The 72089-nt window shown below is 34.8% G+C and overlaps 2 protein-coding genes across 3 annotated transcripts; one reads left to right on the top strand and one right to left on the bottom strand.

Moving 5' to 3' along the window:
- Positions 1–35586: 35586 nt before the first annotated feature.
- LOC141698514 (DExH-box ATP-dependent RNA helicase DExH6) lies at positions 35587–52737 on the top strand. Of its 2 annotated transcripts, XM_074503220.1 has the most exons (15): positions 35587–35971; positions 36769–36859; positions 37444–37750; positions 38090–38164; positions 38488–38532; positions 38609–38674; positions 39276–39366; positions 39494–39552; positions 45995–46153; positions 47072–47124; positions 48904–48937; positions 49051–49140; positions 49221–50213; positions 50848–51945; positions 52044–52737. In XM_074503220.1, the coding sequence occupies exons 1-15, from the start codon at positions 35830–35832 to the stop codon at positions 52500–52502; spliced, it is 3762 nt and encodes a 1253-aa protein (XP_074359321.1). In that variant the 5' UTR covers positions 35587–35829; the 3' UTR covers positions 52503–52737. The 2 variants fall into 2 exon arrangements, with proteins under 2 accessions (XP_074359321.1, XP_074359322.1); XM_074503221.1 differs by lacking the exon at positions 38609–38674 and having other exon boundaries at positions 35588–35971.
- A 252-nt stretch (positions 52738–52989) lies between these two features.
- On the bottom strand, positions 52990–55081 carry LOC141698515 (phytoene synthase, chloroplastic). The gene is made up of 5 exons (XM_074503222.1): positions 54485–55081; positions 54229–54279; positions 53923–54095; positions 53598–53833; positions 52990–53514 (listed from the first exon to the last, which is right to left on the bottom strand). Exons 1-5 carry the CDS (start codon positions 54858–54860, stop codon positions 53148–53150), a joined length of 1203 nt encoding a protein of 400 aa, XP_074359323.1. The 5' UTR covers positions 54861–55081; the 3' UTR covers positions 52990–53147.
- Positions 55082–72089: the final 17008 nt, after the last annotated feature.

Genomic DNA, 72089 nt, shown 5'->3' with positions numbered 1-72089 from the left:
TCTTGTGTAACTATCTAGCGAATCGAAATCCCTAGAACTAAATCTCAAATCGCTTTTAGCATTTGATCTTTTTATTACAAAAATAGAAATAGTTCATGTCGAATTTATTCTAGATTTGTAATAATTGATTTGAAAATAATCCCTTGTAAACGATACCGTTGTTGTAACACCTTTCAAGTTTAATAATAATTTTATTTAACTTGAATTTTGTTTCACCTTTTTTATTCCGCATTTTATTCGATTAAACGGTATTGTTTGTATTCAACCCCCCTTCTACAAACATATTGAGACCTAACAATATGCATGAAGAGTTGGACAACTAGAAGACTTGTAGAAGATAATATCTGATTTATATATTTTAGGAGACAGAATTATATTCTATATCAATTACAAGATATCTTGTAACTGTGTACTATATAAACATAGCTTAGGGTTTACGCTATAAGTGTTATCATTCACGAGAACATTATTCATTGTAAGCTAGCAGCTCATAGTGATATTGTTCATCACTGAGAGAGTAGTTTAACCTACTTTGTAACAGAGCTTATTATATTGAATAAACTTGATTATTGTTACATACTTGTGTTCTAAATCGATTTGATTGTATAAACACTATATTCAACCCCCTTCTATAGTGTTGTGTGACCTAACAAGTGGTATCAGAGCCACTCTGTTGATATACAAACAGTCAGATCCAGTTTACAATCATGTCTGAAGAAACACAAACTCCAACTAAGCCCACCAAAACTCAAGATACTCAAAACAATCAAACCCACAGTCGATATGAGAGTATTAGGGTTCCCATGCTGAGAGCATCTGAGTATCCTATATGGAAGGTAAAGATGGCTATGTTTCTGGAAGCCACAGATCCAGAATACCTTGATAGAATTAATGATCGACCATATAAGCCTACCAAGCATTCTGTTGCAGTTGTTGATCAACCAGCAAAGATGATACCAAAGGAGAAAGGTGATTACATAACTGAAGACATATCATCTATTTCCAAGGATGCAAGGGTAAGGCATCTGCTGCATAGTGCAATTGACAATGTCATGTCAAATAATGCAAGACTGTAAAAGAGATATGGGATGCCTTGGAGACAAGATTCCAGGGAACTGAAGTAATCAAAAAGAACAGGAAGACTATACTCACACAAGAGTATGAGCTCTTTGATTCAAAAGCTGATGAATCATTAACTGGTTTATATAACAGGTTTGCCAAACTCTTGAATGATTTGTCACTGGTGGACAAGGAATATGATCTTGAAGATTCAAATCTAAAATTCCTTTTAGCTCTTCCTAAAAATTGGGATTTGAAGTCTACTACCATAAGAGACAACTATGACCTTGCTAAAACTATTCTTGATGAAATTTATGGTATGCTCAAGACTCATGAACTTGAGATGGATCAAAGGAGCAAAAGGCATGGAAGAAAGTCAAAGAGAGTTGCACTTAAAGTTGAGGACGAATCTCCTAAAGTGATTGTCTCAAAGAGGGGCAAAGGAAAGGCTCTCATCATACAGTCTGATTCAGAGTTATCATATTTTGATGATGATGATTCTGAATCTGACAACTTATTTGAAGTGGATGTTGATGCAGAGATGATGCAACTGTGTGCTCTTATGGTGAAGGGAATCACAAAGATAGCCTACAAGAAATTCAGAAAGGGCAAGAAGTTTTCCAGGAAAGGTGGAAGTTCTGAAAAGAAAGGGTTCAGAAAGTTGAAGGCAAAGGAGAAAAGTCTGACAGAGGAGACAACTCAAATATCAAATGCTACAATTATGGTGAAAGAGGCCATATCTCTCCTGACTACAAGAAAGGAAATGGTGATAAAAGTCAGGCACTTATCACAAAGAAGAAAAACTGGGCAGACACTTCAGATTCTGAAGAAGAGGTGAATTATGCTTTGATGGCAAATGCTTATAGCAGTTTTGAACTGCTAAATTGAAGGTACCTCATTCAACTCTTGCTTTTCATACTGATGATATTTTTGAGCTAAGATTATATCTTAAAACCATGTTCATTAGTTTTAGAGATCAGACTTTAACAAATGAAAGATTAACATCTGAAAGTCTTGCTCTTAGAAACAGAAATGACTACTTAAAAAAAGAGTTAGTTATATTTCATCAAACTCGGAAAGAAAGAGATAAGGCTTTGTATGTTAGAGATGAAGTGCTAAAATTGAATAAATCTCTTAAATCTGAACTGAAAAAGGAAAAGGAGATAATCAAAACTTGGACTAACTCTGGAAGAACAACTCAAAAAATCTTAGAAAATGGAAATTGGAAAGAAGGACTAGGTTATCTAGATGATAAAGAAGAAAAGGAAACTGTGTCATCCAAACCAAACTTTACCAAGAAAGCTGAAAAGACAAAGGTAAATCCTGTTAAATTTGTTACAAAAACTGATGTGTCAAAATCTGAAAAGATGAATGATTCTAAAACAGAAGTCAAAGAAAAGTCAACTTCAGACAAATTAAAACGGGATAAACCAGCTAAAGTAAACATAGGTTTAATGATAAAAAAGCAGCTTAAACATAAGCTGAAAGAGATTAGAAATGTGAACAAGGTAAAGGAAGCTAGGAAAAAGAGGAATGAAAATGAAGGTGTGAATAAAAGCAATAATTATATGCCTGTTCCTAATGCTCCTAGAAAGAAACCCTATAATTGTGGAAACTCTAATTATCTTGCTTCTTTTTGCAGGAAAAATAAAGATATAAACTCTTTACCTCCTAGATTAGGAGTTAAGAGTCAGTCTGTTAGGTTTAAACCACAAAATCCTTGTTTTCATTGTGGTAGTTAATGGCATTCTATTTATATTTGTAAGGAATATCATAGTTTGTACTATGATTATTATCAAATAAAACCTTCTTTAAAGAAAGTTATTATAATTCCTTCTAGACAAAATCTGATATAAAGTCTGATAAAAAGCATGTTAGTATAAACTCTAAAACTAAATCCGCTGCGAATGCTAATAAACTTAAAAAGGCCAAAGGATCCAAGCAAGTCCGGGTCCTTAAAACTAACCAATAGTGGTCTTTGTGATTGTAGGGCAACAGGAAAAACATCCTAGTTCTGGACAGTGGATGTTCAGGATATATGGCTGGAAATAAAGCCTTGCTATCAGACTTTATGGAGAAAGCTAGCCCAGGAGTTTCTTATGGAGATGGCACATGGGAAAAACTCTGGGATATGGCAATATTAATCTTGGGAATATCATAATTGAAACAGTAGCTCTTGTCTCAGGACTTAAACACAATCTGCTAAGTGTGAGTCAAATCTGTGACAGAGGTTATCATGTGGATTTCTTTGAAGAACACTGTGAAGTTGTAAGTAATTCTACAGGCAAAGTGGTTCTGAAAGGTTATAGACATGGTAACATATATGAAGCCAGACTTTCAACAAACTCTGATGGTTCTGCAATCTGTCTGTTAAGTAGAGCGTCAATTGAAGAAAGCTGGGATTGGCATAAGAGACTCTCTCATTTAAATTTCAACAACATAAATGAGCTTGCAAAGAAAGATCTTGTGAGAGGGCTGCAAAAATCAGTATTTGCTCCTGATGGTCTTTGTGACTCATGTCAAAAGGTTAAACAAAGAAAATCTTCATTCAAGAGCAAAACTGAATTCTCAATTCTTGAGCCTTATCACTTACTGCATGTTGATCTATTTGGTCCAGTGAATATCATGTCCATTGCAAAGAAGAAATATGCTATGGTTATAGTGGATGAGTTCACAAGGTACACTTGGGTGTATTTTTTGCACAAGAAGAATGAAACTACATCTACTATAACTAATCATGTCAGATTGCTGGATAAGGTGATCAAAGATTCTGTTAAAATAATAAGAAGTGATAATGACACCGAGTTCAAGAATTCAATCATGGAAGAGTTCTACAAAGAGCATGGAATAAAGCAGGAATTTTCTACACCTGGAACTCCACAACAGAATGGAGTTATAGAAAGAAAGAACAGGACTTTAATTGAAGTTGCACGAACTATGCTTGATAAAGCAAAGCTACCAACCTATTTTTGGGTTGAAGCTGTGCAGACTGCTTGTTTTACACAAAATGCTACACTTATAAACAAGTATGGAAAAATACCATATGAGATGGTGAAGAAAAAGAAGCCAAATCTGAAATACTTTCATGTATTTGGATGCAAGTGTTTTGTTCTTAAGACTAATCCTAAACAGCTATCAAAATTTGATCTAAAAGCTGATGAAGGAATTTTTGTTGGATATCCACTTTCCACAAAAGCCTTCACAGTCTACAATTTAAGAACAATGGTTGTCATGAAATCTATCAATGTATCTTTTGATGATAAAAAGATAACTGGACTTGAAGATTTCAATGATCATGATCAGCTGAGATTTGAAAATAAAGATGTAAATTCTGATATTGTAAATTTTGATGACCTAAGTCCTGATTCTGTAAGTTCTGACGGGTTAAATTCTGATGTCATTGAAACTGTGGTAACTGTTCCAAAGAAAAATGCACCTGTTCAGGGGGAGCAAGCTAATGATCCTACCACATCTCAAGACTCTTAAGAAGCATTAGAACTTGTCACTGGCTCTTCAAATTCTGATTCATCAAGTTCTGATGAGCCAAATTCTGATAATTCTGGAAACTCTGATTCTTCAATTTCTGAAGGATCCAACTCAAATTCTGAAATTTCAGAGAGCATAACTTCAGGGGGAGCATCATAAAATGCTGATGGAGACAGCATGGATCATGGGGGAGGATCCAGTTCTAGAGATCAACTTCCATCTGCAAGGAAGTGGACTAAATCACACACACCTGACTTAATAATTGGAGATCCTGAAGCAGGTGTCAGAACTAGAACAGCAACATCAAATGAATGTCTCTATCATTCCTTTCTATCTCAGACTGAACCAAAGAAAGTGGAAGAAGCTCTTCAAGATGCTGATTGGTGCAACCAATGCAGGCTGGTTGCTAAAGGTTACTCTCAACAGGAGCGTATTGACTATGATGAAACATTTGCTCCAGTTGCTAGATTGGAAGCCATAAGAATCTTTTTGGCTTATGATGCTCACAAGAAGTTTATAGTCTTTAAATGGATGTGAAAAGTGCTTTTCTCAATGGAGAATTAGAAGAAGAGGTATACGTTGAACGACCTCCAGGCTTTGTAGATCCAAAATTTCCAAATCATGTCTACGGGATTGACAAAGCACTTTATGGCCTTAAGCAAGCTCCAAGAGCATGGTATGAGTCTTTAGCTCAATTCCTTCTGGAAAGTGGATTTACCAGAGGCACAATTGATAAAACACTGTTCTACCTCAACCATGGAAAGGACTTACTTTTGGTGCAGATATATATTGATGATATCATCTTTTGTTCTACAAATGCCAACCTCTGTAAAAGGTTTGTAAAGCTAATACAGTCAAAATATCAAATGAGTATGATGGGAGAACTTAACTATTTTCTGGGACTTCAAGTCAAGAAAAATGAAGAAGGTACTTTCATAAATCAATCCAAGTACATCAGAAATTTACTCAAGAAATTTGGAATGCAAGACAGTACAACTGTATCAACTCCCATGGCCTCTGCCACCAAGTTAGATAAAGATACTGGAGCATCAGTAGATATTACTAACTACAGAGGTATGATTAGCTCTTTACTCTATTTAACTATAAGTAGACCTGATATCATGTATGCTTCCTGTCTTTGTGCAAGATTTCAGGCTGATCCAAGAGAACCTCATCTAATAGTTGTGAAAATAATTTTCAAGTACCTCAAGGGTACAGCTGATTTAGGATTGTGGTATCCTAGGGAATCAGATTTTAAGCTAATAGGTTACTCAGATGCAGATTTTGCAGGATGCAAAATAGACAGGAAAAGCACTAGTGGAAGCTGCCAATTTCTTGGAGGCAGATTGGTTTCTTGGTTTAGCAAGAAACATAAATCAATTTCCACATCAACTGCAAAAGCAGAATATATTATTACAGGAAGCTGTTATGCACAGATTCTTTGGATGAAGAATCAGTTACTGGACTATGGGTTAGAATTTTCTAAAATACCCATTTACTGTGATAATCAAAGTGTTATTGCTATGACAGGTAATCTAGTTCAACACTCAATGACAAAGCACATCAGTATTAGGTACCATTTCATAAGGGAACATGTGATGAAAGGTACAGTGGAATTGCATTTTGTTCCAACAGATCAACAACTAGCAGATATCTTCACAAAACCACTATGTGAAGCTACTTTTACAAAATTGGTAAATGAACTTGGAATGGTTTCAGGTTCTTTCTCAAAATCTGTTTAGTTTTTGTTCTCATGCATCAGACTTTATGATCAGTGTTTACAGATTGTCTTATCTCCATGTAATCTGTGCTTAAATTGTATCATATTAAATACTGATTGTTATCTGATGTGATTCTATATACTCTAATAGTGTTTTCCATGTTCTGTGACTATTCAATCCAATGAGGATTACTTTGTTAGATGCTGACTTAATAGTCTTTATCAAACTCTGTATCCCATGTTTGAATTAGTTGTTTATGTGGAAATCAATAACACAAGCAAAATCTGATTTTGATCTTAGTCAAATTTACTTTTTATATCTTATTACTAAGTCACAAACTAGATTATTGCTTCTTATCTATCAAATTCTGATGTCAGTAAATCTTAAGGATGAACTACATGCTTGATAAGCCTCACTTATCTGAAGAAATCAAAAGAAAAGAAAAATTGAAATCAGGTACTCCATTGAGATCTAGAGTAAATCTGTGAAAGGGAAGACCCATGTGCATTGCTGGTATTAAGTTATATGCATTTGAAAAGCAAATAAATTTTTCTTGGTGACTTTTCACATTCTCTGATTACTGGAGAAATATTCTAATAACAACATAAATTCTGATAGCAGTTGTGACTCATTTACACTGAGAAGCCACTGTAAAAAGAATGTTAAAAGATGCATAAAATGAGCACAAACAGTTGAGGCGGACTCTTGCATAAATTTATTCTATAGTAGACTTCAAAATTAAAGACAGATTTTAAGCATTTTTCTTAGTTATGCCTTATTTCTAAGATATCTGAAGTTTACCAGACTTTAATCTTTATCTGATCATTTGTAAATGCACACACTCTCACTCCATATGAATGATGAAAATTACTGTGGTGATTAAGTTGTTTCTGACAAACTGTTAAGTATTATTTGCATAAATTCTGAGGACAAGTTCTGATGAAAGTTCTGATGTTTAAACTCTGAAGAAACCAGTCAGTATTTGTGTGAAGAATCACAGAAACAGTTATTCACTTTTTGAGTACAGAAGCCATGTTCTGATGACCGTTAAATTCTGATAATAGTCAAGTTATGATGTAAATCCTGATGGAAACCCTGATGCTTATGTGGCATTATTTTATTACTTGACTTATTTTTAGTATTTACTGTAACGGTTATATTTTGTCAGAAAATTATTAAGTGAGATAAAAATAGTGATAATCATTTGGTTAATGGGTTGTGTGTTTGTTTTGGTAACAGCATGTGAGCAATAATTACTGCACATTTATCGTGCCCACTCATTACTGTTTTGACTGTTTCCATGCTGCCAGGTGTAAAAAGGTCTGTTCTGCTTCATAAAAATAGTCGTTATCACGTGGAGTGTATAAATAAGAGAGTTAAAAGATTTTACAATCTTTTACCTACTATTCTTATTTTCTAATCTCTCTTATTCTCTCTCACTCTCTAATATTCTCTGAAGCTATTTCTTACAGGCATTTTATCAAAAATCTTTCATACAAACAACTTTTTACTTAATTTCTTACAGAAATGGCACCCAAGGACATCATCTTTAATGGAACCAAGTTCGTCCCCAATAACTACATGGCTATTCTTAGCAAGGATGATGCTCCATCAGATCTTCATTGTATTCAAGATTTTCTGGCTAACAGTGAGATTGGGTATGCTTTGACCCAACCACAATTACTCTCAGGAACATAAATACTGGAATTTTGGAGGAGTGGAGTTTATGATGATGGTGGTGAAGCTGGGTCCCCAAGTATTATCTTCACAACAGGGGAAGATGAGCATCTAGTTAACTTGTCAACTGTTCGACAAGCTCTACACTTGCCAGAAGATTGTACTTTTAATGCTCAGATTGAAGAAACACGTCTACAGGTATGATGGCCAATCTTGGCTATGAGAAAAGTCTGTCCAAGCTGGGACATCTAAAGAGGCCATACATCATAAGGGAGTGGAGCTACTTCTTTGACTACATCACCAGGGCTTTTGCCAACAAATGCTCCAACTTTGATGTCATTCTCATTCTGAGTCAGCAAATAAAGTATCCACTTTTAAATCAAACTCACTTTGATTATGCTACCGCTGTTTTGGGTTTTATTGGGAATAGGATGAATGAGGACCTAAATACTATTTACTTTGCTAGATTTTGTCAACTCATTTACAGTTTTTGTTGTCCTGATAAGCCCCAAAACTTTAGTGAGACAATTCAACCTTTTAAACTTGCTAAAAGGGCCTTCACATACTTGTTTTCTACTAATAATAAGAAAGAGATACTAAGACCCCTTCAAATTCCTACATCAGTAAAATAGTTCTTAGTAAACTCTAACCCCAATACATACACACCCAAATTTCCTGAAGTTGCACCCTCTCAACCTCCATCAGCACCTACAACCAATCCTCAACCAGCTCAATCTTCTCAACCACAACCACAGCCTACCATTAGAACCTATTTCCAACCAGCACAATCCTCTCAACCAACCTCTGGTACTTCTCAAAAATTGCCAGTTGTAAAATCTGCTACAACATCTAGACCCAAACCTTCAAGAGCAAAATATGTTCCTAAATCTCCACCAAGGAGAAGAAGGATGATTCTGAGGGATGAATCAGATAAAGATGAGCAAGTCCAGGTTCATGCATCAGAACCTGTGATAATAGAAGCTGAAAAGGAAATTTTTCAGAAAGAGGTAACTCTTCAAAAATAGACTAAAGCTGAGGGTTCTGGTTTGAAAAGAAAAAGACTTTCAAGTTCTGATGCTGCTCAAGCTACACCTTCACAACCAAAGTCCAGATCAAAGAAGATGAGATCAGGTAGGCATATGGCACAACCTCAATATGAGGCTGCTAAAGAAGCTGAGGAAGGGGATCAGGAATCTCTGATCTCATCAGAACCAATAGTAATTGAAGCTCTGCCACCTCCACCTCAAGCTGAAGACACTGTTAAAGTTACAGTGATCACACCTCTTGTCTCTCCAATCAGAGAAACAACTATAGTTGAAGATTCAGGATTAAGTCCTGAAATTGACATTCATAGGCTGAACATTCCATCTTTCTTATTTCTGGAAGCACCACAAGGACAAGTGACAATTCCACCTGTTTCTCCATTAAATGTTGAAGTTCCAACTACTCCAATTCTGGATATAGAAACAGATGAAGTTGTACCAGAATCTTCTACAGCCACACACACTCTTGTGTTGTCAGAAGATGATGAGTTTCTAGCATGTTCTGGAGAGTCAACTCCAGTAAACACTCCAGCTCCAATTCTTGGAAAGGAGGAACTGTTGTTGAAATATATTGAACAAGAAGCTCCAGTTCCTTGGGAAGAAACTCACAGAGGAGTTGAATGGACCAAGAAGTAGAATGAATCTGACTTCATTCCCAGCTCAAAAGTTTTGTCAGATCATATTGCAAAAGATGATGAGTTGTTGACAAATTCTGACTTCAAAGCTCAACTAAAAGTCACAGCTCTCAAGACTAAAAGTCTTCAAGGTCAATACTCCATTACTCATGCCAAGGTTGATAAACTACAGGAAAATGCTGATAAGCTGGACTGATGCTCAAACTAGATAAAAACAGGTTTATCAGACCTATTCATGACAAAGTAGAGGCTATTGAGAAAGTTCAAGAAAAGCAACAGGGCCAACTGAATGAGGTCCTGCAGAATCAAGCCTCTCAACAAGCACAACTCAATGATATCCAATCTTCTGTGGAACTACTTCTTTCACTACTCCTGCCAGATGATGCTAAAAAAGGGGAGAAGGTAGTTAAGTCCAAATGCTCTACTATTAAAACATTAAAGAAGAAGGATGATAAAGAAGATGACCAGGGAAAACCTAGCAAGGGCAAAGTAGCAAGTTCTGATAATCAAAATCTGATATCAAGTTCTGATGTTCTTATTCAGTCTGAAAGTCAAGACTCTCAGAAGTTTTTACAAAGTTTTTACAAACTCTGAAACTTAAGGGGAGGGAGACTACAGTCTACTATAAAGATCCCAAGATTCAGACACTTGATGAAGAAATTGCTAGAAGATTATTTCTCAAGCATAATCCTGGAATGGATTTAGAGACTCTAAAGGAGGAAGAAGCTAGATTTGCAGCTGAGAAGATAAATCTTAAATCTAAAGCTTCTAATGCAAAGAAACCTCCAAGGCCTAAGGCAAAAGGCATTGTGATCAAGGAAAGGTCAACTTCTAAGGCTTCAAAGCTCAAGACAAGATCACAAGTTGAAATTGATCCCAAGGCAAAAGGGAAAGGAAAGATTGATGAACCTATAAAGAAGCAGGAAATGAAGATTCCTCAAATCCTGATAGATCATGTGTGCAAACTGATTCAGGTTTTTGATGATACAGCTGCTGAAGATGGAACTGTTGAAACTCTGAAAAGAAGAAATATAACAGAAGAATCTAAGACAAACTCTGACATAGCTCAAGTTGTTCATAGTGAAAAACAGCAAGCTACAGAAGAATCAGCAAATCATGATCAAGTAATCAAGACATCAACCTCTGACAGAGCTCAAGTTGATTTGAACAAGATGACAGTTACTGATAAGAAGAAACTCCTATGGAAAAATGTTAAACCATCAGATCCTAAGAAAAGTCAACTGCTATCTGATTTCATGACTGTTGGATTGAAAGCCAAAGAAGCAAGAGACAGAGCTGGATTAGGTTCTGAAGAAGCCAAGATCAAGACAGGAGTTGATGTACTTACTAGAGATCCATTCTTATTAACTGACAAACTTCTTGAGGAAGTTACACAGAAACACCTTGACAAGGTTATATCTGTTCAAGTGGTACTGGATGCTCCTGATAAGAGTAATTTCAAAGAAAAGCTGATTCTATTTCTTGAAGATGGAAGAATATATAGAATGTCAGAATCAGATGTGCTGAATAAATCTCTGAAAGAACTTCAATTCTTTCATTATCTTTTGGAGATAAAGTCTGAGATTACCAGAAGATGGTCAAATTTCATAATGAAAACCATAAGGGATAAAGCCAGAATCTCTGGATCAAGGGTTGCAGAATTTATTCCAAATATAGTTGAAGATGATGGAAGTGAAATTCCAATGAAGAAGAATTCTGCTAAACTTGAAGTTATTCTGAAAGAGAAATGTCTATGCTATAATGAAGTCTCATCTCACCCAAGGGTAATCAGACTTGGTGATGGATTAGAAAAAAATCATATCTCAGCACTTAGGACTACAATCTACCAGATTGGAAGTCAAGATGAAGAAATGAAGCAAGTCAAGGCTACATTAGCTCAAGTCCTGAGAAATGCGGAAGAGAAGCTGATATAAAACTTTGTCAAGAATCACTTTGGATTCAGATTGACTCAGTAAAATTGGTAAAAGCTGCAAGGACTGTAAGTTGTAGTTAGTTGTTTAAATAAACACTCATTGTATTTGTACTTAAATGTTTTTGACATCATCAAATCTATTAACTTGTATATTTTTCATAATTTACAAGTTGGGGAGATTGTTGGATATATTTGAGATGTCATGTCTAATCTGTTGTGTTTAGTTTCAGAACTTAATATCAGGACTTACTGGAAATTAGGACTTACTGAAGTCAGAACTTATATCAGAACTTAAGGCCGTCAGGATTTATATTAGGACTTAAGTGTGGGTACTTTAGATAAGGAATGCGGCTGATTTACAGGAGAGGATCTGGACTAAAATAAAAGAAGATATGCATGAAGAGTTGGACAGCTAGAAGACTTGTAGAAGATAATATCAGATTGATATATTTTAGGAGACAGAATTATATTCCATATCAATTAGAAGATATCTTATAACTGTGTACTATATAAACACAGCTTAGGGTTTACACTATAAGTGTTATCATTCACGAGAACATTATTCATTGTAACCTAGCAGCTCTTAGTGATATTGTTCATCACTGAGAGAGTAGTTTAACCTACTTTGTAACAGAGCTTATTATACTGAATAAACTTGATTATTGTTACATACTTGTGTTTTAAATCGATTTGATTGTATAAACACTATATTCAATCCCCTTTGATAGTGTTGTGTGACCTAACAATTTCAATGATCATGATCAGCTGAGATTTGAAAATAAAGATGTAAATTCTGGTTCTGTAAATTCTGATGACCTAAATTAGGAGACAGAATTATATTCCATATCAATTAGAAGATATCTTATAACTGTGTACTATATAAACACAGCTTAGGGTTTACACTATAAGTGTTATCATTCACGAGAACATTATTCATTGTAACCTAGCAGCTCTTAGTGATATTGTTCATCACTGAGAGAGTAGTTTAACCTACTTTGTAACAGAGCTTATTATACTGAATAAACTTGATTATTGTTACATACTTGTGTTTTAAATCGATTTGATTGTATAAACACTATATTCAATCCCCTTCTATAGTGTTGTGTGACCTAACAATTTCAATGATCATGATCAGCTGAGATTTGAAAATAAAGATGTAAATTCTGGTTCTGTAAATTCTGATGACCTAAATCCTGATCATGTAAGTTCTGACGGGTTAAATTATGATGTCATTGAAACTGTGGTAATTGCTCCAAAAGGAAAATGCACATGTTCAGGGGGAGCAAGCTGATGATCATATCACATCTCAAGACTCTCAAGAAGCATCAGAACCAGTCACTGGCTCTTCAAGTTCTGATTCATCAAGTTCTGATGAGCCAAATTCTAACAATTCTGGAAACTCTAATTCTTCAATTCCTGAAGGATCCAACTCATATTCTGGAATCTCAGAGAGCATAATTTCAGGGGGAGCATCAGAAAATGCTGATGGAGACAGCATAGATCATGGGGGAGGATCCAGTTCTAGAGATCAACTTCCATCTACAAGGAAGTGGACTAAATCACACATGCCTGACTTAATAATTGGAGATCCTGAAGCAGGTGTCAGAACTAGAACAACAACAACAAATGAATGTCTCTATCATTTCTTTATATCTCAGACTAAACCAAAGAAAGTGGAAGAAGCTCTTCAAGATGCTGATTAGGTGCAAGCAATGCAGAAAGAGTTAAATGAATTTGAAAGAAATAAAGTCAGGACCCTAGTACCAAGACCAAAGGACAGATCAATCGTTGGTACAAAATGGATGTTCAGAAATAAAACTGACAGTGATGGCATAATTACAAGAAACAAAGCAAGGCTGGTTGCTAAAGGTTACTCTCAACATGAGGGTATTGACTATGATGAAACATTTGCTCCAGTTGCTAGATTGGAAGTCATAAGAATCTTTTTGGCTTATGCTGCTCACAAGAAGTTTAAAGTGTAACAACCCAAATTCGGGGTCAAGATTTGGTGTCACGAAACAATCTTTACATAAAATAAAATAATATTCAATTAACCCCTTGAATCCAGATCATTTACAGGTTATGGTATGAAACAAGAATCTAACCTTCTATAATTCACAAAAACTACCATACCAGTGTAAATGCCTTTATGCTAATGTTCTTGTCTCATTTTTCTAACATCTTCGTCCTCTCGCAGCGGAGATCTCTCTAACTTCTGCTGTCTACCAAAAGCTATTTACTTTTATCATTATCTGCTTCTGGAAGAAATAAGAGTTATAAAGCAAGAGTGAGCCAAAAATACCCAGCAAGAATATAATTTGAGTTTCAAGCATTAATATGAAAGGAAAATTTCCGGACAAAAGCTTTAAACAATTTTAAATGATCCTATTTATTTGAGAGAGTTGAGCGAATAAACATTGGCTGTTACCAGCCTTTAATTATAAATCCAAAAATGACAAGCGATTCCCAGATTCATCTCCTGAATCAGGGTTTTGTCCGATTTTTGGAATCATAAAACTTTGAGAGAGAATATCATTAATGGCGATCAACAACAAATTAGAATGGACACTAGTTCACACCTATATCCTGCTGATCAGCCAAGATACAGTGCAGATCTATACCAACCTGTATAGATCCAGTCGGGTACCCAGGCTCTACGACCCATCTCAAGGATCCGGTTATATCCCGGTCCTTAGGATTAAGAACACTTAATCCCACACATCACTATCCAGCCCATGGAGTATTTTGATGTCAAATCATTTTGAATTTCAAAACATCCCAATTCAGGGTTCACAAATAACCTGAAAGAATGGGTATTTGCTCAAGAGAGCAATCGATAATATAGGAACAATAATGAAAAGAACATGCATAACAAGAGTAATTGTAGCGAAATATAAAAAATTTAACTATTCTAAACTTAGAATAGGAACGAAGAAGTATTTGCAGTATTTTAAAAGAAAGTTCAGGAATACTTGCCTTGATAAGCTTTAACTACTATTATCGGTTGACTTTTGGATTGCCTTGAACGTTCGGCTTTATCGTCTAACCACTACCCTATCTTGGATACGATCCCAACACTCAGGCCCTTCGATTGGAACTTCATTGATCTCGATGTCGAATCACTGGATCATTCCTAGTCTGATGTCGATACTCAGGTTTTCCGTCTAGGACCTACAGGGTTGAAATACCCTAATTCAGATAATCGCTTAAGCTCAACTTAATACCACTATCACTTCTACCCATGCGATTTCATAACCCAACTTATATTTATATGTATTATTAAAATATGCATAGCAATTAAGGTTCACATCTTCAAAACTCGGTTCAGTATTTATTTTCGGAAAATACGTATACTCATCATTTTCAAAAACAGGTAATCGATTATTTATAAATTATTTTGTCTCAACCGTAATTAAGTTCGTATAATATAACTATATATGGTTATTCGACGTCTCCGATAATTATAGGTTACATTCCCGTATTTTCGGAATTACTTTCCCGAAAATCGGGCAGCGTCTCCTTTGTTTATCGGCCTACCCGTCGAAGCAATTCGACGTCAATCCAATCAAAGCAACAACATCCAATCACAATTCGCAAATTTCCAGTCATCAATACAATTAAATTATTTATTATTATTATCCATACTTTTATGTTTTTGTTTGTATTTTTCGTTTCGCAATTAATTTTTTTACCGAACTAATTTTATTTAATTAATAAATGTAGGACTCAGATAAAAAGCATCATCGCCCACCGTCAGCTCATCGGAATTCATCGCTGACGGCGATAAAAGTCGCGGGTTCTCGTTTATAACGGACGTCCAACACGAATTTTACCGATTAAATTAAATTCCCTGCATAAAATAATTTATTTCACAATTATTCCTCAATTAATTTTCCTACAGAAAATTAAATAATCAAATTAAATTAAATCAATCAGTAAAAGAACAAGCCACACGCGCATACACGCGCAATAGTCACTGGCCGCCTCACCGGAAAGAAACCGGGTGGCAACCGGAAAAAGGGACATGCAGCAAAAGAATAGAAGCACAACACAGCACACATGTAGATATATATATTCATGCATATATACGTACATAAACAGGAAAAGAACAGAACAAACCACGCCTACACGCGTCATCGCAACACGCCGGAAAAGTAGGATGGGCGGCGACCAGAACAGGGGCAACAAGGGAGGAAGAAAACGGAGGGAGGGAGAGTAGAACGGGAGAGAGAGTGAAAGTAATCGAAAGAAAGAGATCAGGGAGAAGTCGAGAGAGAGATTGAGCGAGATAGATGAAGAAAGGAGAGAGAGCCGAGAGGGGCGAGAGAGATAACAGGGGGTGGGGGAAATTGGGGGTAGAATTAGGTTTTGTTTATATTTTTTTTCTTTTTCCTTTGTTTTTCTCTATTTTATTCTATTCCCGATATTATTTCTTTTCGTACCGTAATTTAAGAATTAAACGAGTGTTTAATGGGTAAAATAATTCGAAATTTATGAAAATAATTTCTTTAAAATTCCGAACTAATTAGGAGTTGAGAAAATCAAATTTGCAAAAATTTTAAATCATTTTTATAACGCGCATTGGACCTGTATTTTACAATTTAACGAATATATGTATGGTTAAATAAAGCTAGAAAATTACCGGAATAATTTTAAAATTCTCAAAATATTTAAAAGTTAATAAAATCAAATTTTCATGATTTTGCAGGATGCAAAATAGACAGGAAAAGCACTAGTGTAAGCTGCCAATTTCTTGGAGGCAGATTGGTTTCGTGGTTTAGCAAGAAACAGAAATCAATTTCCACATCAACTGTAGAAGCAGAATATATTGCTGCAGGAAGTTATTGTGCACAGATTCCGTGGATGAAGAATCAGTTACTGGATCATGGGTTAGAATTTTCTAAAATACCCATTTACTGTGATAATTAAAGTGCTATTGCTATGACAGGAAATCCAGTTCAACACTCAATGACAAAGAACATCAACATTAGGTACCATTTCATAAGGGAATATGTGATGGAAGGTACAGTGGAATTGCATTTTATTCCAACAGATTAACAACTAGCAATTATCTTCATAAAACCACTATATGAAGCTACTTTTACAAGACTGGTAAATGAACTTGGAATGGTTTCAGGTTCGTTCTCAAAATCTGTTTAGTTTTTGTTCTCATACATCAGACTTTATAATCAGTGTTTACAGATTTACCTATCTCAATGTAATCTGTGCTTAAATTGTAACATATTAAACACTACTTATTATCTGATGTGATTCTATAAACTCTGAAAGTGTTTTGAATGTTCTGTGACTATTCAATCCAATGAGGATTATCTTGTTAGATGCTGACTTAGTAGTCTTTAACAAACTATGTATCCCATGTTTGAATTAGTTATTTATGTGGAAATCAATAACACAAGCAAATTCTGATTTTGATCTTAGTCAAATTTACTTCCTGTATCTTATTACTAAGTCACAAACTAGATTATTGCTTCTTATCTATCAAATTCTGATGTCAGTAAATCTTAAAGATGAGCTACATGTTTGATAAGCCTCACTTATCTGAAGAAAATAAAAAAAAATTGAAATCAGGTACTCCTTTGAGATCAAGAGTAATTTATGTGAAAGGAAAGATCCAAGTGCATTGCTGGTATTGAGTTAAATGTATTAGAAAAGAAAATTAATTTTTCTTGGTGACTTTTCACATTCTCTGATTACTGTAGAAATATTCTGATAACAGCATTAATTCTGATGGTAGTTGTAACTCATTTACACTGAGAAGCCCTTGTCAAAAGAATTTTAAAAGATGCATAAAATAAGCACAAACAATTGAGGTGGATTCTTGCATAACTTTATTCTACAGTAGACTTCACAATTCAAGACAGATTTTAAGCATTTTTCTTATTTATGCCTTATTTCTAAGTTATACTGAAGTTTATCAGACTTTAATCTTTATCTGATCATTTGCACATACACACACTATCACTCCATATGAATGATGAAAATTATTGCGGTGATTAAGTTATTTCTGATAAACAGTTAAGTATTATTTGCATAAATTCTGAGGACAAGTTCTGATTATGTTCTGATGATTAAACTCTGAAGAAACCAGTCAGTATTTGTGTGAAGAAACACAAAAATAGTCATTCACTTTTTGAGTACAGAAGCCATGTTCTGATGACTGTTAAATTCTGATAATAGTCAAGTTCTGATGCAAATCCTGATGCTTGCGTGGCATTATTTATTTACTTGACTTATTTTTAGTATTTACTGTAACGGTAATATTTCACAGAAAAATAATTAGGTGAGATAAAAACAGTCATAATCATTTGTTAGTGGGTTGCGTGTTGGTTTTAGTATGTGCATGTGTGCAATAATTACTGCATGTTTACCGTGCCCACTATTTATGTTTTGACTAATTACACGCTGCCAAGTGTAAAGCTGTCGGTTCTAATTCACAAAAAGAGACGTTTCCATGTGCATAGTATAAATATCAGAGATAAAATATTATACAATCTTTTACCCACTCTTTTACTCTACTCTCTCTCTCTCTCTCTCTCTCTCTCTTATTTTCTTACTCTCTTATTTTCAGACGTTCTCTTACAGGCATTTTATCAAACACTTTGCAAACACAAAATTTTCACTTGATTATTCAACAGAAATGGCACCAAATGATGTTATTTTTAATAGAGCTAAGTTTGTCCCAAACAACTACTCTACTATTTTGAATAAGAATGAAACTCCTTCAGAACTTCACTTTATTCAGGATTTCTTGGCTCACAGTGAAATTGGGTATGCTCTGACCCAACCTCAAGCAATCTCTGGTAAACAAGTCCTGGAGTTCTGGAAGACTGGAATCTATGATGATGGAGGTGAAACTGGATCTCCAAGCATCATCTTCTCATCAGGAGAAGATGAGTATATGGTGCCTGAAAACTGCACTTACAACTCAGCACCTGGGGAATCTGTTCTTCTGAACATGATGGCAAGCTTGGGATATGAGAAAAGCTTGTCCAAGCTAGGACAGTTGAAGAGGCCTTACATCAAGAGGGAATGTAGCTTCTTCTTTGATTGCATCACAAAGACTTTTACTAACAAATGCTCCAATTTCGATGCCATTCCAATCATGAGTCAACAAATAGGGTATGCACTTCTTAATTAGACTCATTTTGATTATGCATCTGCTGTGTTAGGCTATATTGGTGACAGAATGAAGGAAGATGCAAATGTAGTATATTTTGCTAGGTTCTGTCAATTAATTTATAGTTATTGTTGTCCTGATAAGCCACAAGTGTTCAGTGACCTAATGGACCTTTTAAGTTACATAAAAGGGCATTTACTAACTTGTTATCTGCTGATAACAAGAAGGAAGTACCAAGAGCTCCAATATATTCATTATCTACTAAAGGTAAATTCTGATGTTACCAAGAAATGGTCATAATATATTCTGAAGATAATATGAGATTTACTCAGAAATTCTGGTGCAAGAATGACAGAGTATACTCTAATGATGACTGAGGATGATGGAAGAGAAATTCCTATGAGGAAGAATTATGCTAAGATAGAAGTAATTTTGAAGGGAAGATGCATATGCTATAATGAAGATTCTACACATCCAAGGGTAATCAGACTGGGAGATGGACTTGAAAGAATTCCAATTTCTGCACTCAGAGCTGCCATATATCAGATTGGTGATACTGAAGATGAAGAACTACAGCAAGTCAAAGCTCAGTTACTTGAAGTTAAAAGAAATGCAGAGACCAAGCTGGTATCAGACTTTGTAAGGAATCATTATGGATTCAGGCTGATTCAGTGAATTTGGTAAAAGCTGCATGGACTGTAAGTTGTATTTAGTTGTGCATATAAACTCTCATTGCATTTGCACTTGAATGTTTTTGACATCATCAAATCTATAAACTTGTATATTTTTATAATTTACAAGTTGGGGGAGATTGTTAGATATATTTGTGATGTCATGTCTAATATGATTTGTTTAGTTTCAGAACTTACTATCAAAACTTAACTGGAAATCAAAACTTACTGAAGACAGGAAGTTATCAGAACTTAGACCATCAGGACTTATATCAGAACTTAAGTGCGGATACACTTCAGGAATGAAAAGCGGCTGATTTATAGGAGAGGATCTGGATTAAATAAAAGAAGATATGCTCGGAGAGTTGTACATCTAAAGGACTACAGTAGATAATCTCTGATTGATGTATTTTAGGAAACAGAATATATCATATCAATTAGGAGATATCTTGTAACTGTGTAGTATATAAACACAGATTAGGGTTTACACAATATGTGTTATCATTCACGAGAATATTATTTATTGTAACCCTAGCAGCTCTTAGTGATATCATACATCACTGAGAGAGTAGATTAAACCTACTGTAACAGAGTTTGATATATTCAATAAACTTGTTTTCTATTACATACTTGTGTTTATAATCGAATTGATTGTAGATACTATATTCAACCCCCTTCTATAGTATCATTGAGGCCTAACATACTCTATTATTGATTGGTAGTAAATAACAATTTGTTATATAGACTTTGTTGTGAGGTTAAGTGAGGTGATGTGAACATTTATTTTAAGACCCAAGTCATTAACACGTTAACAGGGAGTTAAGTTTCTTGTACTGTGAAGAAAAAGAAAAGATCCAATATCCAAGACCTAAGATGCGTTATAATCGAAGCCGTAGAGCAATATAATTTATGCAAATGTTATTGCATAATTGTGGATGCAGTGGTTGTTACGCTCTAAGATAAGCTTGTAAGGATTGTACTTAGATTATGAGAAAATGATAGAGAATTAAGTTTCAAGATTAGTCCAGTAGGTTTTTGTTAGATATATTTGATAATGTCATGTCTAAAGATGATTTGTTTTTAGTTTTCAGATCTTAACTAACAGGACAAATCAGTACTTAACTGGAAATCAGTACTTATACTGAAGTCAGGACTTAAGATATCAGAACTTAAGTTATCAGAACTTAAGATATCAGAAGATATTTATCAGGACTTAAGGAGACTTTCAGATAAGGCAGGCGGCTGATTGAAAAGAAAGAAGATCAAGACAAACGCAAGAAGAAATATGCATGAAGAAGGAATTCTATGAAGAATAGAATACTTGGAAGAAAAGATATCTTATTGATATATTTTAGGAAGCAGAATTGTATTCCATATCAATTAGAACATTAACTTGTAACTGTGTAGTACATAAACACAGACATAGGGTTTACACTATATGTGTTATCATTATCGAAGTTAATATTCATTATAACCCTAGCAGCTCTCGTGATAATTTGTTCATCACTGAGAGAGAACAGTTCTTTATAACAGAGTTTAATGTTGAATAAAATCTGTGTTCTGTTACTTGAGTTCGTATATTCGATTTGATTGTAGTAAACACTGTATTCAACCCCCTTCTACAGTGTGTGTAACCTAACAAGTGGTATCAGAGCAATCTGTTAACACACATACAGTTTAAGATCCAAAAACAATCATGTCTGAAGAAGAAACTCCAACCAAGCCCGCCAAAACTGAAGAAACTCCAAAAACCATAACCCATAATCGATATGAGACTATAAGAGTTCCCATGTTGAGACCTTCTGAGTATTCCATAAGGAAAGTGAAGATGGCTATGTTTTTGAAAGCTACAGATCCAGGATATCTCGACAGGATTAATGAAGGACCACATATGCCAACCAAACTCTCTGTGGAAGTTGCAGGTCAGCCAGCAAAGTCTGTACCAAAGGAGAAAAGTGATTACACTGCTGAAGATATCTCATCGATTGCAAAGGACGCAAAGGTAAAACACTTGCTGCATAGTGCCATTGATAATGTCATGTCAAACAGGTTAATTCAATGCAAGACTGCAAAAGAGATATGGGATGCTTTGGAAACAAGGTGTCAGGGAACTGATTCAATCAAGAAGAACAGGAAGACTCTACTCACTCAAGAGTATGAGCACTTTGACTCAAAGCCTGATGAGTCATTAACTGATTTATATGACAGATTTGTCAAACTCTTGAATGATTTGTCACTAGTTGACAAAGAGTATGATATTGAAGATTCAAATCTTAAATTCCTGTTAGCTCTTCCTGAAAGATGGGATTTGAAGGCCACAATAATAAGAGACAACTATAATCTTGATGAAACAACTCTTGATGAAATTTATGGGATGCTCAAGACTCATGAACTTGAGATGGAACAAAGAAGCAAGAGGAATGGAAGAAAGTCAAGGACAGTTGCCTTTGTGGCTGAGGAGGAAAGTCCCAAAGTTGCTGCCTCAAAGAAAGGCAAGGGAAAAGCTGTCATCACAAAGTCTGATACTGAGTCATCAAGTTCTGATACTGATGATGACTCAGAAACTGAAAGTATACCTGAGATTGACCCTGATGAAGAGATGATGAAGCTGTGTGCTCTTATGGTGAAAGGAATCACAAAGATTGCATACAGGAAATTTAGGAGAGAAAAGAAGTTTTCCAGGAAAGGTGCAAGTTCTGATAAGAAAGGTTTCAGAAAATCTGAAGGCAAAGGAGGAAAGTCTGACAGAGGATATTACTCCAATGTTAAATACTACAACTGTGGTGAGAGAGGCCACATATCTCCTGATTGTAGAAAAGGGAAGAGTGATAAAGGCAAGGCTCTTATCATAAAGAAGAAAAGCTGGTCAGATGCTTCAGATTCTGAGGATGAGGAAAACTATGCCTTGATGGCAAATGCTGATAGCAGTTCTGATACTGCTGACTTAAAGGTACCTCAAACTACTTATGCCTTTCATACTGATGATATTACTGAGTTGAGAAAATATCTTAAAACCATGTTAATTAGTTATAAAGATCAAACTTTAACATGTGAAAGATTAACTTCTGAAAATCTTGTTAATAAAAAGAGGAATGATTATTTAGAAAAAGAGTTAGTCATGTTCCATCAAACTCAAAAAGATAGAGATGATGCCTTTTATGTTAGGGATGAAGTGCTAAAAATGAATGAATCTCTAAAAACTGAGTTAGAAAAGAAAAAAGAGATTATCAGGACTTGGACTAACTCTGGTAGAGCAACTCAGGATATTTTTAGTAGTGGAAACTGGAAAGAGGGCTTAGGTTATGGAGATGATAAGAACAGTAAGGGAACTGTAAAAACTGAGCCTATAGTTGTTAAACAAAAACCAAAGGTAAATCCTGTTAAGTTTGTAACTGCAAAGACTGATATTGAGGAATCAGAAGTTAAGGAGAAATTAACTTCTAACAAACCTAAACAGGATAAGCCAACTAAATTTAACATAGGCTTAATGACTACGAAGCAGCTTAAGCATAAGCTGAAAGAGGTTAAAAATATAAACAAGGTAAAGCCACCTAGGAAAAATAGGAATGGAAAGGAAGGTGTGAACAAACAATTATAAGCCTGTTCCTAATGCTCCTAGAAAAACATGCCATAACTGTGGAAATTCTAACCATCTGGCTTCTTTTTGCAGGAAGAATAAGAACATAAACTCCTTACCTTCAAAATCAGGAGTTAAGAGTCAATATGTTAGATATAAGCCACAAAATCCTTGTTTTCATTGTGGTAGTTTATGGTATTCCATTTATACTTGTAAGGAATATCATAGTCTGTACTATGATTATTATCAAATAAAACCTTCTTTAAAGAAAGTTAGCATTATTCCTTGTAGTGTAAGTTCTGATGCAAAGTCTGATATTGCAAATTCTGATAAGAAAACTGTTAACATAAACTCTGATGCTAAATATGCTGCAAATGTTAACAAACTTAATAAGGCCAAAGGATCCAAGCAAGTCTGGATCCTTAAAACTAATCGTTAATGGTCTTTGTGATTGCAGGGCAACATGAAGAACATCCTAGTTCTGGACAGTGGATGTTCAGGACATATGACTGAAAATAAAGCCCTGCTATCAGACTTTGTGGAGAAAGCTGGCCCAGGTGTTTCTTATGGAGATGGCAACAAGGAAAAAACTCTGGGATATGGCAATATCAATCTTGGGAATGTCATCATTGAATAATTAGCTTTGGTTTCAGGACTTAAACACAATCTGTTGAGTGTTAGTCAAATCTGTGACAGAGGTTATCATGTGGATTTCTTTGAAGAACACTGTGAAATTGTAAGCAAATTTACATGCAAAGTTGTTCTGAAGGGATACAGGCATGGTAACATTTATGAAGCCAAGCTTTCAACAAGTACTGATGGTTCTGCAATCTGTTTGTTGAGTAGAGCATCAATTGAAGAAAGCCGGGATTGGCACAAGAAACTCTCTCATTTAAATTTTAACAATATAAATGAACTAGTCAAGAAAGATCTTGTGAGAGGACTGCCAAAATCAGTATTTGCTCCTGATGGCCTTTGTGATTCATGTCAGAAGGCAAAACAAAGAAAATCTTCATTCAAAAGCAAGACTGAATCATCAATTCTTGAGCCTTATCACCTACTACATGTTGATCTATTTGGTCCAGTGAATGTCATGTCTATTGCAAAGAAGAAATATGTTATGGTCATAGTGGATGAGTTCACCAGATACACATGGGTATATTTTTTTGCACACAAAAAGTGAAACTGCATCTATCTTGATTGATCATGTCAAGCAACTGGATAAATTGGTCAAAGACTCTGTGAAAATCATAAGGAGTGATAATGGCACTGAGTTCAAGAATTTGATTATGAAAGAGTTCTGCAAAAACCATGGAATAAAGCAGGAATTCTCTGCTCCTGGAACTCCACATCAAAATGGAGTTGTTGAAAGAAAGAATAGAACTCTTGTTGAAGCTGCACAAATTATGCTTGATGAAGCAAAGTTGCCAACCTACTTTTGGGCTGAAGCTGTGCAGACTGCTTATTTTACTCAGAATGCTACACTCATTAAAAAGCATGGAAAGACACCATATGAGATGGTGAAGAAAAAGAAGCCAAATCTGAAGTATTTTCATGTATTTGGATGCAAGTGTTTTGTTCTTAAGACTCATCCCGAACAGCTATCCAAATTTGATCTAAAAGCTGATGAAGGAATTTTTGTTGGATATCCACCTGTGCATAGGGAGCATATTGAAGATCCAACCACATCTCAAGAAGCATCAGAACCTACAACAAGCTCTTTAAGTTCTGATTCATTAAGTTCTGATGAGCCAAGTTCTGGAAACTCAAATTATGAAGGATCCAACTCAGAGAGCATAATTTTAGGGGGAGCATCAGAAAATGTTGATGGAGACAACACGGATCATGGGGGAGCATCCAGTTCTAGAGATAACCTTCCATGTAACACCCCCAGATCCGGGGTCGGGGATCCGGGTCGTCACGAGTTCCATTTCCCTTAATAACACCCAATCTTAATAATTACTCAACTACTCTGTACTGTGACCCCACTATAAACACACACACCACACGTTATAGTCTCAGAGATGAATATCCAAAAAAAAATAATCACAAGTCATTTTATTCCACAATTATATGCCAATACACCTTAAACAGGTTTCTGAATAAATTTACATTTCTTTGCCATTATTACAATTCATAAATATACATAATCTGATACATCAAAAGTTGAAAGCCTAGCCTATTGGTAGTTCCTACCTCAGCTATGGCGGCATCAGTGCTTCTAGAAAACTGCGGAACGTCTTCTAACCTCTTGTGAATCGGGAGCTTGGTCCGGTTCATCTTGTCTATCTGATGTTGTGTGATGAAAGAAGAAAGCAAGGGTGAGCAGCAAGCCCACCAAAATAATATGTATAATGATTAACAATATATGAGCCTTCTCATAGTACTCATGAAAGTCTTGGTCAAAAGAAATGAACCAAGTTGATATCTTAATGCGATGAAGTCGCAAAATATTCAGTATATATATATATATACATATACTTTTCAAAATATTGGAAGTCCTCTTCCATGCATAATACACACAGAGTTCCAGTGTATAACTGTATAAAAATATCGTTGCAAGGTGATCTCATATATCTAACCTTGTCTCAACATTTTTCTGAAAATCTTTATCATGCATAAGATAATCATTTACTAGATATAAGTTTAAAAGATGAAGTTACAAGATACTCCAATATACTTATATCTTTTCCAAATACTACTTGAACTACCACCGTTCAAGTTATAATTAGTTCAAAAGTTCATCACATAGATGAGACTACAAGATAATACTTGAATAGATTCAACCTTTAAAATATCATCAAAATAAAATGAAGTTATGAGATACTTTATTTGATGTAAACATCATTTTGAAAACTTGACCCTGCCAACACTCAACAATCGCCCAACCGTAGCCGTTCTATCGAAGTGCTCTGGGTAGTGTTGCAGAAATTATCCAATTGGAGGATGAACTCATTACGGGAGTTTGCCGCACCAGGAAGACCACTTACGATGATCAGTCGTAGTAGTACAACCCCACCATTTTCTACATGTAGAGGAGAACCTGTCGGATTTACTTGTCAACCGAACACTGAACTCCTAAGGAATGGACCGCCTTAGCGGAACTTCCAGGCCATTTGGGCCAATATAATAAGGCTGGGCCGGCGCTACTCGGCCACTTACGCCACTCCTAGTTCAGATGAAATTGATGACTCTGAAACGTAAAGCTCGTCCCCACTTTCCCCAAGTAGAAACTTGTTGATACGGCTCCACCAAGAGGTCGTATCTATTTGGAAAGGAGAACTCACCGATATTTCCCAGGCGATGCCTGTTAATGGATTAACTTATTCCAAGAATTTTACTTCCCGAGTGTTGGGTAAGTAATCAATTCATTTAACAAAACAGCAACCTTGTTGCGAATATAAAACACACCACAGAGCCGGATCCCTCAGGTTTTGAGCGAGTATTTAAATCCCCTTCGAAAGGAGGATCTTAAATATATAAAAAAAATGAGTTTTGGGATCCGCTCTAACTTTTAAAAATCATTTTGAAGACTCGCAAAACATTTTTAAGAATGTTTGGAGTGAAGCTGATTTAATGAAGTAAATCAGTCCCAAGAATATTTAGAAAATGTCTGAATATTATTATTTAAATAATATTCCCATAAAGAATAATCTTTATAAAAATAATTAAAGTAGAAGTATTAAAACTTATACTTGAAATGAATAGCAAATAATCAAAGATATACTTATACGAAAGTAATATCTTTATTTGAATAATCAAAAATAAGTTTGATTATCGACACCTTATTCTTTAATACAATAAAGAATATTATTAAGTAATAAGCGGAGTCATAATACCTCGAATGAATACTATAAATAATATTCATAAAATAAAGGAGTCATACATCCTCAAATGAATATCCAAGTAATATTCAATAATAATATAAACTGAGTCATAAGCCCTCGAATGAATATTCAAATAATATTCAAATAATAAAATAAAGGTATCGAATAAACCTTATTCGATCCATAGTTTTAAAAACTATATCCATATATATATAAATATATATATATATAATATACTCGGGAACATCGACTCCCGGTTTAGAAATATGTTCACCTTTTATCCCCTATACTAAGGGTATACGCAACTACTTGCTTATTTCTAGCATAGGTATTATGCAACTATAAGCATTGAAATCAACAGATAGATAACCAGATTACGAAACAGACATGCATATATACCATATCAGCATGCTCCAATATATCGCAAAATTTGCTAATAACAATCATGCACTATCACAAGATAATGCATATACATATATTTACATCACAACAACAGTATATTGGGTAGAAAACTTGCCTGAGCGACTGGGGGTTACGAATGGCTCGGGACGAGTCTGGTAACCTATAAGCAACAAGTAAGTTGGAATTAAACCAAAGTCACTTGTAAATCTATACTCTAACCAACTCAGACTCTAACGCGCGTTTTGCGCTTAACGATTTACTTAAGTCGCTCGAGTACCCTCGGCTCCACCATTTTTAATAATTTACCCATTACGAGTTTTAAGGCGATTCTTTCGCGAGTGTCTTATCAACTGCCTAACACACTCTACATAAATGTTTCATGCTCCAATTAGTCATTTAAGGGCCTTAACCAAGGTTTCAAAGTAAGGCGAGGGGTAAAGGTTCGTTCGCGAAACACCGTTACTTAAAACGGTCGTTTCTCCTAAACCGTACATCGGATTCAAGCAAACCACATATCAAAACGAAGCTTGAAACATAACCTATCTAAGCATGGAAGTGGTTAGTTTATAGAAGTGGGTGTTCGGGTCCAACAGTTAATCACAAAACAGTTTATAGAAAATCGGGCATTACGACGGCTATAACCTAACAATTTCCAAAGTTTAAACTACACCAAATCATCACCAATTTAACAACAATCCAACATCCATCAACATCAAACTAAACCCATTCATCTAAGCACTATTATCATCCAAACAAACCAAACTTAAAACTAAGGGTTCAAGAGTTTATACCTTCCTTGGAGAGTGGGTAGTCACTAACAAGCCTCTAGGAACCTTGATCTATGCTTAATCAACCTTAAGCTTTCATGAAAATCAAGAAAATCAAAGTAAGTTACTATTCACTACTATTCATCATCATCTTTGATGAGTGGATTAACTATGCAAACTATGGAATCTTGATCTTAAACTCATGGTATAACTAAGTTATGAAATATAGGATCCAAGGAAACAAACCTTGTAATTTTGCATGGCCTAGAACTTGAGTTTTGAAAATCTATTTCTTCATTTCTTGAAAAGGCCGAATGGAAGAAGAAAGAAATGGGGGAGAGCTTTTGCTTGCTTGTCTTGCCTTGATATTTGTGCAAAGAATGCATGGTTGTGGTTAATTATTGGCTAAATATCTTGTTTTCACTTGCTTATGTCATTGCTTGCATCACTACTTTGCCACATGTCTCATTCTTGTGGTGTGATGATGTCACCTTGCTTCTAACCACATGTTTTAGCTTATATTAGAAACTTCCTTCTCATGTTACTTGCATGTGCTTTCCCCTTGGACGTTTATTTGTTTTACGGTTCGCTTAACTCTCTTTCTCGTTGATCGTTTGAGGGATCATACCCGGGATCTTATTACTTGGGTTCCCTTAACCTTTCTCAATACATTATATTCCTTTTTATAATCCTCTCTTATAATCCTTGAATTTAAATCCCTTTAATCATGTTACCTTATACTCAATTCTTTCGGTATCTGGTGGATTTTCGAGAAAAATCAAAGTGTTCGGAATTGGATTCTGACGATCTTTACATACACTTATTTACTTTATGGAATACTAATACGATCTTAGAATTTCCATAACAGTACTCCTATATAGCGTGGTCTGATAATTTTTCTTAATCAGCATCATCAGCAAAAGTTACTATTCATCCGTGTTTCAAAAAATTCCAAAAATTGGGGTTATTACATTCCATCTGCAAGGAAGTGGACTAAAGCACATACACCTGACTTAATTATTGGAAATCCTGATGCAGGTGTCAGAACTAGAACAACTACATCAAATGAATGTCTTTATCATTCTTTTCTTTCTCAGACTGAACCAAAGAAAGTGGAAGAAGCTCTTCAAGATGCTGATTGGGTACAAGCAATGCAGGAAGAGTTAAATGAATTTGAAAGAAATAAAGTCTAGACCCTAGTGCCAAGACCAAATAACAGGTCTGTTGTTGATATAAAGTGGGTGTTCAGAAACAAAACTGACAGTGATGGCATAATTACAAGGAATAAAGCAAGGCTGGTTGCAAAAGAATACTCTCAATATGAGAGAATTGATTATGATGAAACATTTGCACCAGTTGCTAGATTGGAAGCCATAAGAATATTTTTGGCTTATGCTGCTCACAAGAAGTTTAAAGTCTTTCAAATGGATGTGAAAAGTGCTTTTCTCAATGGAGAATTGGAAGAGGAGGTATATGTTGAACAACCTCCAGGCTTTGTAGATTCCAAATTTCCCAATCATGTCTACAGGCTTGCTAAAGCACTTTATGGCCTTAAGCAAGCTCCAAGAACATGGTATGAGATATTAGCTCAGTTTCTTCTGGAAAGTGGATTTAACAAATGGACTATTGACAAAACACTGTTCTACCTCAACCATGGAAAGGACTTACTTTTGGTGCAGATATATGTTGATGATATCATTTTTGGTTCTACAAATGACAGACTTTGTAAGAAGTTGTCAAGTTAATGCAGTCAAGATATCAAATAAGTATGATGGGAGAACTTAACTATTTTCTGGGCTTCAAGTCAAGTAGAATGAAGAAGGAACTTTTATTTGTCAATCTAAGAACACCAGAAATTTGTTGAAGAAGTTTGAAATGCAAGATTGTTCAAATGCATTTACTCCTATGGCCACTGCAATAAAGTTGAATAAGGATACTGGTAAATCAGTAGATATTACTGATTACAGAGGTATGATCGGCTCATTACTCTATCTAACTGCAAGTAGACCTGATATCATGTATGCTACCTGTATTTGTGCAAGATTTCAAGCAGATCCAAGGAAACCTCACTTAATAGTTGTGAAAAGAATTTTCAAGTACCTTAAGGGTACAGCTGATATGGGATTGTGGTATCCTAGAGAATCAGACTTTAAGCTAATAGGTTACTCAGATGCAGATTTTGCAGGATGCAAAATTGACAGGAAAAGCACAAGTGGAAGCTGCCAATTTCTTGGAGGCAGATTGGTTTCTTGGTTTAGCAAGAAATAGAAGTCAATTTCCACATCAACTGCAGAAGCAGAATACATTGCTGCAGGAAGCTGTTGTGCACAGATTCTTTGGATGAAGAATCAGTACTGGATTATGGGTTAGAATTTTCTAAAATCCCTATTTACTGTGATAATCAAAGTGCGATTGATATGACAGGTAATCCAGTTCAACACTCAATGACAAAGCACATCAGCATTAGGTACCACTTCATAAGGGAACATGTGGATGAAGGTACAGTGGAATTGCATTTTGTTTCAACAGATCAACAACTAGCAGATATCTTCACAAAACCATTGTGTGAAGCTACTTTTACAAGATTGTTAAATGAACTTGAAATGGTTTTAGGTTCTTTCTCTAAATCTGTCTAGTTTTTGTTCTGATACATTAGACTTTATGATCAGTATTTACAAATATTACTATCTTTGTGTATTCTGTGCTTAAATTGAAATTTGCTTAAGTGCTGATTGTTGTCTGATATGAATTTCTAAACTCTGATAGTGATATGAATATTTCTGTGACTATTTAATCCAATGAGGATAACTGTCTAGATGCTGACCTAGTAGTCTTTAATATACTAAAGATCCCGTATATGAAGTAATTGTTTATGTGGAAATCTTTTAGCACAAGCAAATTCTGATATTGAGCTTAGTTAAGTTTACTCTGTGTATCTTATTACTAAGTCAAAAACTAGAATAGTGCTTCTTATCTATTAAGTTCTGATGTTAGTAAATCTTATGGATGTACTAAGTGCTGATAAGCCTCACTTATTAAAAGAAAAAGAAAAAGAAAAAGAAAAGAAATAAATATCAGGTACTCCTTTGAGATCTAGAGTAAAAATGTGGAAGGGAAGACCCAAGTGCATTGCTGGTATTAAGTAATATGCATTATAAAAGCAAAAAAAAATTCTTGGTGACTTTTCACACTCTATGATTACTGGAGAAATACTCTGATAACAACATAAATTTTGATAAGCAGTCGTGACTCACTTACACTGAGAAGCCACTGTAAAATGGAATTTCAAAAGATGCATAAAATGAGCATAAAACAGTTGAGGTAGACTCATGCATGAACTCATTCAATAGTAGGCTTCAAAATAATGACAGATTTTGAGCAAAGTCTTAGTTATGCCTTATTTCTAAGATCACCTGAAGTGAATTAGACTTTACTTTTTGTCTGATATTTAGCTTAATGCACACACATACACTCCATATGAATGATGAAAATTACTGTGGTGATAAATGTTGTTTTAGATGAACAGTTTATGTGTCAGATTGCATAAATTCTGAGGACAAGTTCTGATGGAAGTTCTGATGATTAAGTTCTGAGGAAACCATATCAGTATTTGTGTGAAGAATTACAGGAATAACCATTCACTTTTCGAGTTAAGGAGTCATATTCTGATGACTTTTAAATTCTGATAATAATCAAGTTCTGATGCTGACGTGGCAGTATTTATTTACTTGGTTTATTTTTGGTCATTACTTGAACGCTCATATTTTTACAGAATATTGGTTTATGTGAGATAAAACAGTCATAATCATTACGGGTTAGTGGTTAACGTGTATGTCCTGAAAAACTGCATGTGCACGGTAATTATTGCTTATTTTACGTGCCCATTAACTCTTGTTCTAACCGTTTACTGACTGTTGGTGACTCAGATTGATGAAATTCTAAAGAATCAAGCTTCTCAGCAAACTCAACTCAATGAGATCTAATCCTCAGTGGAATTGCTTGTCTCTCTTCTTTTACCTGCTGATGCCAAAAAGGGGGAGAAAGTGATTAAGTCCAAATGCAAATCTATTCAGACACTGAAGGGAAAGGATGATGGAAATGATGACCAGGGAAACTTTGCTAAGGGTAGAGGTCAAGGTCAAGGTCAAGGCAAAGGATTTTCATCAAGTAAAGCTAGAATTACAAGTCAAGGAACAAGTTCTGATACTGGGAGAAGGATAAGTTCTGATACTGGTAAAATGATAAGTTCTGATGAATATCTGGAACTTGATGAAGAAATTTCAAAGCAATTATTTCTTAAAGAAAATCCAGGAATGGACTTTGAGAGTCTAAAGGAAGAAGAAGCTAGACTCAAAGCAGAAGGTGTCAAGATAAAATCTAAAGCTTCTGTTGTTGAAAAGAAATTTCCAAAGCCTAAGGGTATTGTGATAAAGGAAAGAACAAATTCTGAGGCAACTAAAGCCAAATCACAAGTGGAAATTGATCCAAGGTCCAAGGGCAAAGAAAAAGTTGATGAACCTGTAAAGGTTTATATGCCAGTCATGGATGAAGAAATAACTGAAGAAGATGTTAGTCTTACTCTGATGAAAAAGAAGATTTCTCAAACAACCTCTGACATGGCTCATGTTGTTCAGAGTCAAGATGTAGTAAGTTCTGATATGACAGAGAAGCAAGCAACCTCTGACATAGCTCAAGTTGGCTTGATATCAGAAGATAAGGAAAAGGAAACCTTTGACATTGTTCATGTTAAACCTTCAAAGATACTCCTACCAGGATTCACCAAAACTAAATAGATTCAACCTTTGAAGACTGCAACAAGTGCTTTTGAAGCAAGAGTTGTTACAGGAAAGGAAGCAAGAGATAAATCTGGATTGGGTAGTTCTGATGAAAGAAGAGTACATAACACTACCAATGATCCAACTTCCTTAAGTGAACCAGGTGTTGGAGCAACTCCTGAAAGATTGAATCGACTTGAATCTGTACAAATGGTTTACCATTCTGTTTTGAAAGAACATATTTTGTTATATTTTATGACAGATGGAAGGGTATACCATATCAGACAGAATGCTATTCCCCTGAAGTATTTTGAAGAACTGGAACATGTTCTATTCCTACTTCAAGTGAGAAACAGATTAACAGATAGTGTTGCAGGTTATTAAAAGTCACAAATTCAAAGACAGAAGAAGCTTTACTCTGTAAAGTATGACAGCACATATTGTCCTAAGTACAGATATCACAAAGGTGATATTGTTGAAATGAAGCCTAACACTGCTAAGATTATAACTACTTTTCTGGGTTATAAGGCTGTGGAATTCAATCTAGAGTCTGACAAGGCATATCTGATCAGACTAGATCAGGTGATAAAAAAAGCTAAGATAAATGATCTCAGAACAACTATTTTTCAAACTGGTGAAGATACAGCTGAATTGAAAGATGCAAAAAGGAGGATGGTTAATGAACTTGAATATGCTGAGAGAAGTCTTTTAAGGAATTATCTCAGAACAATTCCTGATATCAAAGAGATCAGAAATTGAAGCCAAGTCAAAGATCTACAAGTGCTTAAATTTTGAAGTGTATACAGACTGAAGCTGTTATCAGACCTTGAGGATGGTAAAGCTATAAGGACCGTAAGTTGTAGTTATCTAGTCAAATTCACATGCATTTGTACTTAATGTTTTTGACATCATCAAATATCTGTTGAACTTGTATATTATGCTAATTTTTAAGTTGGGGGAGATTGTTAGATATATTTGATGATGTCATGTCTGAAGATGATTTGTGTTTAGTTTTCAGATCTTAACTAACATGACAAATCAGTACTTAACTGGAAATCAGTACTTATACTGAAGTCAGGACTTAAGATATCAGAAGATATTTATCAGGAGATAATATCAGGACTTAAGGAGACTTTCAGATAAGGCAGGCGGCTGATTGAAAGGAAAGAAGATCAAGACAAACGCAAGAAGAAATATGCATGAAGAAGGAATTCTATGAATAATAGAATACTTGGAAGAAAAGATATATGATTGATATATTTTAGGAAGCAGAATTATATTTCATATCAATTAGAATATTATCTTGTAACTGTGTAGTTTATAAACACAGACATAGGGTTTACACTATATGTGTTATCATTATCGAAATTATTATTCATTGTAACCCTAGCAGCTCTCGTGATAATTTGTTCATCATTGAGAGAGAACAGTTCTTTGTAACAGAGTTTATTATGTTGAATAAAATCTGTGTTCTGTTACTTGAGTTCTTATATTCGATTTGATTGTAGTAAACACTGTATTCAACCCCCTTCTACAGTGTGTGTTTAACAGTTTTGTTATTGTAATTTGAAGAATTAACTTGTATTCAAGGTGCGAAATAAAATGCTTAGTATTATAAAATCTTCTCCGCCTACTATAAGCAATACATCTTTTTTCCATCGTACCAACTAATAACAAAAAATATGTGTATAATGCTTAAAAAGCAAAAAATAACGGTACATAAATTATTAGATAAGAATATTTTAGTAATTTTGATCAAATAGAAATTTATTCACATAATTTAAAGAGTGATCTAATATATAGGACATGAGCCCGTTATTGTATTCATGTATGACTTAACGAGGATCGAATGAATTTTTCTTGTTAACACACGTTTAATATCTGAAAATTTTCTATTGGATATCCACAAACCATTCAATGAATCCCGCAATAATTATCATAAGTCACTTGTATTCCAAAAATAATATAATCTGACAATGATTGCCGAAAGTCACTTGTATTTCAAAAGTGATCGTTGTACCACTATATAAAATGATCTCGAAATTTCACTATTTTGATGCCACAAATCCTCTTACAGACTACCATAGTACCCAAATTATTTAAGAACTTCAATATTTTGATGTCAGAAACACATTCCTTTCATCATAGATCATCATAGTACCCGATAAATATAGAATATTAATCTATAATACACCTGAATTACAAAAATTCGGAAAACTCACTCCGAAAATATCGTCCCTAGACACAACAATTTTCATTGATCAACAAGATGATTACAATGATTTATCCAATATATATTCAAAAAATGTCAAAAACAACCATCACAATTTATCTTACAATAATATTACTTAATTAAAATGAGTAGGAAGAGAAATAAAACAAAACAAAATAAAATGTTAATCTATATTTGTACTAAATATAATAACCGGAATTGGGTATAATTTGGTGGGTCATTTTTGGTTGATTTGGTTATCCCAGTCGTCTGACGTCAGATCTTCTTAATCAAATAATCAGAACCGTTAGATCCAAATGTTAAAAAAATATATACCAGTCAAATTTACAGGTTCGAATCCCGCCAACAACAAATATATATAATATTATTTGTACACAATTCAAGTTCTCAGATTTAAATTTCGTCAATTACAAATATTTCTATTATTATTATTTATACACAACTCAAATTCTCAGTTTCGAATTTCTCTCGCAACAAACTTTTATATTATCTTTCATAAACATATTAGTAAGGTAAATAGTTGAAATCTATGAATCAAACAAAATAAAATCTTTAACTAAAATACAATACTATTATAATGTTAAATAATATATATTTTAAAATCTATAAAATATTAACGATGATTATTGTAAAGCTGGTAATTATAATTAGTGGAAAAGGGTAACGAACTCCGCCGAGGGGAAATTATATAAAACGATAGGGGGCCGTGGCCGGCCGACATCAGAGTGATCTAAACCTAGAAATCGCAGCAGCAGCACCACCACCTACCACTAGTACATTACATCATTACTTTCAATTTCATTTCCTCGTATATTACACAAATTGTTGGTTTACTAGCTCTATTTATATCCAATTCGAATTCGAATTTGAAATACTTGGCGAGGGATGAATCAAACAGGAAAAAGAAACAAGAAACAAAAGGGTGGAGGAGGAGAGTTTAATAAAAAGAACGATGTTCACATTGCCGAATCTACTCGTATTAAGATACACACTTTACTCGAGGACTTCCGTACATCTAATCACAAAGGTCTATGCTTTTTCATATTTCTTGCCTTTCATTTCATTTATCTAATTCAATTCAATTCTTTCATTTTTTTTGTATTTTCAACTCAAGTTATGTTATTCTCGCTTGGCCACACTTTACTCTTCAAGCATGAATTTAAGTTGTTAGGATGGTTGATAGTTGGTATTTTCACTTTTCCATGTTCTGTAGATGACAACTTTAAAGGCAGACCTCGAGAGCGCAATGATTAGAAATATATAATATACCCACCAATTACAATTCATAACATATTGCAGAAGCAGAATATGTCCGTATATTCAATTGATTGGACTTCTCGTTGGATCTTTTGTCCGTATATATAATTTATATTGTCCGTATATATAATTTGTATACATAAAGGTTTTTTTGGGGTCAAGTTCTACTACAAACAGTTGCAAACTACAGACTCTACAAACCTAAGTGTTTTAGTAAATACACAAATATAATTTACATTTGAAATTAAAGCGGAAAATGAGATTTATAGTTGATGATACATGTATTTACTATCCACTAATTATACAAATGAGATTTGCTAGAAGTACAATTCACCTGTGTAGATACTCTGTAATCTATTAATGCGAAAGGGACAAACCAATATCAATTTAATGGTTTTTGACCTTCAATGGGATCGTTACTTTATATTCAAAATTAAGAACCCTGGACTGATAGGGTCTCAAACTTTTGGTGTATCAGACAATACTGATTTATAATCTTGTCAGTGTTACTTTCATGGCTCCCATTAATACTCCCATTTCTTATTAATATATCTCAATTTGATTCAGAATACACATTTGAAGCCAATCTTACAAATACAGAGCGTGCGGCAGTGCATATATTGTGCAGGAAAATGGGGTTGAGGTCCAAAAGCTCTGGGTGAGTGCATTATATTCTTTTTATGTGCATGGTATTTGGGAAACTGATGTTTTTCCTCAATAGTAGAAACTAATACTCCCTCCATCCCATTTTAATAGTCCACTTTGCAAAATATAAATTTCCCAAAATATTTGTTATGTTCATCAACCCATGCAAATTTTATAGTTTTAATATTGACTAGAAAACCCTTCTCATAAATGTCCTTGTATAGAAATTGAAAATGCACATTATTTTATGGACTTTTGTGTGTGTATATATGAATGTGTACATTTACTCATCTCTTCGAGTAGACGCAGTCAATTAATGTGTAAAAACTAAGTTTTATTATTGTGTGAAAACGAGATAAAAGACATTGTAATGTCTGTTTCTTAATATGTGTGAAATTTGCAAAATGGACTAGTAAAATGTGATGGAGGGAGTACTAGTTACTTAACTTTGTTACACACACACAAAAGCACTCACATTCTCACACTCACTCTCACACAGAGACATAGTAGTATTATACTTTCTATATTATGTTCTAATACTGTAAGTCGGCAACAAGCAAGTTATTTGTAGGCCCTAATGAGCCTGAGTTTGTGCAGGCGCGGTGATCAACGACGTGTCTCTGTTTTCACGAATAAAGCAAAATCAGGTACAATGAAGAAGGAAAAATTGACTTGCTTTACATTTTCGGAAGAGTCAAAAGAAGTATTACAGGATCTATTTATGAGGTATCCACCAGATGATCATGATATCGGACAGGAAACGGTTAAATTTGGTGGAATCAATGACAAATTAAAACGGAAAAAGGATGATATCTTTTCCAGACCTGATTTGAGCAAGGACGATATAAAAAAGAAGGCGGAATCACTTGGATCTAGAGTGAATAATGTCCCCATGCTAAAACAGGTTCCTGAAAATAGTAATAAGTTCCTATGAAGCTTTATTGGATGGGATTACATTCTTAATTTGTTTTCTGTTCAAAAAGTTGGTGTGTTGTAAATCTGTTATACATTGCGTGCCCCTTGAAAAGATTTATTCACACTATTAGTTTTTACTCCAAGGAGTCATTCATCTTTTAAAATACAGATAAAGAAAACACAGAAACACTGATGATTTCAGCAAGGAATTATAAACAAACACTCAAAAATTGTCAAAAAATATCGTAAATTATACAAATAAAATCTTATTAAAACGCATTAGTAATTCCCTGTTATAAGTTTTGGATTAATAATTTATCTTGTGCAGATCACTGAGAAGAGATCGAAGCTTCCCATTGCAGCCTTTAGGGATGTCATTACATCGACAATAGATTCTCATCAGGTAACTTCTTTTAGTTATTGTGAACGACATATTTTGCAGGAAGAATCTGTTATGTTACACTGCTTATACATTATATTGTCAGTTTAATCAGCAAATTATAAATAATAGTACATTGACTGCAAATATCTTAGTATAGTGGAGTTTAAGTGTAAAGGCAGGTCATGTAGGGGAAGGGGAGGTGGCTTTTGAACTTAGAGTTGTTTGGTCGCTTTAAAACGGCATGTCTATTTGTTCCATGTTAAGTTTTGTGCTTTTCTATGACCTGAAATGTTTCCTTTTTCTATGGAATTTGAAGATTTATTGTCGTAAAATATTGAACGCAGGTGGTACTCATTTCTGGTGAAACTGGGTGCGGAAAAACCACACAGGTTCCTGCTGCTCTCTGGCTGATTTAAGTTATTACTCTATGATCTGGGATTACACTTCTAATATGCGCAGCTTTAGTACACTATTTTGGCAGAATCTCTTTCTTTGCAAATACACAGTTATGAAAGTTGTGAAGTTCTTCGAGTAAGAATAAATATTTATTAGCAGATGTAGAAGTAATGTTTGTCATGTTAAAGCAACTTGATTGCAGTTTGTCTAAGAAGGAGTTGATTTTAGGAATAGCGAACCGTTTGAGTGAGAACACCAAAATATACTGACTTATTACTTATTGGTTTTTTTTGTACACTTGTGGCCTAAATGAACAATGAAATTATGATTCTAAAGTCTTTGTATTTAAATATTTGAACTACTTACTATTTTAAGTGTAAGAACCTATGACATATGTGTAAATGGACTTGACGATTTTTTTTATTATTGCTTTGCCCATCACAGATTAATTATTGACAGGATGAATTACCTGCAAATTATGGCACAATTTTCATTTGACCAAATGTTTACTGCTTATGTTTTAATGGGAAAATGGTTAGTTGAACATCAATATAAGTTGGTATACTATTTTCAAGGATTATACAACACAGAAGGAATGCTAATGGTGTCTACATAAAGCTTCATCCTGGTCTTACTTATCCGTAATGTATTAAAAAATGCAAAAAATTAGCTTGTAAGCTATTTGTCGCTAGAATCTATCAAGCATTTGTCTTATATAGTTTTGATTTTGATCCAGGTCCCTCAATATATTTTGGATCATATGTGGCGTAAGGGTGAGGCATGTAAAATAGTTTGTACTCAACCAAGGAGAATATCAGCAACATCAGGTGATAACTAGCTGTCTTTGCATGCCACTTTCACTTTCTCTCTCTCTCTGTGACACACACATTTTTTATTCTCAACTCCTTTTAGCCATGCAGAAGACCTTATCTCTGGATATATGTATATTTTTAGTTGCAGAGAGAATTTCTTCTGAAAGAGGTGAAAATATAGGGGAATGTGTTGGATACAAGGTGATAATAACTCTTTCACATATTTTATTTCAAAGTATTCATTCGTTTACTTCATTTTCTAATTTAGTTTTGTAAACCGGATGTTATGCTGTGCACATTTATTAGCATCAGATATATTTAATCTAGGTGTCTTTTACGTAGAAACTTGTGTCAGATATTATATATTCGCTACCACCTGTCCTGAACTACTTGGTGTGGGCTGCAATCGATTCCTATATGGAAAAAAGAAACTTGAAAGTTCATAAAGGATAACATTTTGATGCAAATTCAAGGAGGTATGGAAAAATATATGCAAGAAGGCAGAAGAAGGTTCCAGAAAATAATTAAGTTCATTGTAAGGAGTCATAAAGTCTTAACAGAGTCAAACAAGTCTAGAAGTCTCTTAGGAGTTTGAAAGTCCCCTACATTAAATGTTATCTAACTAGAATGTTCCAAAGATTACTATAAATTCTTGTACTCTATTTGTTCAAGGCAGAGTTGAATGAATTAAGTTTTTTAATTTCCTCGGGTGTGAGACCTAAGTAATCTAGGTGTGAGGCCTAGTTATTCTCTCTTTCTTTCCATATAATTTTGTTCATCTTCACTTAGTGTTCCATTATTTACTTTGAGCTATTCTGTATAAGAGTTCAAAGCGCTGAATATAAAGATCCTGCATCAGATTGGTATCAGAGCAAGGCAGCGCTATGACGACACGCACGGGACGTTCATTCCGAGGCTGACTTACAGATGTTGAACGAGATCAGGTGCTGATACAAATGATGGAAAGTCTTAATGTTTTAAATCAACGGATTGAAAACATTGATGCCAGAGTTAAGCAGATTGAAACAAAGTCAAATCCAACTGTGGATTCTCCTGAAGGAGAGTCTTCTGGTGCAAACAATGGCGGAAACGAACAGCTAAATGAAGAAGAAAATGCAAGGCGGGAACCACTGAATAATGGACTTCCATGGATGCAGCAGCCACTCATGTTTAATGTGCCAGGAAACTTCAACAGAGGCCCGTATGCCCCTTATGACACAGCTGGAGATATCACAAAGAAGGTGAGAATTGATGTACCAGACTTTGACGGAAGATTTAACGCAACAAACTTTGTCGATTGGATTTCTGCAATTGAAGAATATTTTGACTGGTACGACATGTCTGAGGAGCGACGTGTGAGGTTTGCCAAAATGAAATTGGTTAATCTTGCAAAGGTCTGGTGGAATGGTGTTGAAGCAGACATGCGAAGATTGGGGCTACCTCCAATAGTGACCTGGCAGGAGATGAAGGCAAGGCTGCAGGAAAAATACATGCCTCAGAATTACGAAGATAAGCTCTGTGAACAGCTTGTAAATTTGAAGCAAGGAACGATGACGGTAGCAGAGTATATGCAAAAGTTCGATGAATTAAAAACAAGAAGTCAGATTGTTGAAGATCCGCGCCATAGCTTGGCAAGATTTAAATCTGGTCTCAGATTTGAAATCAGAAAGGAAATGTTGAGATACACTCCGTATAGCGTGGAAAATGCTTTCCAAATTGCACTTGACTTGGAGGAATATTTGAATATGACGACTTTTAAAGGTTCTGCTCAAATGAAAGAGGCAGTAACGAGAAAGTTTAATGTCACCAGCCCTGTATCGAAGCCACAATACACTACAAAAAAGAGAAGAGGGAGAGGAAAGGGTGTGGACAATAGTGATCGGTGTTTCAGATGTGAAGGCAAGGGACATAAAGCTTATCAATGTCCCACCAGGAACAATCTGCATATTGGTGTTTCAGAAGAAGAGCCAAAAGAAAATGAAATGGCTGAAAACGAAGATGGTGAAGAAACTCCGCAATTCAATGCTGATGACTTGGCTGATTCTGACGAGGAGAACTCTTTGAATATGGTTGTTCGACGCATACTTGCTGCTCCAAAAGTTAAGGAAGCGGATGGGAGGACTACAATATTTCAAACACTAGTAACTTGTAAAAATGAGTTACTTAAGCTGGTGATTGATAGCGGAAGCTGCATGAATGTAATTTCAGCCTCAGCAGTCGAACGACTAAAACTTCCTACAGAGCCACATCCTCAGCCCTATCATGTTGCTTGGATCGATAATACATCCATTCCAGTAAGTAAACGCTGCCTAGTTCCAATAACGTGTGGTCGTTACAAAGATTCTATTCATTGTGATGTTGTTCCTATGAATGTGACGCACATTTTACTTGGACGTCCATGGTTATTCGATTATGATGTATATCATTGTGGCAAGGAGAATACCTTTCATTTTTTACGGGAAGGTAATAAAATTACACTTTATCCTAAAAGTTCCGAGGAACTGAAGAAAATGAAGAAAATTAGGCCAAAAGCTTCAGAAACTACAACATATCAGAAGTTACTTGACTCAAATTCTGCAGTTAATAAATCTGATCAGCCATTTAAACAGGAAAAAAAGGTCCTACAGTTTCTAACAAAGAAGAAGTTCTTGCGCGAAAGCAATGAAACTGGAGTTATCTATGGAATGGTGATCAAGCGAGTAAATCACCAACAAAGAAATTACCAGATGAAATTAAAACATTGTTGCAAGACTTCTCTGATATTGCTCTCGACGAACTACCTGATGCTTTACCTCCGATGTGCGAGATACAACATGCAATTGATCTTGTCCCAGGAGCTCAACTTCCGAATCTTCCAGCCTACCGAATGAATCCCTCTGAACATGCTGAACTAAGGAAGCAGGTGGAAGGACTCTTGTCAAAAGGATTCATTAGAGAAAGCCTAAGTCCATGTGCTGTGCCGACTCTTTTAACACCAAAGAAGGATGGAAGTTGGCGCATGTGTATAGATAGCCGTGCAATTAACAAAATTACTGTTAAGTATCGTTTTCCGATACCACGGCTCGATGACTTGCTTGATATGATGACAGGTGCTACAATATTTACAAAGGTGGATCTAAGAAGTGGCTATCATCAAATCCGGATTCGGCCCGGAGATGAATGGAAGACTGCATTTAAAACCAAAGATGGCCTTTATGAATGACTGGTCTTGCCATTTGGGTTATGTAATGCCCCTAGCACATTTATGAGGATAATGACCCAAATATTTCAGCCTTTTATTGGTAAGTTTGTGGTCGTATATTTTGACGATATTTTAATATATAGCAAGACCAAGGAGGAGCATCTCTCTCATTTAAGACGAGTTCTAAGAGTTCTACGACAAGAGAAACTCTACATCAACATGAAAAAGTGTTCTTTCATGACATCCAATGTTGTATTTTTGGGATTTATTGTATCTTCTGAAGGTGTGGCAGCAGATCCCGAGAAAGTGGCAGCTATCATTAATTGGCCATTACCACAATCATTACACGAGGCCAGGAGTTTTCATGGATTGGCAACCTTTTATCGGCGTTTTATTAAAAATTTCAGCACTATTATGGCTCCAATTACAGATTATATGAAGAAAGGGCAATTCAAGTGGACATTGGCAGCTTCCAACGCATTTGCAAAGATTAAGGAGTGCATGACTCAAGCTCCAGTTCTAAGGCTGCCAGATTTTACAAAGGTGTTCGAAGTTGCATGTGATGTTTCACATGTAGGAATTGGAGGAGTACTCAGCCAAGAAGGACATCCGGTAGCATATTTTAGTGAAAAGCTCAATGAAGCTAAGCTGAAATATACTACCTACAAGAAATAATTTTATGCATTAGTACAAGCACTTCAATATTGGCGTCACTATCTTATTCATAAAGAGTTTGTGCTATATTCTGATCATGAAGCTCTTAAGCATCTTCACAGTCAAAAGAAGCTAAACCAGAAGCATGTGAAGTGGATAGAGTTCTTGCAAGAATATTCTTTTGTTATAAAACATAAGGCTGGGGTGGAGAATAAAGCAGCCGATGCTCTTAGTCGGGTAATTTATGTTATGAATACATTATCTGTCAAGGTGGTGGGTTTTGAAAGGCTTAAGGAGGACTATCTATCATGTAAAGATTTTCAAGAGCTTTATTCTAGCATGACTACCGGACAACAGGTTCATTCTACTTTCTCTTTACGAGATGGTTATTTATTCAAAGGGCATCGTCTTTGTCTATCATCTACTTCAGTTCGTGAACAAATTATTTGGGAATTACATGGCCGTGGTCATTTTGGAAGGGACAAAACAGTTGCCATGGTCGAAGAAAGATTTTTTTGGCCACGTTTAAAACATGATGTGGCTGTTGCTGTATCTCAGTGTCGCATTTGTCAAATGGCCAAAGGAACAAAGAATAATTCAGGATTATATATGCCTCTTCCGACTCCTCACAAGCCTTGGCAAGACTTAAGCATGGATTTCATACTTGGCTTACCAAAAACAACTCGAGGACATGACTCAATCTTCGTGGTCGAAGAAAGATTTTTTTGGCCATGTTTAAAACATGATGTGGCTGTTGCTGTATCTCAGTGTCGCATTTGTCAAATGGCCAAAGGAACAAAGAATAATTCAGGATTATATATGCCTCTTCCGACTCCTCACAAGCCTTGGCAAGACTTAAGCATGGATTTCATACTTGGCTTACCAAAAATAACTCGAGGACATGACTCAATCTTCGTGGTTGTAGACCGATTCTCAAAGATGGCGCATTTTATCCCTTGTTCAAAGACACGAGACGCAGTCCACATCGCAAAGTTATTTTTTGAGGAGGTAGTTCGACTTCACGGGCTGCCAAAGACTATAGTGTCAGACCGGGATGTGAAATTTACAAGTTATTTCAGGCGAACCTTGTGGAAATTAATGAATACACAGTTGAAATTTTCTTCTGCCTATCACCCTCAAACAGACGGGCAGACAAAAGTTGTTAATAGGAGTTTGGGGAATTTACTAAGTTGTTTGGTTGAAGATAAACTTACAACTTGGGATCAGATTTTGGCAATGGCCGAGTTCGAATACAACAGTTCTGTCAATCGAACTACTGGCCGCAGTCCTTTTGAGATTGTGTTAGGTATCCAACCTAAGAAACCAATTGATTTGGCCCCTTTACCTATATCTGGCCGTCATAGTGCAGATACAGAAGCTTTTGCTGAACATATTCAGCAAATTCATGCCGATGTTCGTCACAAAATTTCTGCCAGTAATGTTAAATACAAAACTCAAGCAGATTTGCATCCTAAAAAATACTAAATTTAAGGTCGGAGATCAGGTTATGGTGCGCATCCGACCTAAACGTTTTCCAAATAGCAAGTTCAAGAAGCTGCAGTACTGACGTGTTGGACCATATACAATTAGTCATAAAATTAATTCAAATGCTTATGTTCTAGATCTTCCGGCTGACATGGGAGTTAGTAATATCTTCAATATTGAAGACTTAACCATTTATCACGGACATGGTGACTCTTCAAAATCTATTGCTCCACTTCGCTTGCCACCTGCTTCAAATGTCCGTGATGAGATTGAAGATATAGTGGATACAACTATTGTTTCTACTCGAAATGGTGGTTATCAGAAATATTTGGTCAAATGGAAGGATAAACCGTGGTCTGATTGTACATGGATTTCCGAGGAAGAATTTCAACGTTTAGATTTTGATCTTTTTAACAAGTATCACTCGTTTAACTCGTCGGAGTCGAGTTTTTCCAAGCCGGGGAGAAATGATGCAAATTCAAGGAGGTATGGAAAAATATATGCAAGAAGGCAGAAGAAGGTTCCAGAAAATAATTAAGTTCATTGTAAGGAGTCATAAAGTCTTAACAGAGTCAAACAAGTCTAGAAGTCTCTTGGGAGTTTGAAAGTCCCCTACATTAAATGTTATCTAGCTAGAATGTTCCAAAGATTACTATAAATTCTTGTACTCTATTTGTTCAAGGCAGAGTTGAATGAATTAAGTTTTTTAATTTCCTTGGGTGTGAGACCTAAGTAATCTAGGTGTGAGGCCTAGTTATTCTCTCTTTCTTTCCATATAATTTTGTTCATCTTCACTTAGTGTTCCATTATTTACTTTGAGCTATTCTGTATAAGAGTTCAAAGCGCTGAATATAAAGATCCTGCATCACATTTTTTGAGGTTGACAACAATTTAAGCGAAACAAAAAGAAGAAACTTTAGATCGGATACCAGAGGATTGTAGTAAGCACTGAAAGCTAACATAAAAAGGCCTATATTGTATAGGAAGTCATAGCATACATATTTACTGGAAACATGTAAACCAGCTATATATACCAAGACATGTTTTATTATTATTATGCAAATAATAGTAATATTGAAAGTGATCAGGATGTTTAAGAGTAAATATATCGGAAATGTGGGATGTACTGTTTTAGGCAAGGCAAGTTCAAGTAATAAGATAGTCTTTGGTAGATATGGTTCTGCTTCAATCCATCTGGTCGTACAATTTTGTATGTTACTTCATTTTGGCTTCTTGTTCGATCTGCTCCCCCCTATTCACTTGTTTTTCTGATTACGCATGCCAGCTGGACAATTACTAAATCATATCTTATGCATGTTGCAGATAAGGTTAGAGAGCAAAGGTGGGAGGCATTCGTCTATTGTGTTTTGCACTAATGGGGTCCTTTTGAGGGTGCTCATTGCCAAAGGCAGTGATAGGTCGGAAATTGTTTCTTCAAGAAGGGAAAAGGATGATATTTCTAACATAACTCACATTATTGTGGTATATTGTTTTTTTTTTATTTTGTTTTCGCTTGTTTGCAATTTTTAAATCCATAATTGACTTTTTCCTTAACTTTTACTTTTAGTTAGTGTTTGGCTAATGGTCACTTGGATCAAAAATAAAATCGTGTTAATATTCTACTGATTTCAGTAAAAATATTGCATATGTTGAGAGTTTGCAGTATAACACATTAAATTTGTGCCTCTAGTGCATGTTATATTTGTAGGGTAACTTTCTACGAGTTCATATTTTTCAACTGAAAGAATCGCTGTGCTTTAAGCATCAACCAATCAAATTATAACTTAGAAGCAGTTATTTAGATCTTCTATGGTGTCGGCATCTTTTTGCTGTCTTGCTCTGTGCAATGTTTGTAGCTGGTTTGGATGTGTATGATTTTTAAAAAGTTAAATACTCTATAAAAATGGAGAGATAAATGATTAGGGGGAAAAAGGAGCAGGGAAACTTTGTTTTTATGTATATCTGCTCTGTCATTACAAAAAAAGGCTCTTATTGAACTAAAAATTTGTTCACCAAGCTTGCTACAGTACCTCCGTGGTCACCATGATGTCATATTGCTAATGTCAGCGCTTGTTGTCATACTCATGCTCATGCTACATTATTAAATAATGTAGCAATCACCAAATATTTAAATGCAATGTCTCGGCCAGCAATTCCATGACTGGGAAAGGAACAGTTTATGAACATGGTTTAGCATGCTTGCTTATTAGAAGTATAATATAGTATATATGTTCTTGCAAATATGTGTATATGCAAGTTTGATTGATGCCCTCAGTCCTTACTTTTAACTATATGCTTATCTTCAGCAGTTGTGTGTTTAATATATATGATTGATAAAAGGTTTCAATACAATTAGGTTAAATGTTTCTTTACTGTCCACACACACTCTGCATTTTTCAGGATGAAATTCATGAGCGCGACCGTTTCTCAGATTTTATGCTAGCAATTATCAGGTATATTTTCTTGCTCTCGATATGCCCAGTCCTTTACCATGCTAGGAATCTGTTTCATTTTTATATATAGTAGTGTAGGAATTGTGTGTCAAAGAAACTGCAACTCATAATTTTTTGGCATTATACAGGAGATTTCGTCATGTTCCATATCTTATTTAAACAAGTATGGGGATTGGTTACATTTCCTGTCTTATTTAAATAAGTGCGAACATTAACACAGATGTGAGTTTACATTTGAGCACGCTGTGATGCAGTAGAAACCGATAAATCTCTAACATGTTGCCTTGAAACTGGATAAATAATCTTACATCTACATATAAGTTAGCAAGTTTATTTGCTTGACCTTGTAGACAGGTCTTCCTGGAGATTAGGCTCTCCAGTCAACAAAACCAGGCACATAAGCTGCAATATGTAAAACTGTTAATATACTTGCACACTCGTATACATAAACATTATTCAAATTCCATTGCTTAAATGCAACCTAGGTGGTGGATGGTTGAGGATTATACTTCCTCCCCTTTTAGATGCTTCTTTTTGAAAATAAATCTGTCCCTAAATACTTTTCTTTTTCTTTTTCCTAAACAATTTTTTGAAGATCTTTCCAAAGATTACCCTTCTGATACTATTTCCAATATTTGAATAAGTTACACACACAAACAATTAAACTCAATTTGATGCAATTATGAGGGGTAACCAAGGAAATAAATTGTCCAACTGATAATTTCTTGCGTTGTGTGTTTTTTTCAAGACATTTAAAAGGTGCCTGAGGGAGTATCATAATTTTAACACTTGAGCATATAAACTTTAGCAGTTGCTTACCTTTATTTGAATATGGCAGTAAGCTAAAATTACATTAAAAATAATTGATTAAAATAATCAAAATAAAATTATGATTTAATGTAAATTTATAGAAGTTATTATTCTAGCATATAAAATGGGACAGATTTTTAATATTGATATATTAAATAAATGGCATGGATATTTTATTGAAGACTGATCGTTACTTATAGCCAAATTATGATTGCTGCTATCATTTAATAAAAGCAAATAAGTTTGAGAAAAATAATTGATTGATGTAGTTGAATTCATTCAAGATGCAGTATTAATAGTTAATCTTTTCTTTTTATGTATGTCATTATGGTAGAATAAGCTAGTTCATTAGATGTTAGTTGACCCAAGTCCTAAGTTAAAGTTATTATATTTTTCTTTGATTGATGATATACTCTATTAACTGTTTTAAAACAATTCAGTTTTTATTAAAATAATAATTAAATAAAAAACAATTTTGCCCTAAACAGCTGAGACTGCACAAACATATATTGTGGAAGGCACTGGTACAACACTCGATCTAGTGATTGCCATGTTAGTGCATGCTTCATAGTTTCTTGGTCATATAGTAAAATTGAGGATCCATCATATGGTAACACATCCAACATTGCTATATTGTAGTCTTTAGATTACTGAAGCATCAAGTCCTGGCCTCACGTCATGAAATAATTATCCAGAAGTTTGGTTTTATTACGATAGTGGGAAACATTATTCATGTCGGGGACTTTCTTATAAAAATCTTGTCAGCATTACACTCACACATATACACTTGTTATTCTTAGCAATGTAGTGTAGCATATACTCCTACCTCTCTTGAGGTATGTGTTAGTGCATTGACCAATATCAGAGAAGGTAAAGACTACTGTTTGTAACTCTATCTTGCAAAAATAACTGTCTCCCAAATCATTTGGTCAAGCTGGGTCTGCTGATACTTGTTGTTTCCATTTGCAGAGACATGCTTCCATCTTATCCTAATTTGAGACTGGTGCGGAATGTATTTCATTCGTAGTAGCATTTTACATATTTTTGAAAGAATTATTTTGTTTTTTTCTCATGTAGATATTTTGTACTTTGGTTTTGACTCGTTTTATCTGCCAGGTACTAATGAGCGCTACACTTGATGCTGAACGGTTTTCACAATATTTTGGTGGCTGTCCTATCATAAGAGTGCCGGGCTTCACTTATCCTGTATAACTATCTCATTGTTTCATGTCGTGTATTTTTTTTCCAGGAGTAAAAGTTTAATTATGAAAACAAAACTGTTTCAGGTAAAAACTTTCTATTTGGAGGATGTACTCTCTTTCCTGAAATCATCTGAAAGTAATCACCTTGATTGTACTTCAATAAGTGCAACTGATGACTTGGAGTCTGTTGAGGAACGTAAAGAAGCCATAGATGAAGCTATTAATTTGGCTTGGTCCACTGATGAGTTTGCTCCTCTTCGTGAACTAGTCTCTTGTGAAAGAGGTGCAAACCTTCAGCATTCTATTACTGGAGTAACTCCGTTAATGATATTTTCTGGAAAAGGAGAAGTGGGTGACCTTGGCATGCTCCTCTCATTTGGTGCGGACTGCCATCTACGAGACAATGATGGAAGAAATGCACTTGAGTGGGCTAAACATAACAAACAGGATGAAGCTGCTGAAATTTTGAATAAACACATTGAAGAGAGCATTACCAACTCAAAGGAAGAAAATCATTTACTTGATAAATATTTTTCGACAGCCAATTCGGAATTAATTGATGTTGTCCTAATTGAGAAGCTGTTGAGGAAAATATGTTGCGACTCAGTAGATGGAGCAATTCTTGTTTTTCTTTCAGGGTGGGATGATATAAAGAAAACAAAAGAGATACTAGAGACTAGCAACTTCTTCAAGGATTCTAATAAGTTTGTCATATTAGCACTTCATTCCATGGTCCCTTCAATGGAGCAGAAGAAGGTTTTTAACAGGCCACCTCCAGGTTGCCGAAAGATCATTCTCTCAACCAATATTTCTGAAACAGCTATCACCATTGATGATGTTGTTTATGTTATAGACTGTGGTCGGATGAAAGAGAAAAGCTATGACCCTTATAATAATGTATCGACTCTTCATTCTTCTTGGATTTCAAAAGCCAGTGCAAAGCAACGAGAGGGACGTGCAGGGCGTTGCCAGCCTGGTATATGTTATCATCTTTATTCGAAACTTCGAGCAGCTTCACTGCCAGCTTTTCAAGTGCCTGAAATAAAGCGAATGCCAATTGAGGAACTCTGTTTACAGGTCCTCTCTCTCTCTCTCCCCTTCTTTTTTCGAATTCTAGGAGTCCCATAATTATCCAATAGGTATTTCCTTTCTTTAATTTTGTTACTGTGTAAAATGCTCTGTAATAGTTCTGTCTTGGTCCGAGTGTGGATAGCATTTCTCTTCTGCATGTCCATGGAGTTTTGAAAAATCCAAACATCTCAGAGATAGATAGAGAGGTAAGAATGTATCGAACGAACCGCACTCCTTCGTATACGTCAGGAGTCCATTGATGAGAAGGGGCTGGGGAAAGCTTGAACCCAAGTATTCCCTTAAAAAAATACTTTTTTACTCGTGTAATATGCTGGAAGCAACTCTAAACTCTCTCCCTACCTCTCTCTTTGTCTCTCACCCCGCTTCTTTTTTTGGAATCTCTCTCTCCCTCCCCCATTTCTTTTTTGAAATTTTAGGAGTCTTATAAGGATCCAATAGGTACAGACACAGTATTCCCTTATAATAAGATTCTTTTTTACTTGTGTATTATGCTGGCAACAGCTCTGAACCTTGAGCAGTGGCATTTAAAGGTCCTTTTGGTTAATACTTACTGGTACAATTTATTTTCCCTGTATGAATGGTTGCCAGGTTTCCCTTCAATCATCATTTTTTTTGACAGGTGAAGCTTCTGGATCCAGAATGCAAGATAGACGAATTCTTGAAGAAAACATTGGATCCTCCTGTTTTTGAAAGCATGCGTAATGCAATTATTGTTCTCCAAGATATTGGGGCCTTGACACCTGATGAGAAACTCACCGAGCTAGGGGAGAAGTTAGGTTCTCTACCAGTGCATCCCCTAACAAGCAAGATGCTTTTTTTGGCCATATTATTAAACTGCCTTGATCCTGCTTTGACTTTAGCTTGTGCTTCGGACTACAGAGATCCATTTACACTTCCTATGTCACCTTTTGATAAGAAAAAAGCTGCGGCTGCCAAATCAGAGCTGGCATCTTTATATGGTGGACAAAGTGATCAGCTAGCACTAATAGCTGCATTTGAGTGCTGGAAGAAGGCCAAGGAAAAGGGTCAAGAAGCAAGGTTCTGTTCTAATTACTATGTGTCTTCTGGCACCATGAATATGCTGTTTGGAATGCGTAAGCAACTCCGGTCAGAGTTACATAGGAATGGATTTATTCCAGACGATGTTTCTCTTTGTAGCCTTAATGCACATGACCCTGGTATACTTGATGCCGTCCTTTTTGCTGGTTTGTATCCAATGGTTGGGAGACTGTTTCCCCAAAAAGGGAGGCGCGCTCTTGTAGAGACTTCCGGTGGTGAGAAGGTTCGACTCCACCCTCATTCAACCAACTTTAAGTTATCAAAAAGGAATGATCAGCCTTTGCTCATATTTGATGAGGTAACCCGTGGAGATGGGGGGTTGCATATTAGGAACTGTAGTGTTATTGGGCCACTACCTTTATTATTGCTAGCAACAGAGATTGTAGTAGCTCCTAGTAAGGAGGATGACGAAGAAGGGGATGATGATGATGATGATGAAGACGGGACTGAATCTGAAGATGCGGATCTGGATGAAAATGATGAACATGTAGCAGAGAAGCATAGCAAGTTGGACATAGAAGGTGAAAAAATTATGTCATCACCCGAGAATACAGTTAAAGTAGTTGTTGATCGGTGGCTCGCTTTCGAGACAACTGCTCTTGATGTTGCTCAAATATACTGTTTGAGGGAGAGATTATCTGCAGCAACCTTGTTTAAGGTGAACTTCAGTGTTTTGCTTTAGTTGTATAAACTTACACGTTCTGTTGACTTTGTTCATATCCTAAGCTTGTTACTGTTTTCATTGATGATTTATAGGTGAGGGAGCCGCGTAAAATTCTTCCTGAAAACTTTGGCGTCTCCATGTGTGCAATAGCTAGTGTTCTATCTTATGATGGACGCTCAGGGATCTCAGAAACACTGGATTCTGTGGAAAAACTGACTTCAATGGTGAGTGCAACTGAATTTGGCCAAGCAGAACAAGGCACTAACAACAAGATTCATCAGCCAAACAATTTTCTAAATTCACTTATTCGCCCTCGTAACAATGCTGCACACTATTACAATGGCAAGGTATCTGCTTCTAGGGGAATGGTCAATAGAAATGGGCAGTTATATTATCACCTTAGGCAACCACCTCCTTCAGCATCGACAAATCATTATAGAGGCAGGGCACCCCAAAATTTTGGTCTGCCTGCTTATGAGGCGGGAGTGCATGGTGAAATTGGTCCGAGTGGGGATTCCTTAAAGCGACGGTATCGTACTCACAGAAGTTAAGTAAATAGGAAATGTATGGATCCTGTTGTATATAAAATATACAAGAATTCGGAAAGCCCCGTCTTCCTCCACATCATCTAAAACATGAAGTTTAAGAAATGAAAATTTTCAATTGCATTGGACTTTTATACAATAGTATCTGTAATCATGGAGAAGCAGTTTCTTAAATGCCCTGGGATTTTCCTTATGTAGTGCTCATTAATCTGAGAAATCACATATTGTTTAACATAGTTTCTATTGGATAGAGTCATTTGTTGCATCTTAGAAATCACGCACAAGAAACGCAAATACTAGAGGTTTATTTTAGTTTTTTAACTAATGTTTAAAATCTTATTAGAATCAGTTAAATAAATTCTTATAACTACTTACGGCTTGCGATAGATGGGGCACCAAAGCTATGCATCGGGCTCTCCAGTGCACCACAGTATTATGTACTTGAAACAGAATTTTGATCTAAGAAACTGTTGATCAACACTTTCCTCCATCCTACAAAATGCTTTGATTATATATGGATGCAATAAATTTCTTGCAAATATATACATAAATTACTTGCAAAACATATATACATTTATGTATAGAGAGAGAACGACTCCGGATCTATATTGAGCTATTAAATTAACATAATCTTTGACTATCTATCTATCTTTAGTTTGTATGTTTTGAAACAATTGAAGGGGCAAAAAGGGCTCTACTATAAGCCAAAGGTAAAGAGACTAGTTTCTTAGCTTTGCCTACATATGCTCTCTTGGTGAAGTTATCATAGTCATTGGCTTCAATTGCATCCAAGATTTGCTTGTACAATAACAATGATGCCCAAACTGGCCATCTACTTGCTGAACTTAACTCTGCCACACCCTTCTCCGCTTCATCAAAGAACATTCTTGCTCTTTTTATCTGCCCTTTCATGAAACTACGCCACTTGTCGGTAACCTTTCCTTTGAATATGTATTCTGGTGTTATCCCAGCAAGCTTAAGCTCCTCCTGAGGCAAATATATTCTCCCCCTCCTAGCACTGAAAGGATTAATAGAATTAAGTTTCTTGATTTTGTAAAAATGTGTAAAAGATTTAACTTTGTGAGATAGAAATGAACTTACTCTTCTCCAACATCACGGAGAATGTTAGTAAGTTGATTGGCAATGCCAAGGGCTAAAGCTGCACTGTAAACACTCTCTGTTGTGGCCTTTGATTCGGGTGCAATCCCCATTACTGGAACACTCATTAGTCCAACTGTTCCAGCAACATAGTAGCAGTAGAGGTAGAGTTCATCAAAGGTTTGGTAACGTGATTTTTTCAAGTCCATTCTCATTCCATCAATCATATCTTTAAAAGGCTGAGGAGACGGTAGGAATAATATAAGAACACATATCGCTATGTATCTGTTAAAACGCATGACACTCATTAGCAAACTACTCCATGTACCTGAATATCAACAGGGTATGTCGAAACAGTATCAGCAAGTGCAGCATCATACATATCGTATGGCTGGCCATCGAAAAGATCATTTAGCCTTTTCTCCCATCTGTCAAGAGCCTTGGGTGTGATATGGGAGGCATTAGGTCCATCTACTAGCTCATCTGTTCTTCTACACCACACTGTAATGTGTTCAGTTCATCAATCACACAGTTGTCTCATTATAAAAGAAGATACTATCTTTACATGTACAAGTTCATTTTAAAAAAAGATATTCTGCAGGAAACATAACAGTTGAGTTATCCTTAGACATACCATATATTGCCCAAACAGCTCTTCGACGCTCTGGTGTCATGAGTAATGTTCCTGCACATTTTAACAAAGATCATTTTTTAGTATTTCCTAAAGAGAAAAGACACATTTTCGAATTCATAAGATTAATAGATACGCTAATCTCTTTGTAAAAATGATTGAAGGTCTGAGTCTCAATAGAGTCCTACTCCTAATCATGTTTGCCTTGAAAAAACATGTTCAAGTAAAAGAAAATAAGGGGGTAATAAAGTACACAAACCTAAGTAAAATGTCTTGGCATATTCAGCACAAACTTCACCACAGCGATCATAAGCCTCATTCAACAAATTCCAACTCTTCATACCAACACCATCATTCTCAGAAGTATCTAAGGTTTTGGATCCCTTCCGTTTGGTGTGGGAAGATAAAGCTTTGCTGAGTCTCTTCTCCTCCCTGACCAAAGCCGCTTGCTTAAGCACCACTTGATAAACTCTCTCCTCTGATGTCCTAACCGGATTAGCTGCTACAGCTGATACTCCAGTAGAGAACTTCATAACCCTACTACTAATTCTACTCTTTCTACTCCTCTCAAACATAGACCTCCCATTAATTTCTTTCGGATAATAAATCACCCCAACATCAAAATTACAAGCCATTTAATATGTAAGTAATCAGTTTCAAAATCTTGAAATTTCAACTAAATTATCAAGAAATGTGAAGATAGCAAGGAGAGGTTGTATAAGTGGTTGGTGTGTATGCAGATAAATTACTAAAGGTCATATATGTATATATATATAGTTTGGTAATATAATGTTTACAGCAATGTAGAATATGCTGCTAATGCTCCAGAGACTATATATTTCTTATCTAGTACAAAACTAGAACGAGTGGTGAGTAACATCGGGGGTGGGCAACACAAGTGCCAACCAACCAAAAACCAATCAGGCAGGCTCAGGGTGACCAACAAATTGCACTTTATTGTCATAAAAATGGCCTACCATATTTTGCTCCATGTTTTATATAGCAACACAAAATAAATTAGTCATGTCTATTAACGCTTTGTTCAAAGGTCCCCCCTGTCTAGCTTCTTCTCTTCTGGAAATTTTGATTTGTTTGGATTGGATCCATTCAACTTTCAATTATAACAACTAGAGCTCCGTTCGTGAACAAGCTCGAGCTCGGCTCGTTAAGGGCTCGGTTCGGCTCGGTTCGTTAAGGGCTCGAGCTCGAACTCGAACACAAAAATGTGTTAGTTAAGAAAACGAGCTCGAGCCGAGCTTTTGGCATGTTCGGCTCGAGCTCGGCTCGAAAAAAAATTTTAAAAAAAATTATTTTTTATATATTTAATTATTATGAATTTTATTCAGATTTTTTATAAATATTTTTAAATTATTGAACGATACGAATGTCAAAATATATATTTTAGTAATTTGAAAAAATTCAGATATTAAAAATTAATTTTTTAATTTGATATTTTAATAATTAACAAGTGATTTGACTATTACTTGTAACTAGTATTTATTTCCTGATCGGTGTTTCGATTTTTTGAAATTATTTATAAATGATCCAACCGTACGGATGTCAAGATCTATATATTTAAGTGATATAATAAAAAATTTAGAAAAAATAAATATATTTGGTTTGCTATTTTAACGGTAAACTAGTAGTTTGACTAGTACTTCTCCCATATTAATGTTTCGATTTTTTTAAAAATATTTATGAATGATTCAACCGTACGGATGTTAATATCTATATTATTTAGTAATATGACAAAATTTTTAGAAAAAATAAATGTATTTGATTTGTTATTTTCACAGTCAATAGGTGTTTTGACCTTTACTTTTAATTAGTGTTTAATCTCATATTAATGTTTCAATTTTTAAAAAATATTTATGAATGATCCAACCGTACGGATGTTAATATCTATATATTTTAGTGACATGATAAAAAATTTAGAAAAAAATAAATTTATTTTGTTTATTATTTTGACAATCGACCAATTGTTTGAATAGTTGTTAGAACTAGTGTTTAGTCTCATATTAATGTTTCAATTTTTTTAAAAATATTTATGAATGATCCAACCGTACGGATGTTAAGATCTATATATTTTAGTGACATGACAAAAGTTTTAGAAAAAATTAAATGCATTTGGTTTGTTATTTTAACAGTCAACCGGTGTTTTGACCTTTACTTGTAACTAGTGTTTAGTCTCGTATTAATGTTTTGATTTTTTTAAAAATATTTATAGATGATCCAACCGTACGGATGTTAATATCTATATATTTTAGTGACATGATAAAAATTTTAGAAAAAAATAAATTTATTTTGTTTGTTATTTTGACAATCAACCATTTGTTTGAACAATACTTGTAACCAGTGTTTAGTCTCGTATTCATATTTTGATTTTTTTAAAAATATTTATAGATGATCCAACCGTACGGATGTCAAGATCTATATATTTTAGTGACATGACAAAAGTTTTAGAAAAAAATAAATGTATTTGGTTTGTTATTTTAACAGTCAACCGGTGTTTTGACCTTTACTTGTAACTAGTGTTTAGTCTCGTATTAATGTTTTGATTTTTTAAATAATATTTATAGATGATCCAACCGTACGGATGTTAATATCTATATATTTTAGTGACATGATAAAAATTTTAGAAAAAAATAAATTTATTTTGTTTGTTATTTTGACAATCAACCACTTGTTTGAACAATACTTGTAACTAGTGTTTAGTCTCGTATTTATGTTTTGATTTTTTTAAAAATATTTATAGATGATCCAACCGTACGGATGTTAAAATCTATATATTTTAGTGACATGACAAAAGTTTTAGAAAAAAATAAATGTATTTGATTTGTTATTTTAACAGTCAACCGGTGTTTTGACTTGTACTTGTAATTAGTGTTTTGTATCGTATTAATGTTTCGATTTTTTTAAAAATATTTATGAATGATCCAACCGTACGGATGTTAAGATCAATATTTTTTAGTGATATGACAAAATTTTTAGAAAAAAATAAAAGTATTTGGTTTGTTATTTTAACAGTCAACCGGTGTTTTGACCAGAATTTTTTAATTAAGCTCGGCTCGGCTCGGCTCCGCTCGCCTCGACTCGGCTCATTTTGATGGAGAAAGCTCGTGTTCGGCTCGTGTTCGGCTCGGTTCGACTCGACTCGATTTTGTTCGATAAAAGCTCGTGTTCGGTTCGTTCGTTAACGAGCTCGAGCTCGAACACAGGTTTTTGTTCGTTAAGAAAGCTCGACTCGGCTCGGCTCGTCAGAAAAAAAATTAAAGCTCGGCTCGGTTCGATCAAAACTCGACTCGGCTCGGTTCGTGAACAGCTCTAATAACAACCGTTTAAATTGCACCACCGTTCTTGTAACAACCACTAAACAAATTGAAAACATGAATCAAACTTATTCCGCAAATATTCCCCTATGTTGGAAATATAATCATAAACTTGTTTTAATTATTTTATTTATTTAATTGTTTGATTGTTTTGTTTTAAAATAAACATTGTAATCAGTTCATTGAAATGCATAGGACTTAGTCATTTGGTTGTTTAGAGTTTTCAGGAGTGTGAGAGTAGTGGAGTCAAAATAGGAATGTAGTTCTGATTTTTAGCATCCATTCACTAGTAGTCAGCCTATATATAATTTACATGTACTAGTTTTAATGTATGGGATAAGATCCATCATTTATTTTTTCCCAATTAACATATATACAAATAGTGTCTACGTTCAAATATCGTTTTATGTTTTCTACACTTGGCATCAGAGCTTCATGATATAGGGCTTGTGATACATACATTTATATATATATATATTAAGTATTTATTGTGATTTCAAATGACATTAAAAATTTCTCCATATATATTGAATGAGATATCAAGATGAAAGCATTCTTGATAGAGAAGCATGGGAAAAAGAAAGAGAACCAAGAATAAAAATCAAGGAGAAACATGAGCGGTGAAAATAATGAGAAAGATATCATGACACAAGTGGCCATGAAAGAAATTTTATTTTAGAAGTGTGGGTGAGAAGTGCATCCTAGAGAGAAGTACTCTAAAATTGTTTTTGATGAGAAGTGAATCAAACTGATAGTGGTGAGAAGTGCATCACAAAATGAAGAGAAATGCTTCATAAATTTAAGATTACGGGGGTAAATGTTGGAAAAATAATCTTAAACTTGTTTTAATTGTTTTATTTATTTAATTGTTTGATTGTTTTGTTTTAAAATAAACATAGTAATCAGTTCATTGTAATGCATAGGACTTAGTCATTTGGTTGTTTAGAATTTTCAGGAGTGTGGGAGTAGTTGAGTCAAAATAGGAATGTAGTTGCTGATTTTTAGCATCCATTCATCAGTAGTCAGCCTATATATAATTTACATGTACTAGTTTTAATATATAGGATAAGATCCATCATTTGTTTTTTCCAAGTTAATATATATACAAGCAGTGTCTCTGTTCAAATATCGCATTATGTTTTCTACACCTAATAAGGTAATAAAGTCTGCTCACAATAGAATTTCTTTTCAACTATTTGCAAGACTAATTTTCCAAAGGGATGTCTTACGTACATTCGCACACTTACCTCGTCTTATTTAATTAAGATTCAAACCCCCAACATTGCATAATGAGGTTCAAACCATCCGCATACTATAAAATAAGTAGGGATGAGCAGAAAACCGCACAAACCGCAAAAACCGCCCGCACCGCATCAAACCACACCGCAAAACGCAGTTTTTAATTTTCGTGGTGCGGTTGCGGTTTGAATTTTTAATAAACCGCGTGGTGCGGTGCGGGTTGTGGTTTTAAATTTCTGAAATGCGGTTCAAACCGCACCGCACCGCACCGCAATATTTAATATATTATATATATATATATACATATATATACACACTTATATTCCTATCGGGTAACATAAACAACCATTTTATATTTTTAGTTAAACTGAATTTCTATTGAGTTAGAATTATATATTAAATTCATTAAGGAATTCAAATGGATCACACGATCTTCTGACAAATAAAAAAGAGACTACACAATCTCTTGTTTGTATTTCTTCACTAGGAAAACCAAAATCCAAGTATTTATATTAGTGAACTAAGATGTTGCATTCTAATTGACTAAAACTATTTTCGGAAATTTGATTAAATTTAAGTTTTGTATTTATTTAATTTTTTTGAACTTGTAAAGTATAAACCGCAGTGAACCGCACCACACCACACCGCATTTTCGTGGTGTGGTTTATACGGTTTTCGAGGGTACGCGGTGCGGTTTGAAAATTTGAGCAAACCGCATGTGCAGTTTGGTTTGCGATTTGAGGAAAAAACCGCACCACCCGCACCGCGCTCACCCCTAAAAATAAGAACATTTACATATTTTATGTAAACGAAAAGTAACTAAAAATATTCATGATTTTGCAAACTTTAATTTTATAAATATTCATCCACTATTGGTTATAACAAAAATCGGAGGTTTCGGAAGGTAAAAAAACATATAATCGTAAATAGAAATATTGTTGCGTGATTAAAAAATATTATTATTCTAGTGCAAGAGGCCCCGGCTCATTAAGGTACCGGTCACATGAATCCACGTAACATCGAAATTTGGCATGTGGAGCTGGTAACATTATTTTTGATACGTAAATATGACCACATGGTTCGTGGGGGGCACTCGTGGAACTTTGTCATCAGTAATCAAAGCTGGTTCAAGTTGGGCAGCATACATTACAGCCTACAGGTACAAATTCTCACAAGAAATACACATAGAACAAGTCAAGACACTGTCAGCCAAGGATTTTGTTCCACACTTTCCAAGTTCAAGCCGACTCGTATCTTTTCTGTTCACATACATATTTATCCCAAGTAAGCCATAATTTTAAGAAATTGGCTAATATACATACATGCCCAGATGCATAATACTCCCTCCGTCCCAAAATGATGTTCCTATATTGACTTTCGGTACTGTTAGTAAGCGATTGACTACTAATTTACGTCTAATCTATAATATCAAACATAGTCATGAGTAATCTCGTTGGATTCGTATTTATCAGTATTTTAATATAGTGAAATTTTTATATTTAATACTAATACGAATTTAAAGATATTAACGATCAAAAGTGTGCATTGGCAAACGTGTCCAACACAAAGAGGAAACATTTTTAGGGACGGAGGGAGTACGTGGTTAAAAAAATAAGTCAAGTAAAAACTTTAGGTGACATACTTAAAATATAACTTATATAAAATACCAAATAGTATATCAGTCATGCCATAATCTTGAATCTTGGTCTATGATTTAAATTTTAATAAATAATTAATTATTAAGTATGTCACTTATTGCATTTAAATGTATCAAGTTAGTCACTGATTACAAAATTGACTCAAATTCGTGCTCATTTAAAAGTTTGTATAAAAATATCACGCATAGTCGAAATTCTTAAAAATATTATATATTGAGTTTCACACATTTTTTATTAATGATATTACATCCAGATGAAAGATTCTGAGTTCTAATATTTTAGATAAAATTATTAGATTTTTAATAATTTATCTACTATTTATTTTTATTTAAATCAAATAAAACAATTAAAAAATTAAAAATAAATAGTTGGTAAAATTTTAAAAATCTAACAATATTATCTAAAATAGTAGAACTCGGAATTTTTCATTTCGATGTAATATCATTCATAAATTATGTATGAAATTCAATATATAATAATTTTATGAATTTTGACTCAGGATAGAGTGATAATTTTGATATAAAATTTTAAATTAGTGACTCATATGGGTCAGTTTTATAATCAGTGACTCACTTGATACATTTGGATGTAGTAAGTGACCTATTTGATAATTAACCTGTTAGGGAGGAAACACAGACACACATATTCGAGATTCAATTCTACCAATACAGAGTACGCACACAAACACACAACAATATATTTGACGTAGAAAACCCACATCCCAACTTGTATTATTAATCCAAATAATCATCAATAATACATCAATACATAACATCTCAATGGTGTGCCAAACTGATACTTGAGCCAACCAATGCTCAAACATCTCTCACACGATACCTAAGATGACTACATCTCTTAAGCATACATCAAAACAATAACATGACTATGTATATATAGCCATCACAAAATTAGCCAATAAGACATACATAATCCGATTATAATAATAATTGTCTACACATACAATTATTACCCAATCCCATAATGATAATAATTGTAAACACATACAATTATTACCCAATCCCATTATGTCTTGTATCACTAAGCCTATACTACATATTGGGTTTAACCCAACAATCCTCCCCTTCAACCCAATACTTCAGATCAGGTTGAATGATAACCATCAAAACATCAACGCCAGTTTGCCGATACCTCCCCTCGAACAAGAATCTCATCATCTCATTCTTCCAACTATTGAGAATCACTAATGTAAGTCATATGTCATAGCCTATTTGTATATTCGAGGATTCAACTCAACTCAAATAAGAATGTAATAAGTAAATAGTGGATCGACCGTCAGAGAGATCTCGCAAAGTAATATATGTCAAAGGATTCAGAAACAAGGTTCATCTACAGACTTGAGGAGTTAATTCACTGGAAGAAGTTCAAGAAGTTGATCATGCCTCAGTGATATAAATCAAGATCGTGGATTTAATCAAGTGACAGAGATCTCGTCAGAGTATCATTAATTACAAGGATTTAATATGAAGAAAATCAGAGTATCAAAGTCAACACATGAAGAAACGTCACGGAAGTTAGTCACTCATGAACCAGACAGTACATCGAGTGTCAACGTTGAAGTGGTGGAATTGATTCATAATTTTCAGTGATTTTCAGAAGATTTGCAGAAGAATGATTGCTGCTCAAGACTAGAATTAATTCTTTATTAATTAATTAAGTCATCTAATTTAATTAAGAAAATAAATTATATCTGCGAAGAATAATTTATTTATTAATTGAATTAATTGATTAATTAATTCTGAATTAATTTTAGGAATTTTCAGAAGTTTAATTGGTTTAAAAACAGTCTTAAATCAGCAAGACAATTGAAAATGAACTAGCATGACAATCTGGATTGTCATACCGATTGTCATGCCAAGTCATTTCAATTGTCATACCGAAAGTTACACTAGGAAGGAGATTGTCTTGCTAGTTCAACTGATTGTCATACCGATAGTCATTGTAGTTCAATCAGATTGTCTTGCTAGTACAATTGAAAGTCCTACTGAAAGTCTTGCTGAGCCAAAGAGATTGTCCTACCGATTGTCATTGCAGTTCAAGTAATTTTGTTGGATTGCATACAAAAAGAAAAAGAAGCAGAAGACATTCACTGACTGAAAAATACAAGAACAAGAAAGCAGCCGCCTTGAAACATTTTATTTTCTTCTCTGCTTACATCAAGATCAAAATTCTAGTTTGTTAATGTTAAATCCAAACCACTAGAATTATTTATCTTGTTCTTGTGTAACAATCTAGCGGATTAAAATCCCTAGAACTTAATCTCAAATCGCATTTAGCATTTGATCTTTTAATTACAAAAATAGAAAAAGTTCATGTCGAATTTATTCTAGATTTGTAATAATTGATTTGAGATTAATACCTTGTAATCGATACAGTTGTTGTAACACATTTCAAGTTTAATAATATTTTTATTTAACTTGAATTTTGTTTCACATTTTTTATTCCGCATTTTATTCGATTATTTGGTAACGTTTGTATTCAACCCCCCTTCTACAAACTCATTGGGACCCAACAATTGGTATCAGAGCCTTCTGATTAACGAACAAATCAAGATCCTAGACTTTTGTGATTTTTCAACTCCTTGAATTTTTATTTATTCAAAAATTCATAATGACTTCACATAAAGTTGGAACCGTTAAAATTCCACAATTTGATAAAGAGAATTATATCATGTGGAAGAAGAAGATGCTATTATTTTTACAAGTTGCAAATCCCAAATATTCGAACTTGTTAAAGAAGGGTATAAAAACTCCGATGGTTATTGAACCGGAGGTAATAATAGATGGTGTGGTGACTACTGAAGCTAGAACCTATCCAAAAGAGCCTGAAGATTTTACTCCTGCTGAGAAGGAAGAAGCCTCCTTGGATGCCAGCCTTCAATTAATATTAATTGATTCCCTTGATCCCTTGATGAACAGACATGTGATGAACTGTAAAAATTCCAAACACATGTGGGAAACTATTGAGGTGATTAATGAAGGCACAGAGGAAGTTAGGGAGAACAAGTTGGAAATCCTAACCTCTGAATATGAACATTTCAAATCAAATCCAGGAGAAGGAATTACTGAAGTGTTTGAGAGGTACAATGCGTTGATCAACAACCTGAACATCAATGGAAAGTATTATTCAATCAGGGAGGTCAACAAAAAATTCCTTTTAACACTGCCAGCTCATCTTGAACATAGAATCACTGCCATTAGAGAAGCTAGAGATCTGAGTGAGATTTCGTTGGACAGGCTCTATGGAGTGTTGAAAACTTATGAGTTGGAGCAGATTCAACAGAAGGAAGTCTACGGGAAGGATAGAATGGTCAGCACATCTAATGCACTTGTAGCTGAAGGTCAACAACAACAACAATCTCAACAGTTAGAAAGAATGGTACAGTTTTCCAAGGGTGAGGAAAATGAGTTAGTAGCAGAATATGATCCTCCTACTACAAATCAATCAAGTGATGATTTTTATTCCTTGGAAGAGCTGGAGCAATTGGAAGATGAATCAATGGCCCAAATTGTCAAGAGATTCTCCCATGTCAGATTCAGGAGGAATCCCAAGCTTAAGTACAAGTCCAACTACAACAAATTCCAGAAAGGTGGATCTTCATCCTCTAACACCAGCAGTGGTGGGTACAAAACAGGGATGGTTGATCGAAGCACCATTAGATGCTATAACTGCAATGAGTTGGGACACTTTGCCACAGAATGTAGGAAGCCAAAGCAAGTAAGAAAGAACTCTGAAAGGGCTTATCTGGCAAAGGGAAGAAGCTGGGATGATACTGACAGTGAAGATGAAGATGAAGGAAATCTTGCTCTTATGGCTATTGATGGAAAAGCTTCATCGTCAAGAATAGAGGTAAAACTTTCTGATGCTGAAATGGTTTATCATCTAAGAGGTAACTTAGATTGTGCACGTCGTGATAATGAACTGTTAAGTTTACAGATCACAGACCTTGAGAAAGAGGTCAATGAATTAAGACTTGTGCACATTAATCAAGACAAATTAAAAGAACAGGTATCTTTTCTAGAGAATAGAGTTGACTGTTATAGAAAACTCGAAACTATTCTCAAAGACAAGATCACCGGTCTTGAGACTAAGGTTAGAGCCTACTTCAATTCTTGTACGAAGGCTAAAGAGTTCTACAGTAAGCAAGCTGTTAATCAAACATCTGGAATAGGTTATGATTACAATGTTGCTATTGGAGAATTAGGCATAAACTCCCCTCCTCATGTATGTGCTAAAGGGAGGGAAGTACCACATGTGCTTAAGGGTGTTGATGAACCCCTCTATAAAGCATCAATTGCTGAACCATTTGATGCGACCTCTTCTGTTATTCAAGAAGAAATACGTGCTGAGGATCATGCTTATGAGAAGATTGTTTCCAAGTCAAGTGAGTCGAAAGTTCCAGTCAAAGTTGTGAAAGCAACTGAGACTAACTCAGACACACATGAGTTGGATAACAATAATGCCATGTCTACCATGCATAAATTGCCTGATGTTAATCACTCTCATAAAGCATGTGGTGTTGCTAATTGTATGTCTTGTGCTTTTAATATGATGTATGCTTATTTTAATGGTAAGTATGTGTCTAATGATAAGACTACTCCTCGTCAGCATGTGAATAACAAGAAGCATGATAGGTCTAAGACTGTTAGTCCTTCTAAGGCTAGAAAGGAGACATTTGTGCCTAAGCTTAAATAGAAATTTGTTAAGGCTGTTTACAAGGTCAAATGTTCAGTCATTGAGAATGTTGAGATCGTTAAAATTAAAAATGTTGTTTTGTCTGACAAAGGACAGTTCTACAAGTATGCCGGGCCCAACCAAGTTTGGGTTCCGAAGAAGGTCTAATCCATTTGTAGTGCAGGGCATTAAACAAGTATAACCGGTAGTGTGGATTCTTGACAGTGGATCATCAAGACATATGACCGGAGATAGAGCCCTGCTATCAAATGTGGTTGAGATAGCTGGCCCCATGGTTACCTTTGGAGATAACAGCAAAGGTTTATCCGAGGGATATGGCTGTTTGCAAGCTGGGAATGTTATCATTGTAATTTTGTATATTGTGCTAGGTTATTATCAGGAAGCAGTATCTAACATATAGCACCAGTGACGAGACTTGAGAATATTACGACATATCAGGCACCTGCTGCACATTACACTTGGAATTGTACTCTAGTAAGATGTGTACAAGTGTACTCCTGATTGGTGAGTTAAAAGAAGAAGTCAGTGCACCACAGTTCATGGACTTTGCAGCTGCAGATCTATTGGACTATGCAATCTCTTCTTCACAATCTCACTTCAGGTTGGTATGAACTAGTATACTGCTCAAGCAATCGTCAAGGACATGGTATGGCACTCTAACAGAAGTTATAATTTTATATGAATAAGTAGAGTCGTCATATTAATAACTATCTTATCACTAGGCACAATCATATTGTTTTATATGTGCAGTGGTATATTGATTATGCAACATAACAATTAGTATCTAAAGTACTTGACAAGTATCGGTCAATGATATCTTGTTAACATTATGTTGCAGATATTTGTAAGCTTTTGACATGAATGAGAATTACTTAGACTTTACCCTAAGTGATCAATGTTTTATCAAAAACTCATTCATATTGAAAAACAAAATCAAACTTCTTTCTACATTAGTGATTTCTTATATCATGTAAAATCTTTTGAAATCACTATTGTAAATCATTTTCTCTCTATTACCATATGTTCTATGATACAGGTTCAGTCTCCAATGACTTTCTTTCATTGACAGTCATGAGGTTGAAAACCCACAACGTCTATCCCAGACTGTAAAGACAAACACAGAAACAGAACCAACCAACACTCTCTTACCACTAAATGTAGTATGAATGAGCGTGAGGGAGATAGTGCCTTAGTGCACCACATAAGGAAGGTTCTATAGTCAACCCAGTAGCTCTGTCTCCTACATAGATGAGTAGTATTTAAACCGAGACAACTGCTAGCCCCCATACATCTTCTCAAAAAGATGTAATGGCTGAAAAGGCACAAAAACAGTTACTAGATTCATTCTCTCAACAGGGTGAGTCTATTGAATTTTGCCTGTCGGCCAAGGTATCCGATGTAGTGTCACCACTTCAAACATAAACAATTCTTGATGCACAAGAAGAGGTTTCACACACAAAGGATGAGTTGACGGAAACAAGAGTTTCGACCATTTTAAGGTCAGATTCGATTGTTCAAGGTTCGTTAGTGGACCAATTGCCTTTACAGGTGTTAGGAGAGGATACTGATCCAAAAGCCATATGTCAGTGGTCAGTATCTACCTCCCCAGGCTTAAATCCCCTGGATGCATCTGCGGATAGTGGATCTGACATAGGTGCAGATCGGCAACTTGTTGACAATGATTCAGATATTACCTGATAAGTCACAAGGAAATGTCTTCACAGACATTAGAAGGGAACTTTGATCTTTATGCTAAATTCTTTGGATCATTGTTTACCTTCCCAGAATTCAAATCTGGAACCCTAAAAGGGAAACTAGCAACTTGTAGATTATGACTCAGATTCATCTGACGAGTTTAACAAGGATGGGGATTTGTGAACTCCCATTGCACCACCTGTGACCTCCTTTAAGGATGGCTAAGGTGATTTTCCTTGCAGGTACAGCTGGATTATGGAGCTATGAGAGAAGAGTGATACACTTGTGAGAAAGAGTGTAAACACGAGTGGAGAGAAGAGTGAAACACATGTGAGGTACACTAAACAGAATCACACACTCACAGTGAGGAAGAAAGAGAAACTACTTGTTATTTCTTTTCCAACCAAGTGAAATATGAGAACTCCTTCAGACGACGGCATACATTCCTTCTTTAAGGGGGAGATAAAAGCTTAAGTAATAGTTTGGAGGATTCCTCAACTAAGGGGGAGAAATAGCAGGGAGGAAGAAAAAGATCCTACATGTACACTACACCACACCATTGTTGTTTGTAACTACGGATCCTATTGTACGGGAGAGGTGGTAAACACAAGGTGATTTTCTAGTAAGGGAAGAAGCTGTTAGGGGAGTACCATTGCTTTTTATCTGCGGATCCTATTGTACGGGAGAGGTGGTAAACAAAGGTGATCTTCTTTAATCAGTTGATTCTCATAGGGGGAGAAGCAAGAGAGATATGTGCTTCTCAACAGGAAATGTGGTTGTACAAATGAAGATGGAACTACTTGAAGATATGTTCAGTCTAGAGGAACATCTAATTGGAATCTGGAAAATGTTAAATCTAGTCCAGAACTTTTCTACTATTTACTTTGCATTTCTTTTTATATCTTTTTCTTATTTGTTAGTTGAGTTATCCTCTAGGTATTTGTGTGTTATTGTCTAACAAACAAATAGGGGGAGATTGTAAGTCATATGTCATAGCCTATTTGTATATTCGAGGATTCAACTCAACTCAAATAAGAATGTAATAAGTAAATAGTGGATCGACCGTCAGAGAGATCTCGCAAAGTAATATATGTCAAAGGATTCAGAAACAAGGTTCATCTACAGACTTGAGGAGTTAATTCACTGGAAGAAGTTCAAGAAGTTGATCATGCCTCAGTGATATAAATCAAGATCGTGGATTTAATCAAGTGACAGAGATCTCGTCAGAGTATCATTAATTACAAGGATTTAATATGAAGAAAATCAGAGTATCAAAGTCAACACATGAAGAAACGTCACGGAAGTTAGTCACTCATGAACCAGACAGTACATCGAGTGTCAACGTTGAAGTGGTGGAATTGATTCATAATTTTCAGTGATTTTCAGAAGATTTGCAGAAGAATGATTGCTGCTCAAGACTAGAATTAATTCTTTATTAATTAATTAAGTCATCTAATTTAATTAAGAAAATAAATTATATCTGCGAAGAATAATTTATTTATTAATTGAATTAATTGATTAATTAATTCTGAATTAATTTTAGGAATTTTCAGAAGTTTAATTGGTTTAAAAACAGTCTTAAATCAGCAAGACAATTGAAAATGAACTAGCATGACAATCTGGATTGTCATACCGATTGTCATGCCAAGTCATTTCAATTGTCATACCGAAAGTTACACTAGGAAGGAGATTGTCTTGCTAGTTCAACTGATTGTCATACCGATAGTCATTGTAGTTCAATCAGATTGTCTTGCTAGTACAATTGAAAGTCCTACTGAAAGTCTTGCTGAGCCAAAGAGATTGTCCTACCGATTGTCATTGCAGTTCAAGTAATTTTGTTGGATTGCATACAAAAAGAAAAAGAAGCAGAAGACATTCACTGACTGAAAAATACAAGAACAAGAAAGCAGCCGCCTTGAAACATTTTATTTTCTTCTCTGCTTACATCAAGATCAAAATTCTAGTTTGTTAATGTTAAATCCAAACCACTAGAATTATTTATCTTGTTCTTGTGTAACAATCTAGCGGATTAAAATCCCTAGAACTTAATCTCAAATCGCATTTAGCATTTGATCTTTTAATTACAAAAATAGAAAAAGTTCATGTCGAATTTATTCTAGATTTGTAATAATTGATTTGAGATTAATACCTTGTAATCGATACAGTTGTTGTAACACATTTCAAGTTTAATAATATTTTTATTTAACTTGAATTTTGTTTCACATTTTTTATTCCGCATTTTATTCGATTATTTGGTAACGTTTGTATTCAACCCCCCTTCTACAAACTCATTGGGACCCAACAACTAAGACCCGTATAGTGACCTCCAATAACTCCAAACTACCGTTATTCATCATAACGGTATATCAATCTACAAAATCACGTATATCAACTACGAGCGCCTCCTTTCAGCATTGAGTCACTTGATCCTTGCTTTCACAATTCTTCGACCTCTTTTGAAGAACATCACGAGCATCATCCAAATTCTTCACCTGATTGATCAACCATCAAATCACTGAAACTATTGCAATGATCTCGTCCATCTTCCACCTCGAGCCCGAACGAATTAATCCACGGTGCAAGTCAACCTCCATACCGCACGTAACTTTTCCCCTTCTAACGCTTCAAATCCATCATCGTACTCCACCATACTAATTGAACCTCGAAATTTCCTCCAACCCAATTCATCACGAACCTCAAATCTCGGCTATGATACCACTTGTTAGGAGGAAACACACACATACATATTCGAGATTCAATTCTACAAAAGAAAGAGTACGCACACAAACACACAATAATATATTTGACGTGGAAAATCCACGTCCCAACTTGTATTATTAATCCAAACAATTATCAATAATACATCAATACATAACACCTCAACCGATACTTGAGCCAATCAATACTCAAGCATCTCCCACGTGATAACTAAGACGACTACATCTCTAAAGCATACATCAAAATAATAACATGACTATGTATATATAGCCATCACAAACTTAGCCAATAAAAATACCTAATCTGATAATAATAATAATAATAATAATAATAATAATAATTGTCTACCTATACAATTATTACCCAATCCCATAATGATAATAATTGTCAACACATATTATTACCCAATCCAATTATGTCTTGTATCACTAAACCCATACCACATATTGGGTTTAACCCACCATAACTCTTTTAATAAATGTATATGTTGGACGTCAAATTTTTATAGCATGTAGTATAAATTCAACATTATCTATTATCATAAAAAATAATATATTTTATTTAATAACAATTTAAAATAATAATAATATATAATTTTAAAATATGTTCAATTATTAAAATCAAGTCCACCGGAGTAGTTGAATTTTTTTCTTCTGAATATTAAGTAATAAGTGAAAAATATCATTAGTTAGATAGTAAATTTTAACGGTTTCAAATTTCGTAGTTAGTTTGGCACTTATACTCAATGCATATGCTTTCATTCATGTATGAACTAATTTATGGTGATTTATTAACTATAAAAGGAAATTGTCACGTAACAATGTTAGGCGTTTAAGTATACTATAAAGGGGGTTAATACTATAATAACAATCAAACCGATTTCAAACATAGTAACATGAAGAACAAGTTTTGTATTGATAATAAAAACTATAAACAATTACAAAATATTTTGTCAAGGGATGAACATATATCCTTGAGAGCTGTTAGGTTACACGAATGATAATAATGTTAAGACACACGTATAGTGTAAATCTAATTTGTGCTTATATACTGCACAGTTACACAATAAATCTAATTGATATGAAAGACATGAATATAGATCACGGTTCATATCAAACTGTTGATTGCTACAAACAAGTTAAGTCCTACACCGATATATCTCTGCAAATGTTATCTTCTCGTAACAGAATCAATCCTCTCCTGGAATCCAGTTTTGACAGGTGCTTCTAGATAAACTCCGATATTAAACTCTAATATGTCAAATGCTAAGATGAAGACATAGACTGATATTCTTATATTACAGAATCTGATAACGAACTCTGGTTGTAAACTTTAATATTATCAATTATATCTAACAATCTTTCCCAACTTGTGCACTATGAATATATGTACAAGTTCCTAATTGATGATATCAAAACTATCTAAATACAAAAATATAAATATAAAAAAATACAGTCAGTGTATCAGACTTTAGTCTTCAGTCCTGAATTCTGGCATATCTTGTAGCTTAATTGAGGAAACTTATGAGTAGATTCGCATTAGCTATGTTCAAGTACATTTCCAACTTTCTCTTGACATCCTTGAGTTCTTAAGAAGATTCATCAATCTAATTGGTGGCAGCCTTTAAATCAGAAATTTTGCTTCTGCTCAGATATAGATCTTCCAGTTGAATCAATCCATAGTTCTTTACATCTGGACTGAATGAGATCAGCTTAGCTCCAAGCTATTTAATTAGCTCAGCTCATCCCTTAGGCATATCACCAATTGAACCATCCTTCGGTATGTATTTTGGAATGAACTTAGACTTAGACATACCTCTTTGCTTGTCATGCACTACATTCTTCAAGAACTTGGACCACCTTTCAGTAGTTGAATTTATAATAGTGACCATATATTCTAATCCTGCCAAGATTTAGTCAACATCTGTTCTTGTGACACTATGAGCCTTTTTCCTGAATCAGGGAAATATATGAGCTTTTTCTTAGGCTTGGGTCTATTATACGAGTAAAGAACACTTCACTGAAAGAATCTTCTATAGATGCTGAAGCTCCATATTATCACTTAACCGTGTGAAGAAACTCTTATCTCTGAATATGAGAGCATCTCACTAATAGACATTTGAGCTTTAAAGACCTAGCCCACCTCTTCTTCCAGCTAGTCTTGACCATGTATTCTTATTGAAAATTTTCTTGATAGTTTCTGTTGAGTCTCTCCTTGGAGTTGGTGTTTTTCTACTCCATAGCAATTTCGTCTTTTCAGCAAGTGTGAGATTATAATGATCATGAGCTTTTGCACCAGTTTCCTCTCCATCAGAGTTTAAATCTTTAGTATCAGGAACTACCTTTTGATCAACAATATATTCAACATGAGTAGTATCAGTGGTTGAAGGTGATTGAGTTTCACTATTTACTTGTTGAGCTTCTTCAACTTGAGCATTGTCAGTGGTTGATTTTTTTTTAGTTTTTAAGCCCACTCAGATCCAGGACAATCTTTCTTCTCTTGTGAACTGGAT

Source organism: Apium graveolens, chromosome 11 (genome assembly GCF_009905375.1).
Source record: "Apium graveolens cultivar Ventura chromosome 11, ASM990537v1, whole genome shotgun sequence".
In the NCBI taxonomy this organism is placed as follows: Eukaryota; Viridiplantae; Streptophyta; class Magnoliopsida; order Apiales; family Apiaceae; genus Apium; species Apium graveolens.
The sequence above is the reverse complement of the archived record's forward strand: the minus strand, read 5'-3'. Positions and strand labels throughout refer to the sequence as shown.

Excerpts from the sequence above, each read along its gene's own strand:
- LOC141698514 (XM_074503220.1), top strand. The coding sequence starts at position 35,830 with ATGAATCAAACAGGAAAAAGAAACAAGAAACAAAAGGGTGGAGGAGGA. Across the intron at positions 39,367-39,493 it reads GAGAATATCAGCAACATCAG|TTGCAGAGAGAATTTCTTCT; the intron begins GTGATAACTAGC and ends GTATATTTTTAG. Across the intron at positions 46,154-47,071 it reads ACATAACTCACATTATTGTG|GATGAAATTCATGAGCGCGA; the intron begins GTATATTGTTTT and ends TGCATTTTTCAG.
- LOC141698515 (XM_074503222.1), bottom strand. The coding sequence starts at position 54,860 with ATGGCTTGTAATTTTGATGTTGGGGTGATTTATTATCCGAAAGAAATT. Across the intron at positions 54,096-54,228 it reads AGCTGTTTGGGCAATATATG|TGTGGTGTAGAAGAACAGAT; the intron begins GTATGTCTAAGG and ends AACACATTACAG. Across the intron at positions 53,834-53,922 it reads CATACCCTGTTGATATTCAG|CCTTTTAAAGATATGATTGA; the intron begins GTACATGGAGTA and ends CCGTCTCCTCAG.